General features: G+C 49.8%; 1 protein-coding gene and 1 long non-coding RNA gene across 2 annotated transcripts in view; both read left to right on the top strand.

Annotated features, from left to right (window-relative positions):
• Positions 1-34,825: 34,825 nt before the first annotated feature.
• Positions 34,826-70,155, top strand: LOC141257932 (uncharacterized). Its single transcript, XR_012318134.1, has 3 exons — positions 34,826-34,885; positions 35,098-35,294; positions 69,653-70,155. It is a non-coding gene; the product is annotated as an uncharacterized lncRNA (long non-coding RNA).
• A 1,495-nt stretch (positions 70,156-71,650) lies between these two features.
• LOC141258443 (SCAN domain-containing protein 3-like) overlaps positions 71,651-72,089 on the top strand; it is a 10,286-nt gene continuing 9,847 nt past the window's right edge. The window contains exon 1 of the mRNA XM_073673441.1: positions 71,651-72,089. This exon is cut by the window's right edge and continues 1,326 nt beyond it. Coding sequence (XP_073529542.1) covers positions 71,651-72,089 — 439 coding nt within the window.

Genomic DNA, 72,089 nt, shown 5'->3' with positions numbered 1-72,089 from the left:
CGCATTTTGTGGAACCCAAGGTAGGACTGCCTGATGTTATTTATAGTAAACAGCAAGATTCTTTTTCCTTTAAAAATGCTTGTTTGTTATCTTTTCGATCGAGACCAAAGAGTCCTCGGGGAATGAATCACAGCGCATTGGTTTTATTATGTCACTTTTGCGCAATGAACCACAAGGATGGGCCTTTTCTCTCCAACCTAATGATCCATGCTTAAGGTCTATAGAAGAATTTATTTCTGCTATGGGTGTATTATATGACGATCCTGATCGAATCTCATATGCTGAGGCAGAACTCAAGCGTTTGAATCAGGGATCAGGTGATGTTGAAAATTATTGCACACACTTTAGAAGATGGGCTTCAGAAGTCAAATGGAATGATCCTGCTCTGAAATGTCTATTTCTTGCTGGTCTGAGTGAAAGGGTTAAGGATTTGCTAATTGCATTCCCCGCACCTGAGACTCTGCAGGATGCCATGCAATTATCTGTTCGTGTGGACAGGAGGCTGAGATTTAGGCAGAATGAGGTAAAGATTCCTGTAATGCCAGGTCATAGTCCCCAGAAAATCTGCTCAGATGGTAGAGAACCGATGAAGGTTGGGGCGAAGTCGCTCCCGTCTCAGCAAGGAGACCGGAGGTTCGCCGAGGGATTGTGTCTTTATTGTGGTAAAGCTGACCATTTGATTAATTATTTGGAGCTTCGTTTAAGTAAAGAAAAAAAAAAGGTCAGGTTCGCCCGTATAGCTTGTTTATGCTCTGCAGGAGTATTTCTTTCAGGGAGTACTACTTTGCAGGAAAATTTGATTGAATTTCAGGTATTTGTGGATTGTGGTTCAACACTTAATGTGATTGATAAAGGGTTTTTGGAAAACCTTAAATTGAAATCCAAAAATTTGTCCTCACCTATTTCTGTGATTGCAATTGATAACTCTCCCATGAAATGTATTGCTGCATTTCCTCTCACTATCAATGGACTTCACCAAGAAATTTTGGACTTGGTTGTATTAAATAATTTACCCTCTCCGGTCATTCTAGGATTGCCTTGGTTATAACTGTACTACTAATATGATAAAGTCTTGGAGTCCGAAGTGCTATGATAAATGTTGTAATGGTCACATTGCGCTGTGGAAAAAGGGGAATTACCTGTACCTAATCAAGATTTTTGGAGGGTTTTTTCGGAGGAGGAGTCACAAGTTTTACCTCCTCATAGGGATTATGATTGCGCCATTGAGTTTGTTCCGGGAGGTACTCTTCCCAAGAGTCGCTGGTTTAATCTGACTATCCCTGAAAGAAAGGCCTTGGAGGAGTACATACAGACTAGCCTGGCTGCTGGTCACATTAGACCTTCTAAGTCACCTGTGGCAGTTGGATTTTTCTTTGCTAAAAAAAAGGATGGGGGTTTGCGTCCATGTCTGGATTTTTGTGAAATTAATAAGATTACCTACGCAATTCCTACCCATTGCCATTAATTCCTGACTTGTTTAACCAGTTAGTCGGGCCAAGTGGTTCTCTAAGATTTATCTCTGTGGGGCACACAATTTGTTACGAGTGAAGGAGGGTGATGAATGGAAAACTGCTTTTAACACTCCGGTAGGTCATTTTGAGAATCTGGTGGTGCATTTTGGTCTTAACAATGCACCTGCAGAACCTTATTAATGACATCCTGAGACGTTTGATTGGTAGGAATGTGGTCGTGTATTTAGATGACATTTTGATTTATTCACCAGATCTGGAGTCCCATTTGCAGAGTGTACGTGAAGTTTTCCAGTTATTGAGTGATAATTCACTCTTTGCTAAGCTGGAGAAATGTGAGTTCGTTGTACAGAAAATTAGTTTTTTGGGTTACATTGTCTCCAGCAAGGGCTTTGAGATGGACCCGGTGAAGGTTCAGGCTGTTCAGGAATGGCCTAGGCCTATTGGTTTGAAATCTATACAGAGATTTTTGGGTTTTGCCAATTATTACAGGAAATTCATTATGAATTTTTCTGTAATTGTTAAGCCTCTAACCGATCTCACCAGGAAAGGTGCGATTACAGTCCAGTGGACTACTGAGGCCATTGAAGCGTTTAAGTATCTTAAAGAGAGGTTCAGTTCTGCCCCTATCCTTATGCAGCTTGATGCGACCAAGCCTTTTTTGGTCGAGGTCGATGCTTCATCGGTGGGGGTTGGAGCAGTATTGTCTCAGGAGAACAGGGATGGAGTACATCCTTGTGCCTTCTTTTCGAAACAATTTTCGGAAACCAATCTGAATTATGATGTTGGAAATCGGGAGTTGCTGGCTATTAAACTCGTGTTTGAACATTGGCGTCATTTTTTTGGAAGGTGCTAGATTTCCTATTCAGGTTTTCACAGATAATAAGAATTTGATCTATCTGGATGCTGCCAAGCGCTTGAATGCCCGTCAAGCTAGGTGGGCACTTTTATTTTCTCGGTTTCATTTTTCTGTTACCTATATCCCTGGTACTAAGAATGCTAAAGCGGATGCTTTATCTCACAGATTCTCTACTATGGTCGGTGCCGAGGAGGAGGAGAGCATTTTACAGAAAGGAGTTGTGGTGGGGGCAATGGACTCCATTTTGGAGAATGGGATTCTGAAAGCTCAAGATGATGCTCGATCTATCACTCCCCATGCGAGGTTGTTCGTGCCAAGATCCTTTAGAAGAGACTTGTTTGTGGAGTGTCATGAGTCTCGGTTGGCAGGTCATCCAAGAATTTCTGAGACTAAGAGACTTATCAGTCGCAGTTTTTGGTGGCCTGCATGGCAGAAAGAAGTCATCAAGTGGGTGCGTCAATGTACAGTGTGTGCTAGGTCAAAGGCTTCACATACTCCTGCTGCGGGGTTGCTTTGCCCTCTGGAGGTTCCTAGTGCACTTTGGACACATCTCACAATGGATTTTATTACTGATCTGCCTGTGTTCGAGGGTTTTACTGTCATCTGGGTGGTCGTGGACTGTTTTAGTAAGATATGTCATTTGGTTCCATTCATTAAGTTGCCCTGTGCCAAGACTCTCGCTAAGGCGTTTGTTAAGGAGATTGTCAAGCTTCATTCCGTTCCCACTGATATTGTTTCTGATAGAGGACCTCAGTTTGTGGCTCGCTTTTGGTGTGCTTCTTGTGACAGGTTGGGAGTCCATTTGTCATTTTCGTCTGGGTATCATCCTGAGTCTAATGGACAAACTGAAAGAAAGATCCAGGATGTAGAACAGTTTTTGCATTGTTTTGTGGCAGACAATCAAGAGGTGTGGTCTGAGTTTCTGCCTCTCGCAGAATTTGCTCTTAACAATCATACATCCTCCTCAGCTCCGTCTTTTGGTTTGCTCTCCAAATTGGCGTCAGAGGAGGAGAATTTTTTCCGGTGATTTGAAGAGCGTTTGGACTAATGTATGTTGCAACCTTCAAGAGGTTAACAAGAAGTCCAAGAAGTATTTTGACAGGAAACGTAAGGAGGTTTTGTTTACTGTGGGTGACATGGTTTGGTTGTCCTCAAGGAACTTACGGTTGAGGATTCTCTCTAAAAAACTGGGTCCTAAGTTTGTGTGTCCATTTAAAGTGCTTCAGGTTATTAACCCGTCTGCGGTTAGGTTGGATGACCCTACTTCATGGAAGATTAATCCTGTGTTTCATGTTTCTTTATTGAAAAAAGCTGATGTATCAGATAGGGATGCCACTGTCACAGTTCCTCCTGTGGTGGAAGACGGCAATATGAAATTTCTCATATATTGAATTCTAGATGGCATAGAGGGAGATTACAGTATCTCGTCTACTGGAAGGGTTTCGGTCCCGAAGATTACTCCTGGGTAAAGGCGGATGATGTCTCTGCTCATAGGCTTGTTAGAGCTTTCCACAGGAGGTTTCCAGATAGGCCTGGGCCTGGAGGATCCAGAGGATTCTCATAAAAGAGGGATTCTGTTAGAACCCTGCTGTTTGTTTTTTCCATCTTGTGTTTTGCGGTCAAGTGACCATCTGCCTTTATATTCAAGCTCCGCCCTTTTGGCTGTGCTGGACTCCATTGTTGTTTGACTGTTTTGCTAGCCAGGTGCTTCTGTGCCTTTCTCTGTCAGCTTATTCTTACTGTAGACATAGCTTTCCCCTTTCTTTCCTTAGTACTTGTTGCAGATCTTAACAGAAACAGCTTCTCAGTGGAAATTGTATTTCACCATAGTCATATTCTTTAGCTCGGTGAAATGACTGGCATAGAGGGAAACCGTATCTACCCCGGCTGTCATTTCTCCGTCACCAGGTTCTGCCCATTGTCACACATGACTATGACTGGCTGTATGTTCAGCGGTGAGAGCCACAGAACAGGCTGCTGTGTTACAGCTTTCAAAAACTCTGCAAGGCTGGGCGGTTTGTCACCTTAGCATTAAGCATGTTATCTTCAGCACAGCCTGTTGCCGCTTGGCCAAGGCAGTTCTGCAGTGCTGTCAGCTTGTGACTGATGTGGTCATTTCGGAGATGGAGGAGGAGGTGCAGGAGCTGAACAATGTGATTACAATAAGGTTAAATTGGTGACGCTGTTTTTTATACTAAAGAAAGATCCTATTGTCTTGTTTTTTATTACGTTATTTTTTAAGACAAATGCACTCACCGGGAAATGTCATTTTAACATTTTACAACCTTATCTGGCAATGTGGTCTGTGACACATCATCAGACATATTGTGTATTATTTATGATGGAGGGACTCTGAAAGTCATAAAGCTTATTTTTATAGGGCCATCAGACGGCCCTTACTATTCTTAATAGGCCAGCAGTCGGCCTTCGCTATTGTTAGAGAGCCATCATTCGGCTATGCTTTGTTTTTCCCATTATTAACAAGTGGGTCTCCTATACTGTTATTGTGTATCCAGTGACTGCAAGGGCTGCCAAAAATTTGGACGCAACCAAATACACCTTTGAAGAGACATAGAGGAGGTTCTCAGTAAAAAAAAATTATTATAAAGGAGCGGGTCTCCTATAGTGGTAATGACCATGCAGTAACTGCAAGGGCTGCCAAAATTAGGTTAAAACCCCACTAAAAATTTAAAGACACATAGAGCAGAGCCATAGTAACGACAATTTTCCATTATAAAGGAGAGAGTCTGCTATAAAGCGGTAGGGTATGCAGTGAGTCCAGCGGCTGACCAATTTTAGGAAAAAACCCACTAGGAATTTTAAGACACATAGAGCAAGGCCACAGTAACAAGTACGACATGTTCTCATTAGAAAGGAGAGGGTCTGCTATACAGTTATAGTGTATGCAGTGAGTCCAACGGCTGACCAATTTTAGGAAAAACCCCACTAAGAATTTAAAGACACATAGAGAAGGGCCACAGTAACAAGTACGATATGTTCCCATTAGAAAGGAGAAGGTCTGCTATACAGTTATGGGGTATGCAGTGAGTCCAATGATTGACCAATTTTAGGAAAAATCCCACTAAATATTTAAAGACACATAGAGCAGGGCCACAGTGACAAGTACGACATGTTCCCATTAGAAAGGAGAGGGTCTGCTATACAGTTATAGGGTATGCAGTGAGTCCAATGGCTGACCAATTTTAGGAAAAATCCCATTAAGAATTTAAAGACACATAGAGCAGGGCCACAGTAACAAGTACGACATGTTCGCATTGGTACAGAGAGGGTCTGCTATACAGTTATAAGGTATACCGTTAGTCCAACGGCTAACCAATTTAAGGAAAAACTCCACTAAGAATTTAAAGACACATAGAGCAGGGCCACAGTAACAAGTACGACATGTCCCCATTAGAAAGGAGAGGGTCTGCTATACAGTTATAGGGTATGCAGTGAGTACAATGGCTGACTAATTTTATTAAAAACCCCACTAAGATTTTAAAGACACATAGAGCAGGGCCACAGTAACAAGTGTGACAAGTTCCCATTAGAAAGGAGAGGGTCTGCTATACAGTTATAGGGTATGCAGTGAGTACAATGGCTGACCAATTTTAGGAAATACCCCACTAAGATTTTAAAGACACATAGAGCAGGGCCACAGTAACAAGTGTGACAAGTTCCCATTAGAAAGGAGAGGGTCTGCTATACAGTTATAGGGTATGCAGTGAGTTCAACGACTGACCAATTTTAGGAAAAACCCCAATATGAATTTGAAGACACATGGAGCAGGGCCAAAGTAACAAATGCGACATATTCTCATTAGAAAGGAAAGGGTCTGCTGTACAGTTATAGGGTATGCAGTTAGTCCAACGGCTGACCAATTTTAGGAAAAACCCCACTAAGAATTTAAAGACACATAGAGAAGGGCCACTGTAACAAGTATGACATGTTCCCATCAGAAAGGAGAGGGTCTGCTACACAGTTATAGGGTACGCAGTGAGTCCAACGGCTAACCAATTTTACAAAAAATCCCACTAAGAATATAAAGACACATACAGCAGGGCCATAGTTAAAGTACAACATGTTCCAATTAGAAAGGAGAGGGTCTGCTATACAGTTATAGGGTATGCCCTGGGTTCAATGGCTGACCAAATTTAGGAAAAATCCCACTAAGAATTTAAAGAAACATAGAGCAGGGCCACAGTGACAAGTACGACATGTTCCCATTAGAAAGGAGAAGGTCTGCTATACAGTTATAGGGTATGCAGTGAGTCCAACGACTGACCAATTTTAGGAAAAACCCCACTAAGAATTTAAAGACACCTAGAGTAGGGCCACAGTAACAAGTACGACATGTTCCCATTAGAAAGGAGAGGGTCTGCTATACAGTTATAGGGTATGCAGTGAGTCCAAAGGCTGACTAATTTTAGGAAAAACCTCACTAAGAATTTAAAGACACATAGAGCAGGGCCACAGTAACAAGTACGACATGTTCCCATTAGTACAGATAGGGTCTGCTATACAGTTATAATGTATACAGTTAGACCAACGGCTGACAAATTTTAGGAAAAATCCCACTAAGAATTTAAAGACACATAGAGCAGGGACACAGTAACAAATACGACATGTTCCCATAAGAAAGGAGAGAGTCTGCTATACAGTTATAGTGTATGCAGCGAGTCCAATGGCTGACCAATTTCCGGAAAAACCCCACTAAGAATTTAAAGACACATAGAGCAGGGCCACAGCATCAAGTACGACATGTTCCCATTGGTACAGAGAGGGTCTGCTATACAGTTATAAGGTATACAGTTAGTCCAACGGCTGACAAATTTTAGAAAAAACCTCACTAAGAATTTAAAGACACATAGAGGAGGACCACAGTAATAAGTACGACATATTCCCATTAGAAAGGAGAGGGTCTGCTATACAGTTATAGGGTATGCAGTGAGTCCAATGGCTAATATATTTTAGGAAAAATCCCACGAAGAATTTAAAGACACACAGAGCAGGGCCACAGTAACAAATACGACATGTTCCCATAAGAAAGGAGAGGGTCTGCTATACAGTTATAGGGTATGCAGTGAGTCCAACGGCTGACAAATTTTAGGAAATACAACACTAAGAATTTAAAGACACATAGAGCAGGGCCACAGTAACAAGTATGACATGTTCCCATTAGAAAGGAGAGGGTCTGCTATACAGTTTTAGGGTATGGAGTGAGTCCAACGGCTAACCAATTTTAGGAAAATCCCCACTAAGAATTTAAAGACACATAGAGAAGGGCCACAGTAACAAGTGCGACATGTTCCCATTAGAAAGGAGAGGGTCTGCTATACAGTTATAGGGTATGCAGTGGGTCCAACGGCTGACCAATTTTGGGAAAAACCCCACTAAGAGTTTAAAGACACATAGAGCAGGGCCACAGTAACAAGTGTGACAAGTTCCCATTAGAAAGGATAGGGTCTGCTATACAGTTATAGGGTATGCAGTGAGTCCAACAGCTGACCAATTTTAGGAAAAACCCCAATATGAATTTGAAGACACATGGAGCAGGGCCACAGTTACCAGTGTGACATGTTCTCATTAGAAAGGAAAGTGTCTGCTGTACAGTTATTGGGTACGCAGTTAGTCCAACGGCTGACCAATTTTAGGAAAAACCCCACTAAGAATTTAAAGACACATAGAGAATGGCCACAGTAACAAGTACGACATGTTCCCATTAGAAAGGAGAGGGTCTGCTATACAATTATAGGGTATGCAGTGAGTCCAACGGCTGACCAATTTTAGGAAAAACCCCACTATGAATTTGAAGACACAAGGATCAGCTCCACAGTAACAACAAATTCCCATTAGAAAGGAGAGAGTCTGATATACCGTTATACGGTATACATTTAGTCCAACGGCTGACCATTTTTTGTGAAAAACCCCACTTACAATTTAAAGACACATAGAGCAGGGCCACAGTAACAAGTACGACATGTTCCCATTAGAACGGAGAGGGTCAGGCATAACATCATCAGGGATAACATCATCAGTCCCATCGAGCTGACATGATAAGTACGTAGGGGGACGACCGATCTTGCTTGTGGTGCTGGATGGCATGCCTATGAGTGCACTACTGTAGACTGGGTCACAGGTAACCACCATCCCCTATATGCTTTTTAAGCGGTACCGGAATGACTCAGATATTACCCGCTACCCAGATGAGGATTTGAGCATCATCGCCAGCAATGGTCAGCCCATACCACATGTGGGATTCAAGGAGGTGACCATCAAAATTGGTAAAGTTGAACTGCCAGCGCAAGGACTGATTATTGTGGACATTGACCATCGTGAAAGCCACCCTAAGATAACCTTGGGTACTAATGTTATTGAAAATTGTCTTGCAGAGATAATTGTCATATTACAGCAGGTTGCGGTGAATGCCTGCTCCAGCCAACAGCGTGTCCTACAAAAAGAGATCAGAGCCCTGATGAAAAGGCAACAGGTAGAACTGTCTGGTGGTGAGATTGGTAGCGTTAGGATGAGCGACCCGTTCCCTATCGCCATGCCCCCAAAAAGTGAGATGATGATCTGGTGCCGGACTGCAATCGGTTTAAGAGGAAGGGACTACCAAGCCATGGTAGAACTCATCTACTCAGACAGTAGGCCCACCATTTTGACAGCACAGGGGGTTGTTGATGTACGCCATGGGAGGCTACTCGTCCGCATCCTAAACATAGGGGAAAGAGAAGTATACTTGCCCCGATATGCCACTCTAGCCAAATTGTTCACTGTTAGCCAAAACTCTGTAAAGGTCGTGGAACCTTTGCCTCCGTCTCAACCAGAGGAGTGTAACGGCTCCAAGAAACAAATGGAGCACTGGTGTCAGAAGCTGCATTTGGGCACTGACACCACTCCCTCACACCAAAAACAGGGAGTCTACTGGGTGGTGCAGGAGTATGAAAGAGTCTTTAGCAAACACCCGCTAGACTTTGGGCAAGTAAAGGGGGTAGAACACCACATCCCCACAGGAGACCATCCACCAATAAAGGAAAGATACCGACCTGTACCCCCTGCACACTATCAGAATGCCAAGGGAATGTTGCGAGAAATGAAGGAGACTGGGGTAATCAGGGACAGCCCCTGGGCAGCTCCACTAGTTCTTGTGAAAAAGAAAGATGGCACCATGAGAATGTGTGTAGATTACAGAAAGGTCAACCGTATCACACACAAAGATGCGTACCCGTTACCTAGGATAGAGGAATCTTTAGCTGCATTAAAGTCTGCTAACTTCTTCTCCACTTTGGATCTTACTAGTGGGTACTGGCAGGTTCCTGTAGCAGAGGCAGACAAGGAGAAGACCGCGTTCACCACCCCGATGGGTCTCAGTGAATTCAACTGTATGCCGTTCGGGCTCTGCAACGCACCAGGAACCTTCCAGCGGTTGATGGAGTGCTGCCTGGGGCACAGGAATTTCGAGACGGTCCTGCTATACCTGGACAATGTCATTGTGTATTCCAAAACATATGAGGACCATCTGAAACACCTGGCAGAGGTGTTTGACGCCCTGGCAGGCTACGGCCTAAAGGTGAAACCCTCCAAGTGTCATCTACTGAAACCAAAGGTACAGTACCTGGGACACGTGGTGAGTGCTGATGGAGTAGCTCCAGACCCTGATAAGATCACAGTGATTAAGGACTGGCCAAGACACTCCAGCATAAAAGAAGTGCAGAAGTTCCTCGGATTGGTAGGCTACTACAGAAGGTTCATCCCCGGGTTCACCAAAATGGCAGCCCCTATGCAAGACCTCCTGTTAGGTCAGCCAAAGACCAAGAATTAGAAGCCGCCCTTCAGGTGGGACAAGCTGGAAGAGGAGTCTCTCCGCCAGCTGAAGGTGGCCCTCATGGGGGATGAGATCCTGGCCTACCCTGAATACGGCCAGCCTGTTATTCTCCACACGGACTCGAGCAACATCGGGCTAGGGGCGGTGCTGTCCCAGATCCAACAGGGCAGAGAACGGGTAATCGCTTACGCCAGCCAAAAACTACGGCCCACAGAGAGAAACCCTGAGAATTATAGCTCCTTCAAGCTAGAGTTCCTGGCAGTGGTGTGGGCAGTGACGGAATGTTTCAAACATTACCTTGCCTCTGTCAAGTTCACTGTGTACTCGGACAACAACCCGTTGACACACCTGGACACTGCAAGACTTGGTGACCTGGAGCAAATATGGATTGCCCGGCTGTCCAGCTATGAATTTACCATCAAATACCGGGCGGGACGCACAAATGCTAACGCAGACGCCCTGTCCAGGATGCCAAACTTGCCGGACTGAGGGGAAGATCCTTTTGAACTGGAAGAGATTGAACTCCCTGCGTTCCACCGTCATGGGATTACCCAGTTTTCCCTCTGTGTAAGGGACAAGCACTCTGCCACGTTCAATCCCTTTCCCCACTACAGATGGGCGGAGACGCAAGACAGTGACCCAGCCGTCCGCCTGGCAAAAGAGATGCTGACACAGGCTGATCCCCGCCTTGATTCAGACGCTCCGGAAGAGACCAAACAGCTGTGGAAGGAGAAGAGTAAATTGTTTCTCTACACGGGGAAGCTGTGCCGGAGAATTGTCAACTCCCGGACACATGAGCTGACCTGGCAGGTACTGGTCCCGAGACGAGACGCGGCTATGGTCCTGGAAGCATACCACGACGGAGCAGGGCACTTTGGATGGAACAAGTTGGAGTTCCTGTTTCGTGAACGTTTCTTCTGGGTAGGCATGAGAGGGGCCATTGAGAGATGGTGCAGAGACTACGGCCCGTGCAACCTGAGAAGAAAGGACCGTGCCAGCAAGAAGACTCCCCTGTAGCCCATCATCACCAAGCAGCCACTAGAACTGGTAGCCCTGGACAATGTGAAGCTGGCCCCAAGTAGGTCCAGGTACGTCTACGTCCTCACCATCGTAGACCACTTCTCCCGGTTCCTGGTGGTGGTCCCTGTCAAGGACTTAACAGCTCAGACAGCAGCTAGAGCCTTCCAGCAGCACTTCTGCCGTCCACACGGCTATCCGGAGCAAGTGTTGACTGACCAAGGTCCAGCCTTCAAAACGGAGGTCTTCCAGGGGTTCTGCAACCTGTATGGCTGCAAGAAGATAAGGGCAACGCCCTATCACCCCCAAACCAACAGATTGTGCGAGAAGATGAACCAGGTGGTGATAGACTTGCTGAAAACGTTGCCCCTGGAAGAACGCAGTCTGTGGCCTGAAAAACTGCCTGATCTGGTGGACTTGTATAACCACATCCCAGTAAATTCCACCAACTGCACCCCGGCTTACCTAATGAGAGCAAGACCTGGTAAGCTGCCTATTGACCTGGATATGGGAGTTCTGACACCCGAGGACACCTCGCCAGAGGCAGACTGGGATACAGAATGGCAGCAGCAGTACCGGAAAGTGCAGGAGAGTGTTGAGAGTAGTCAGTCTCAAGCAAGAGAAAGGCAAGAGAGGACTTACAACCAGCATGCTCCTGCTGTTCCCCTGGCACCTGGAGAGCAGGTCTTGAAGAGGAAGAGGCGGCTCCATAAGTTGGATGACCAGTGGGAGAAAGACCAGTACACAGTACTGCCCTCAAGCCATGAAAATCCGAAAGTATGCATTATCAGTAAGGATGGAGGAGAGACCACAGCCACTGTCTCCAGAGACCACCTGAAGAAGTGTCCCGAGCAGCTGCAAAGCACTGATGAAGACCAAGATAGCCCTCAACCCGCAGAGGAAAGTGAAGAAATGGTCAGTACAGTACTCGGAGAATTTCCCCGGTCATGGACACAAATTAACAACACTATTGTGGCACCCATCCTTACCTTTCTCCAGCCAGCCCCTCAAGGGCCTACAGAAGAGCAAGTAGTGTTGGGAGAGCAACCGGCCCCGGAGGCAGAAGATTCCATACCAGCAGCCCAGGAGAACCAACCCTCTGCTAGTAGTGAGCCTGCCGTGTCCGTGGTAAGCCGAAGAGTATGCAGAAAGCTGCCCAACCTGCCCGTAACATCTCCAAACACCTGTAGTGCAGACACTAGCGAGCCCACTACACAAGGGGTGGAAACAGGGGACCCAAAAAGAACACCACCAGATAGTGTGTTACGTAGGTCCACCACGAGCACTACAGGTCAGAAGCCCGCTCACTGGAGAATCTAAAAAAATGATATATACCTGTATATTGCAAATGTTGAAATGTTTTATGTTTGTTGCATGAATAATAATTATGTTTCTCAAGGTACCCGACAGGGTCTATGGACTGACAGGTTATGGACAATGAATAAGCGGAACTGTACCTTGTAAATAGTTGCACCTGTTAAGTGCCCCTTTTGTGCCAGACCACAGAACAAAAACCCATGGAGGTGGCTGAAGACGTGATCCAACGCCGGATCATTGATGCCCTGCAGCCACTCCAGGGCCTATGTGGAGGGTTTGGGATGGGTCCCTCAAAACACATCTTGGGTGACATGGACACCTGGTTACGGAAGCGCCGTGACCTATAAAAACTGAACTCCTTGTACATATGTTAATGTGTTATTGCTTATACCCTGTTATGCATGTTTTCATAAAATGTGTTTAGTCCCGGAGTACTAAAATTTATCAGGGGGTAATGTGGCACCCCAGGGGGTCTGGTTGCCACAGTGGTAGAAATACCATGTCTGAGAGCGAGCATGGGTTTTCCTGGTCAGGAGCACTGTGGCATGCAACGCCTCCTGTCCCAGTCCAGGGAGGGGAGGAACCTGCCCTTTATAAACTGGATCTGGGGGGGGATAGTTAGTTAGTTCCAGAGGAAGGGACAGAGCAGCAGCAAGGAGCTCTGTAGGAGCCAGGAGCTGAAGGCCAGGGATTGGAGCAGATAGAGCTCATCCTGGCAGAAGACACAGAGAACCGGACACCGGAGTCCGAAGCTGTGAGGATTTCCACATCCAGCAGCAGAAACCACCTGGCAGGGGATTTCAGGTCCTCTGGCCATAGAAAGACTGGAGGCTCAGTCACACGCAAGCCTCCGGGGAGCGGAAGGTACCAAAGGCCCCAAGTCACCAGCCATACGGGTGAGCACCACACGGTACACTCAGGGACGTGGGCTACTACACGACTACAGCAAGGTAGCCAGGAAGAGTGCAGTCAGATGGGAAGGCCTCTAATGTTAGCCAGTACTCCTGACAGGGCCTTCTTCATTACCAACAGTAAAGACCCTGAACTGCACTGCACGGACTCTGAGTCATTTCTGCTGCGCCCATGCACCACAACCTTCACCATCTACTCACGCTGCCCTGAGGCTATACACCTCCCATGGGGAGTTATACTACCCTCTGCTGTGCACTCAACATCAGCCTCAGCGGTCTGCTCCGAAGAGGCAGTTCTCAGTGACCGCAATCCATGGGTGGCGTAGTCGGTCATTAAAAACCAAGTAAACAGATCCGCCACTTGTATGACCACCCTGAGCAACAGGACCGGGTAGCCGCCATGGAGACTACAACCCCTGACACTACACAGTGACCCGGCTCCGGGTATTCACCCACACACGGCCCAGGGGGCGCGTCACATTTATAGGGTATGCAGTGAATCCAACGGCTGACCAATTTTAGGAAAAACCCCACTATGAATTTGAAGACACAAGGAGAAGGGCCACAGTAACAACAAATTCCCATTAGAAAGGAGAGAGTCTGATATACAGGTATAGGGTATGCAGTTAGTCCAACGGCTGACCAATTTTAGGAAAAACCCCACTAAGAATTTAAAGACACATAGAGCAGGGCCACAATAACAAGTGCGACATGTTCCCATTAGAAAGGAGAGGGTATTTTATACAGTTATAAGGTATGCAGTGAGTCCAATGGCTAACCAATTTTAGGAAAAACCCCAAGAAGAATTTAAAGGCACATAGAGTAGGGCCACAGTAAAAAAACGACATGTTCCCATTAGAAAGGAGAGGGTCTGCTAAACATTTATAGGGTATGGAGTGAGTACAACGGCTGACCAATTTTAGGAAAAACCCCACTAAGAGTTTAAAGACACATAGAGCAGGGCCACATCAACAAGTACGACATGTTCCCATTAGAAAGTAGAGGGTCTGCTATACAGTTATAGGGTATGCAGTGAGTCCAACGGCTGACCAATTTTAGGAAAAACCCCACTCAGAATTTAAAGACACATAGAGCAGGGCCACAGTAAGAAGTACGACATGTTCCTATTAGAAAGGAGAGGGTCTTGTATAGAGGTATAGGGTATGCAGTGAGTCCAACCGCTGAACAATTTTAGTAAAAACCCCACTAAGAATTTAAAGACACATAGAGCAGGGCCACAGTAATGACAAATTCCCATTAGAAAGGAGAGGGTCTTCTATACAGTTATAGGGTATGCAGTAAGTTCAACGGCTGACCAATTTTAGGAAAAACCCCACTAAGATTTTAAAGAAACATAAAGCAGGGCCACAGTAACAAGTACGACATATTCCCATTAGAAAGGAGAGGGTCTGCTCTACAGTTATAGGGTATGCAGTGAGTTCAACGGCTGACCAATTTTAGGAAAAACCCCTACTAATAATTTAAAGACAAATAGAACAGAGCCACAGTAACAAGTGCAACATGTTCCAATTAGAAAGGAGAGGGTCTGCTATACAGTTATAGGGTATGCAGTGAGTCAAACGGCTGACCAATTTTAGGAAAAACCCCACTATGAAATTGAAGACACATGGAGCAGGGCCACAGTAACAAGTGCGACATGTTCCCATAAGAAAGGAGAGGGTCAGCTGTACATTTATAGGGTATGCAGTGAGTACAACGACTGACCAATTTTAGAAAAAAAAACACTAAGAGTTTAAACACACATAGAGCAGGGCCACAGAAATAAGTGCGACATGTTCCCATTAGAAAGGAGAGGGTCTGGTATACAGTTATAGGGTATGCAGTGAGTCCAACGGCTGACCAATTTTAGGAAAAACCCCATAATGAATTTGAAGACACATGGAGCAGGGCCACAGTAACAAATACGATATTTTCCTATTAGAAAAGAGAGGTTCTGCTATACAGTTATAGGGTATTCAGTGAGTCCAACGGCTGACCCATTTTGGGAAAAACCCCAAAAAGATTTTAAAGACACATAGAGAAGAGCCACATCAACAAGTACGACATGTTCACATAAGAAAGGATAGGGTCTGCTAAACAGTTATAGGGTATGCAATGAGTCCAACGGCTGACCAATTTTAGGAAAAACAACACTAAGAATTTAAAGACAGATAGAGCAGGGCCACAGTAACAAGTACGACATGTTCACATTAGAAAGGAGAGGGTCTGCTATACAGTTAAAGTATGCAGTGAGTCCAACGGCTGACCAATTTTAGGAAAAACCGAACTATGAATTTGAAGACACATCGAGCAGGGCCATAGTAACAAGTGCGACATGTTCCCATAAGAAAAGAGAGTGTCTGCTATACATTTATAGGGTATGCAGTGAGTCTAAGGGATGACCAATTTTAGTAAAAACCCCACTAAGAGTTTAAAGACACATAGAGCAGGGCCACAGTAACAAATGCAACATGTTCCCATTAGAAAGGAGAGGGTCTGCTATACATTTATAGGGTATACGCTGAGTCCAACGGCTGACCAATTTTAGGAAAAACCCCAAAATGAATTTGAAGACACATGGTGCAGGGCCACAGTAACAAGTGTGACATGTTCCCATTAGAAAGATGAGGGTCTGCTGTACAGTTACAGGGTATGCAGTTAGTCCAACGGCTGACCAATTTTAGTAAAAACCCACTAAGAATTTAAAGACACATAGAGCTGGGCCACAGTAACAAGTACGACATGTTCTCATTAGAAAGGAGATTGTATGGTATATAGTTATAAAGTATGCAGTGAGTCCAATGGCTGAACAATTTTAGGAAAAATCCCACAAAGACTTTAAAGACACATAGAGCAGGGCCACAGTAACAAATGTGACATGTTCCCTTTAGAAAGGAGAGGGTCTGCTATACAGTTATAGGGTATACAGTGAGTCAAACGGCTGACCAATTTTAGAAAAAAAACGAAAATGAATTTGAAGACACAAGGAGCAGGGCCACAGTAACAAGTGCGACATGTTCCCATTAGAAAGGTGAGGGTCTACTGTACAGTTATAGGGTATGCAGTTAGTCCAACGGCTGACCAATTTTAGTGAAAACCCCACTAAGAATTTAAAGACACATAGAGCAGGGCCACAGTAACAAGGTTCGACATGTTCCCATTAGAAAGGAGAGGGTCTGCTATACAATTATAGGGTATGCTCTGAGTCCAACGGCTGACCAATTTTAGGAAAAATCCCCCTAAGAATTTTAAGACACATAGAGCAGGGCCACAGTAACAAGTACATGTTCCCATTAGAAAGGAGAGGGTCTGCTATACAGTTATGGGGTATGCAGTGAGTCCAAAGACTGACCAATTTTAGGAAAAACCCCACTAAGAATTTAAAGACACATAGAGCTGATCCACAATAACAAGTACGACATGTTCCCTTTAGAAAGGAGAGTGTATGGTATACAGTCATAGGGTATGCAGTGAGTCCAATGGCTGACCAATTAAAGGATAAATCCCACGAAGAGTTTAAAGACACATAGAGTAGGGTCACAGTAACAAATACGACATGTTCCCACAAGAAAGGAGAGGGTCTGCTATACAGTTATGCGGTATGAAGTGAGTCCAACGGATGACCACTTTTAGGAAAAACAACACTAAGAATTTAAAGACACATAGAGCAGGGCCACAGTAACAAGCGCGACATGTTCCCATTAAAAAGGAGAGCGTCTGTTGTACAGGTTTAGGTTATGCAGTGAGTCCAACGGCTAACCAATTTTAGGAAAAACCCCACTAAGAATTTAAAGACACATAGAGCAGGGCCACAGTAAGAAGTACAACATGTTCCCATTAGAAAGGAAACGGTCTGCTATACAGTTATAGGGTATGCAGTGATTCCAACAGCTGACCAATTTTAGGAAAACCCCACTATGAATTTGAAGACACATGGAGCAGGGCCACAGTAACAAATACGACATGTTCCCATAAGAAAGGAGAGGGTCTGTTATAGAGTTATAGGGTATGCAGTGAGTAGAGATGAGCGTTGTTCTACTCGAACTGTTCGCCAATCTCAAATTCGAGCTGTTTTGGGCGGTGTTCGAGCCGTTCGGCGAACACGAACAATTTGAGAAAAATTCGGCTGTTCGAGGTTATGTTCGATAACTGTTCGTGCACCAAAATCATAACTGGATTTTTTCTCAGTAATGATGAAAATTAATGTTAATACGCAGTTTGAGTGTACAGCGGGGTGGGGAGAGGGGCAGGGGATGGATCTCTGCAGGAACAATGAAGATCTCCATTTTTTTTTCTCTTTCCCGCATTTACAGTGGGGAAGTGCAATCTGTCAGCCTATCAGCAGCGCACACACGGAGCGAAGTGCTTTTTTTCACACAAGCAAGGGCATGTGTCATTGGCAGTGTATGTCACATGTCCTTGCCCTATAAGACCAAGCCATTTTCCCCGTCGCCACCATTTTCTCACTGCTGCAGCTGCGTGTTAGACGGCACCGCTGTTGCTGTGTGCGCTATACCTTGTTAATTTCAAGCCAATTTTCGCACAAATATACAGATAGCTTGGGAGTAGGGAATAGTTGTGATTGCAGTCCTTTTAAGGACTAGGTTACAGCATTTCCTACGACTTTTATCAGGCAGGTCTATGCTCTTAAATAGATAGGTTGTGGGAGTAAAGACTAATTGTAATTGGAGTCCTTTTCAGGACTAGGTTACATCAGTTCCTATCAGTTTTTGCCAGGCAGGTCTGTGACAGTGCTGTGCAAGTTTTTTTCACAGCATTTGGCTGAATCTAGCAAAGCTAATCCTTTTTGGCCTATTGCAGAGTGTGTTAGTCAGTGGAGTAGCCTATCTGTGTTGCAAGATATACCACCTGTGTATAGAATACCAATTTTTTTACTGCACCTAGTGAAGTAAAATATTTTGGGCATAGCATCATTCTATTAGTCCATCTATACTGACCTCCATCAGGTTGCAAACTGAATCTAATTTTTTTCTGCATCTAGCTCTGAAAAAATATTTGGCCTTCTAGCAGTGTGTCGGACTTTCTCTATTAGTCCATCTATACTGACCTCCATCAGGTTGCAAATTCAAAATAATTTTTATCTGCATCTACAGTACCTCTGAAAAAATATTTGGGCTTCTAGCTGTGTGTGGGACTTGTTGTATTAGTCCATCTATACTGACCTCCATCAGGTTGCAAACTGAATATATTTTTTTCTGCATCTACCTCTGAAAAAATATTGGGCTTCTAGCTGTGTGTGGGACTTGTTGTATTAGTCCATCTATACTGACCTCCATCAGGTTGCAAACTGAATATATTTTTTTCTGCATCTACCTCTGAAAAAATATTGGGCTTCTAGCTGTGTGTGGGTCTTGTTCTATTAATCCATCTATACAGACCTCCATCAGGTTGCAAACTGAATCTAATTTTTTTCTGCATCTAGCTCTGAAAAAATATTTGGCCTTCTAGTAGTGTGTCGGACTTTCTCTATTAGTCCATCTATACTGACCTCCATCAGGTTGCAAATTAAAAATAATTTTTATCTGCATCTACATTACCTCTGAAAAAATATTTGGGCTTCTAGCTGTGTGTGGGACTTGTTGTATTAGTCCATCTATACTGACCTCCATCAGGTTGCAAACTGAATATATTTTTTTCTGCATCTACCTCTGAAAAATTATTGGGCTTCTGTGTGTGGGACTTGTTGTATTAGTCCATCTATACTGACCTCCATCAGGTTGCAAACTGAATATATTTTTTTCTGCATCTACCTCTGAAAAAATATTGGGCTTCTAGCTGTGTGTGGGACTTGTTGTATTAGTCCATCTATACTGACCTCCATCAGGTTGCAAACTGAATATATTTTTTTCTGCATCTACCTCTGAAAAAATATTGGGCTTCTAGCTGTGTGTGGGACTTGTTGTATTAGTCCATCTATACTGACCTCCATCAGGTTGCAAATTGAATATAATTTTTTTCTGCATCTAACCCAGCCAATAGTTTTGGCCTAATACCACAGTTTGGCCACTCAGCTCTGCTCGGTTACCATCCATTGTTTTTTTGTGCAAACAACTCCAGAGTTGTGAATTAGTTAACCACCAAAATGAGTGGAAAAAGGCCTGCTGCTGGTGGAAAGGGGAATAGGCGTGTTGGGAAGGGGAAAAAAGGTTGTGTCCGTGGGGTAGGTGTTAAAGCAACAGTAACATCTGCAGAAGAAAGACCATCTTCCAGCCAAACTAAAATGTCTACTTCTTTTAGCGGACAATGTGATAAGATCCCTTTCTTACGGCCACGCCAATCGCTACAAATTCCAGATGAGGCACCAAAACAGCAGGTGCTTCAACGGATATCAAGTGCTCCTTTAAGTGGGCTCTCCTCCACATCAACTTCAACATCACAAATACTCCAGTCCTCAAAGGTGTCACCCAAATCGCACTTGCTTCCTCACAGCTCCCAAATCTCCAGCTGCCCGTCTGAGTATGAGGTAGAACAGATGGTTGAGTCTGCAGAGCTGTTTACTCATACTATAGCCTGGGAATCAGAGGTCGCCTCCAGCGCTTCTGTGAATCCAGACGAGGAAATGATCTGCACTGATGCCCAGAATCTTTATGAGTCGGATCCAGGACCAGACGCAGAAGGTTCTGACCATAATGTAGACCCTCATTCCCAAACTGTAACTCCTGTTGGTGGAGACAATGAGGAAGACGATGATAAGACTCAAATACCTGATTGGAGCGACAACTTTAGTTTTTTGTCAGGGCAGGAACAGGTTGGCTCTGAGGACGACGGGTGTGATAACACACAGGGTGATGATGATGAGGTTGGAGATCCCACTTACTGTCAACCCACAGTCAGCCAAGAGATGAGGTAAGCAGAGGAGGTGGAGGAAGATGCTAGTGACGACGAGGTCAGGTTGCGCCTTCCTGGACAGAGACGTAGTACTGGAAGCACGTCAACAACTGCATCCTCAAACACAACTCTGCCTCTCACCACAAGTCGTGGTGGCTCTTCAGGTCGCATGGGTGCTAAGCCTTGCATAGCCTGGGCATTTTTTCAGATCGATAAAGATGACCCAACTCGTGTTATCTGTAACATTTGTCAGCAAAAGCTAAGTAGAGGCCAAAAAATACATAGTTTGAGTACTTCATGCATGAACCGGCACATGGACATGAAGCATAAGTTGCAGTGGGAAGCTCAGTGTGCTACAATGCGGCCTAGCCGGCCGGGCCAACCACCGTCTGCCATATCTTGTGCATCCGCGGCCTCTTCATCCTCTGTGACTGGGGGGACAGCAGTCACACCTGTTTTGGGGCGCAGACCTGCCACCTCTTTACCCGCAACAGCCAGCGTGATTGGCAGGTCATCATTTTCTTTGGAGGTGGTAACACCAGCTGGTGTTGAGCGCTGTCCGACATCGATAGCACCACCTTTGGATCAAGGCAACCTAACATGTCCGCCTGCATCTTCCTCACAGACCGGCAGTTTGCCGGGGACACCCTTATCAACCCTGTCTAAGCACAATAGCCAGCCCTCGGTCCCTCAGATGTGGACAAGTAAAAGACCATTTCCTCCTAGCCATGAGAAAGCTAAGAGGTTGAATTTCACCATCTGCAAGCTCTTGGCTACAGAAATGCTGCCTTTCCGCCTGGTGGACACAGAGGATTTTCGAGACCTTATGTCCGTCGCAGTGCCCCAGTACCAGATGCCCAGTCGGCACTACTTCTCAAAGAAAGGTGTGCCTGCGCTCCACCAGCATGTCGCACACAACATCACCGCTTCTTTGAGAAACTCTGTGTGTGACAGGGTGCATTTCACCACAGACACTTGGACGAGTAGGCATGGACAGGGGCGTTACATGTCGCTGACTGGGCACTGGGTAACTATGGTCACAGCAGGACAAGGGGCTGCTGTCCAAGTCTTGCCGTCCCCACGAGTTGTGCGTCAATCCTCTTTATGTCAAAGTTCCTCCACTGCTTCTGCCTCCTCAACCTCCTCTTGGTCTTCCACCTGCACCCAAAGCCTGTCTGGTCATGCCACAAGCTTTCTAACTGCGCAGAAGGGATCCTGCACACCTCCTTACTATGCTGGCAGTAGGGCTCAACGTCATCAGGCGGTTTTTACTTTGAAATGTCTGGGAAATGTGAGTCACACAGCTGAGGAGTTGTGGTCAGCTCTGGAGAACCAATTTCATGAATGGTTGTCTCCACTGGACCTGAAACCAGGGAAGGCCGTGTGCGACAATGCTGCAAACCTGGGTGCGGCCCTTCGCCGGGGCAATGTCACACACGTGCCTTGTATGGCTCACGTGTTGAACCTGGTTGTCCAGCAATTTTTAGCCCACTATCCCAGACTAGATGGCCTTCTGCAGAGGGCACGGTCGCTGTGTGCTCACTTCCGCCGTTCGCATCCCGCAGCTCAGCGACTTACATCTCTACAGAAGTCGTTGGGCCTGCCACTTCACCGGCTAAAATGCGATGTGCCTACCCGGTGGAATTCAACTGTGCAAATGTTGCAGCGACTGTGGCAGCACCGACAAGCCCTGGTGCAATACGTTCTGACGTATAGCCTGGGCCAACGAGATTCAGAGGTGGGGCAAATCACGCTGGAGGAGTGGTCTCAGATCAGGGACCTATGCACCCTTCTGCACAGTTTTGAAATGGCGACGAAGATGTTTAGTGCTGACGATGCCATTATCAGCATGACTATTCCGGTGATTTACATGCTGGAGCACATGTTAAACAGAATTCGGAGTCAGGTGGTGGCACAAGAGGAGGTGGAGGAAGTAGAGGAGGAGGAGTTGTATGCGGAAGGGCTAACATCTGCAAGGTCCAGACGGTCGGCAGCACCAAGGCGGCAGGCATGTGAGGGTGGGGGAGATGGTTTTACCAGGGCGCATGGTAGCAGCCAAACTAGTGAGGAAGGTGCAGGAGCCCAGGAAGAAGTGGAGGACGAACTGATGGAAGACTCATCAGATGAGGGAGACCTTGATCACATTTCTGTTGTGCGAGGTTGGGGGGAGAGGACAGAGGAAGGAAGCATGATTGTTACCTCGCCACCAACACAACAGGGACTTGGTGCTCCTGGATGCGCAACACACATGAGTGCCTTCTTGCTGCACTACCTGCAACATGACCCTCGAATTGTGAGAATTAGAAATAATCCTGACTACTGGGTTGCCACACTGTTAGATCCCCGGTACAAAAGTAAATTTGCAGAAATTATTCCTGCCATATTAAGGGATGCACGCATGCAGGAGTATCAGCAGAGACTGTTGCAGAATCTTACATGTGCTTTTCCACAAAATACCAGTGGTGCACGTAGTGAATCTCACAGTTCCAACTTGCCAACCGTGGGACCGTCAAGTGTTCAGCACTCAAACCGTAACAGAACCACAGTATCTGCTGGTAACATCCATTTTGCGGAATCATTTCACCACTTTTTTAGCCCATCCTTTGCAAGGCCACAGGAGACAAGAAGTCTGACACATAGTCAACGCCTAGAGACGATGGTACAGGAGTATCTCCAAGTAAACATTGAAGCCACGATTGTGTCACTGGACCCTTGCTCTTTTTGGGCTTCCAATCTGGATAAATGGCCAGAGCTAGCCACTTACGCCTTGGAGATCTTGTCATGCCCCGCAGCCAGCATTCTGTCTGAACGTGTGTTCAGCGCTGCTGGTGGTGTGCTGACAGATAAGCGCACGCGGCTCTCCACTGATAATGTAGACAGACTCACGTTCATAAAGATGAACAAATCATGGATCCGAAACGACTTTTCTACCCCTGTGTCATCCTGGGGAGAGTAAAAGCTTGATGATTGGTTAAAATCACCCTACCAAACGTTTTAAGCTTTCAAATTACTAATCATGTTTATCTGTATCTTGACTGGAAAATAATTTGGGCTTTGTAGCAGTGTGCAGCACTGATCCTATTAGGCCATCTATAATAAGCTCCACCAGATTTAAAATTAAAAATAATTTTTAGCTGCATCTAGCCCGGAAAATAATTTTGGGGCTCCGAGATGCGCAAGACACATAAGTGCCTTCTTGCTGCACTACCTGCAGCATGACCCTCATATTGTCAGAATTCGAAGTAATCATGACTACTGGGTTGCCACACTCTTAGATCCCCCAAACTTTTCGATCAACCTTTTCATTTTAATAAAGACCAAAAAAATGGTCATTTTTGAAATTATAAGCATTAGCAGGTTGTTAGAAACTGAAATCAAACAGTTTTCAACTCAAAACTTTATTGTAGGTGATGTTACATTTTCACATAGGACCCCTTGTTCGAAAGGAGCTTCTGAACTCTCTCGTCCATTGAATTTGTCAGGTTTTGGATGGTTTCTGCTTCAATTGTTTTGCATGAGGACAGAATACCCTCCCAGAGCTGTTGCTTAGATGTGAACTGCCTCCCGCCATCATAGACACTCCTTTTAATGATGCTCCAAAGGTTCTGAATGGGGTAGAGGTCAGGGGAGCATGGGGGTCACACCATAAGTTTGTCCCCTTTTATGCCCATATCAGCCAGAGATGCAGATGTTTTATGTGCAGCATGAGATGGTGCATTATCATGCAGAAAAATGATCTTGCTGTGAAATACACGGTTCTTCTTCTTGAACCATGGCAGGAAGTGCTGTTTGAGAAAATCCACATACATTATGGAGTTCATCTTTAGCGCCTTCAGGGATCCTAAAGGGGCCGACAATCTCTCTCCCCATGATTCCAGCCCAAAACATTACTCCACCTCCTCCTTGTTGGCGCTGTAGCCGTGTTTGCGTGGGGTGTCCATCAACCAGCCATCCTCCACTCCATCCATCTGGACCATCGAGCGCTGCACGGCACTCATCCGTGAACAAAACAGTTTTGAAATCAGTCTTCATGTAATGTTTGGCCCACTGGAGCCGTTTCTGCTTGTGTGAAGTGGATAGAGGAGGTCGACAGGATGGCGTATGCACAGCTGAAAACCTCTGAAGTACCCTGCATCTTGTTGTTCGGGGGACGTTGGAGGCACCAGCAGCTTCAAAAACTTGTCTGCTGCTATGACAAGGCTTTCTTGCCGCTGCTCTTTTAACCTGACGTAATTGCCTGTAGGAAAGAGTCCTCAATTTGCCCTTATCAGCACGCACACGTGTGTACTGTGAATCAGCTACATGCTTCTTGATTGCCAAGACACTTCATCCTGATCATCGCACAATGTTGATTGTAGTCATGCCTTGACCTAAACACTCCACAATTTGTTGCTTCTCAGCAGCCGACACATCCTTTTTCTTTCCCATTTTGGCAGAAAATGTAGGCTGCTTAATAATGTGAGAGAGCCTTCTTAAGTAGTCTTGCCTTTCATTGGACACACCTGCCAAACTAATTAGCACTGGTGTCTGCAATTGCTTACAGTGATATAAAGAGCCCTGGCACACATCACCATCAATGAGTTTAACTGACAAACAAACAAATTCTTCCCTTATCACTCCTAAACACTTTTTGCATAATAATTTGGAACGCAGTGTACATGTGCTTTTCCACAAAACACCAGTGGTTCACGTAGTGAATCTTACAGTTCTAACTTGCCAACCGTGGTCTGTATGGAATTGTTCAATAAAGGGCCCAAAATTAAGATAACATAGATGGGAGAGGTCTCTATGAATAGGAATTCCTAAGTATTTGATACCCTGTGAGGGCCAGGCAAAGGGAAAGTTGGACTGGATGGAATCCTATATGGATTTGGGGAGGGAGACATCGAGGGCCTCAGACTTCGCTGCATTGATTTTAAAATTTTACCATGTAACAAAGTGATCTATTTCAGCCATAACAGCAGGGATGGATATATGTGATTGAGTGATATATACTAGGACATCATCAGCAAATAGAGAGCACTTGTACTCGGTGCCTCCCACCTCAATCCACCTAATATTGGGGTTATGGCGAATTGATGAGAGCAGGTGCTCCGTCACTAGGATGTATAAGAGAGGGGACAGAGGACATCCCTGCCTTGTCCCATTGGTGATTGTGAAAGGTGATGAAAATGTTCTGACGCACCCCCTGGGCCTTGGGACACCCGGAGCCGGACCCTTTTTGGTGGATGCTGGTGGTTGTAGTCTTCGTGGCGGCGACCCGGTTCCGTGGCTCAGGGAGGTCAAACCAGTGGCGGAACTATTTATGTGGTTTTGATGTTTAAATGTCCGACTACGCCACCCGTGGATTGCGGTCAGAGTGAACCGCCGCTACAGGGCAGACCGCTGAGGCTGGTGTTGTGGGTGCAGCAGAGCGTAGCATAACTCCCCACGGGAGGAGTATAGCCTCAGGGCAGTGTATGCGGAGGATGGGGGTGATGGTGCAGGGCAGCAGCAGTAACGACACGGAGTCAGTGATGCAGTCCAGGGCCTTTACTCACAGTTCTTATTATCCAGACCACGTCTGCAGGTAACGGCTGCCCACGTCGTACTGTGCTCACCAGGTGAGGGGCTCAGACAACTCCTAGATAACTTTGGAGCACTTCACAGGACCCCCTTTGTGTGTCCTTTGTCTGGCCTTTCTTACCAACACTTCTGTCCGGCTGCCTCGGGCCTCCTCTTGGTAAACTTGGCGCCAGTTTCCCTGACCCTATGTGGTGCCTTCCTAGCGGGTGTAGCGAGGGGCTGCGCCACATAAAATGTCAGAGCCTCCGGTTTCTAGCTGAGGGTCGTTTCCTGCCTCCACTAGTTCGGGGACCAGTCTCCCCCTTTGGCCTGACCCCTCCACGCAGGTGGATTCGGGCGTGCGGTGGCGACTCGCCCGTCCGCACCCCTGGGATCCCTTCATTCCTCGTTCCTGGAGCCTTCTCCGCTCCTCTTCCTTCCTTCTCCCTCTTCCAGGCCTGGGCCTCTGTTACTAGGCCCGCCTCCGGAGCAGAGCTCATGCAGAGCCCCTGATCCCTGCCACTTCTGCTCAGACTTCTCTGCACTGAACTAAGATGGTGCCCACCTTTTATACTCCCTTCTCAATGCACCCAGGAACTGCTTCCTCCCTGCTCCTGCACTACAGGGTTCCCCTTCCTCAGTGTTCCCTCCCCCCACTCCAGCCAGGGACAGGGACTGTCGTGCCCATCTCAGGGGCATATTGGTCGCCCTGCCCCACGGCAATGTGGTGTAATGCATGCAGGTGTCGGGTCCTGATCCACACTCCATCCTTACCTGAGAGTGAGATATCACACCTCTGGATGAGGTGCAATACGTCTGTAGCAACCGAGCCCTCAGGGTGCTACAGTTCCATTTATCTTCAGCCTAGGTGACGTATTGCGATACAGGGCCGTGATTTTGGCTATAAAATGGTCCCCTAGACCCCTACCCCAAGCTTTTTAAGAGAATCATATATGGCGTGCCAGGAGACTCTATGGAATGCTTTCTCAGCATCCAACGAGAGTATCTAATTACAAATTTTTAACTGCATCTAGCCCAGGAAATACTTTGTGCCTAGTAGCAGTGTCTGCTAGTCAGTGGATTATCCCGGCTGTTAAGCAAGCTACACCACCTGTAGTTTAGACACTTAATTTTTTCAAAGGAAATGCTTCGGGACCATGGGATACTTAGTGAAGAGCATCAGGAGGCACCCCAAGGCATAGGGGCTGGGACTGGCAGTAGGATGCCTTGCGGTGGACAGCCGAGCTCGATCCATATAAAAGCTTTTTAACTGCAGCAGCTTTAGTGGACGCTACTGGAGCTGGAATTACCGCGGCTGCTGGCATGAGACTTGCCCTCCAATAGATCCTTGTAAATGGATTTAAAGTGTATTCATTCAAATTAGAGAGACAATTTAAATTAAAAAGCTTAGAGCTGCCTCCACCACAGGGGGGCTCGCTCGACCCACCAGCGGACAGGCAGCAGTATTGGGAGAGGGGGGCTGGCCGTCAGGGTTCACCGCGGCTCTGGCACAATCCCGGCGACACGGAGGTGGCACGGGCAGGAGCGGACTGGCCGTGTTGGCTTCTCACTTTTTGGATTTTAGAAGGGCATGACATGCCTATATCTGTGTCTCCCCCTCCTTTTACTCCTCCACCTCTTTTATTTTCGCATGACTATATGTACTTGTCACTTTTCCATGTGTTAGTTATGTCTTCTGAGCAGTTTGTCAGCTTTTGGACACCTTTGAAGGTGTTTTCTATGTGTTTCTATGTGTTTTTGTTTGCCTGCCATTGGTTTTAACGGTGTTCGAAGGTGTTCGACGAACAGTTCGACGAACAGTTCGGCGAACACACGGGTGTTCGACGAACCGAACCGAACTCGAACACTACGGGGGTGGCTCAACACTACTCAGGACCCCGATACAGGAGATCCCTGTTCAGGCTTCTGAGGTTAGAAAGCTGGCGGAAGAATCTCGCCACCCAATGTTTGAAGATCTCCCACCACTCTGACTTAGTGTTACCAAGGCCCTGGAGCGGTACCTGACTTTGAAAAAAATCCTCAAAGGACCGTCTTACAGCTGCTTCCTTCAGGAGTGACGAATTCAGCTTCCAAAAACCTCTTCCCATCCGAGGAGTCTCTGTAACATTCAGAGAAAACATAATCAGACAGTGGTCGGAGAATTCAACTTCTACCACCGATAAAGGTGAAGAGACTGCCTCCGCCTTCAAATAAAACTTGTCTATTCTAGACCTACTCTGACTACCTCTGAAATAAGCGTAACCCGCGTGGCCCGTGGTGTTCTGGATGTGGACATCCACTAGGCGAGCCTCACTAAGTATGCTATTCAAGGCGACGCTGTCGTAGGCCCACCGGTCTCTGGAACCTCCTCTGTCTTGGGGCCTCGAGACATTGTTGAAGTCCCCTCCAGAGACCACCTGTCGGCTACAAAACAAAAAGGGTTTAATACTCATAAAGAGACACTCGCGGCCCCACTTAGTCTGGGGACCATACATGTTTTTGAGCCGAAGCTCTTGTCCCCTTATGAACACATCCAAGATCAAGCACCTCCCCATTTCCAATTCAATAACCTGTCGGCATACTACATCTGCGGTCTTGAAAAGGACCGCCACCCCGCTATACGGCTCAGCCGTAAGAGACCAATAGGAAGGCCCGTGTATCCACTCCCTCTTAGCTTTTTTAAGGGATGTGAGATTGGCCAACCAGCTCTCCTGCAAAAACAAAATGTTGGCGTCAAGCTGGCTGAGAAAATGAAAGGCCGTGAACCTAGCCGCATCAGACTTTATGCTGGCAACATTAATGGTCGCCAGCGTCAACAGGGTGAGTGCCGCCATCATGAGTGATCAGGTTGGACAGCGACCTTCTTCCCACCCCCCTTACCCTTTACATGTGTTCCATTTTCCTCCTCAGAGGACGATATAGCACGTTTCAGGCACACCAACACATCCATACCTGTTGTTCCAGACTCAACTTTATCCGGCACATCTGTTTCAGTTGCACCCTTGGCCTTGTAAGGAGGCTCTGGGTCGACCCCCCCCCCACCAGAGGCCCTTTTTCCCCGACCCCAGATGTTGAAGGCCTGGCGCCCCCTTTAGCCCCTACATCCTTGTCCGCAACCCCCAGCACCAGATCCTCCTCCTCCCCCCCTTCCAAAAACAAGGGAGACTCGCTTAGGGCCTGGAACTGTTGGAGAGCTCCACCGGAGGAAGGGAGGAAGAGCCTTCCTTTGGAACCTGGCCCCGGGTGGCCTTCTCTTTCGAGTTATCCTTCTTCCTTACCCTTTTCTTCTCCCTCTTCTTTTGCTGTTGCCACTCTTCATTCCCCCCCTCATCCACACCTTTGCTGGATGAGGATAAGGGAGTGGTGGCCCCATCCTCCCTGACCATCCTCCTGACCTCTTCATCTATCTCACTGTCTGGGACCTCAGCTGCAAGCTCCCCCAAACTAGGGACCAGAGGCAGGGACATAACCCCCTTGTCCCTCTCCACCACTCTCCTCGGACGCTGCTCTTTCCCTCCCGCCTTAGGGGGAGGTCTGCTCCTCACCGGTCCCTTACTTCCTATGCCGCCGCTAGTCCCTTCACCGGCTGGTCTGGTCCTCACCTCCTCCCTACCAGCACCTCCCGGATTCAGGCCAACATTGGCATAGGAGCGTGGACAGTGACTAAACGGGTGTCCCAAGACACCACACAGGTTACACCGAAAGTCCCTACAGGTTGCAGCCAGATGACCCACCCCTCCACACATCGCGCACTTCTCCACCTTGCACCCCGCGCTGAAGCGAGAGGGGCTGCCGCACCTGTGGCACAACTTCGGCTGCCCCTGGTAAAAGATCAGGATTCGGTCCCTTCCCAAGAATGTTGAAGTGGGAATGTAGGTAACCGAGTAACCCGAGACCTTCAGTTTTACCATAAAGGTCCAGGCCCCTGACCAGATGCCATGCTTGTCCAGATTCTTTTTGGGAATCTGGACCACCTCCCCATACCTGCTCAGCCAGGTCATGATGTCCATCTCAGAAAGTGACTCGTTACTGGTGAGCACGGTCACTTTCTTCACTGGGTTTTAGCAAGAGCTAGCCTGGACTATAAACCCTCGCCATTCAGGGCAAATCCGAGCTAGTTCATACTGAGACCAGAAGAGCTCTAGGCCCTCCGATCTCACAAAGCTGACGTCGATAAAGGTGGCACCACAGGGATGAATCAGGGCATAGATATCATCAGCCCTGAAGCCCATCCCCAGGAAAAGCTCCACCACCTTGTCCCTAGAGGGGCATGCTTCATTGCCTTCCCACAGGAGACGGACCACATTCATACGGACGCCACCCTGCCCTGCTGTCGGCAGAGACCACCTAACATTCTCTGCCCCTAACTCTCGGAAGGCGGACAGACCATGTCGGTCTATCCAGAATGATAAATCTACCTCCCTAGCCTCCACTGTAATGGACTGCTCTCCCCTCTTCAGAGCATCCAGGAGACGCCATTGCAAGTAACCCTGCCCAGCATACCCTGACAAGGACCCTCCACTACCCGTGGCAGGGGCCGTTGCAAAGATGCGGAAATGCGAACCGCCCTCTAACGGGGCCGCCAACGAACCGGGATTCCTTGGCCTCACACTTGGCCCCTCATTCACACTCACACTCTGCCTCACAGCCTCACCTACCCCCCCTGCACCACTACCATCACCACCAGCCGTACCACTCACCACTTCCATACCTGCATCCCCACCTACATCCTCACCTTCTTCATGTACCCCATTCATCCCAACCTCATGCACCCCATCCATGCCAGCCATAACAGGTGGGGTACTAATGGCTTTACCCAAGGTCCCGGCATCACTGGGGGGGGTTTCAGGACACTCACCACATCCGCAGCATTGTCCTTACTCCCCTTCTCCCCCTCTGCCACCTTGGACCCTCCAATATTCATGCGCTGGGTATCACAGGGGCCAGGATTTTGGGCGCCGGGTTTTACCAACCTCAAAGGTGCAGATACCCCGGCCAGTTTACTCCCGGCACCCTTGTCCCCAGCATGCGGCCCCTCAACCCTCTGGCCAGATACAGAAGCAGTGGCTCTCTCCTCCCCCACCATCCTCCGGAACTCAGCCAAGATCTCTGAAAAAGACGCTCCGGCTCCACCCCCACATCCCCCACCTCCCTCTGTCTGAGACCCAGAGACTGTCCTCCGTAGGGATTGCCACACCATCACCACTCGCCTTACATTTGCCTTTACTCTCCCCACCGGACCTGCGCCGTGGACCAACTTCATGATCCGGGTGCCCTTGACCAGCGGGGGTTACACAGGAGACGGCAGCAGCATCAGTAACATCATTAAACACGTAACGCATACTTACCGTCTCCTGTGCCTGCTTCTTGCACCCCTTCTTCTCCTTTCCGGTTCCCGGATAATAGTCCCCGAAAAAAAAATGCTGGAGGTTCACCGGGGACTCCAGCAACCGGATGGCCGCCATGAGCCCCCCAGACCCCGAAGACGCCTCCATGTCCTCCTCCTCTGATGTGCTGGGGGCAGGCAGCACCACCTGCTCAAGACGCTGACCGGAAGATTTAGGAAGCTCCCCGGTAACGCTGGCAGGCTGCTCGAATGGGGTTACTGCCACCTCCTGGGACACTGTTCCTTGGATCCGCCTCTGTCTTCCCTGTTTTCTTCCCTGCTGCCTCCCTCCCAGCGGAAGGTTTCTTTTGGGCAACTCCAGGTGCTGCGGTGGGCAGGACGAGGGGCGGGGCACCGGCACAAGGCTTGCTGAGCCTGTGGTACTATAAGTATTGCTAGCTGTTTTTACTTTCATGTCACTCCTGCCTCCCTCCTTCCCTCCGCCCACAGACTGTACAGAGGCAGCGCCGAGAGCAACGGTGGGCGGGACTAGGGGCGGACCGGCAGACCAGGAACCGCTGGGCTCTGCAGATCCTTTCGCGGCTCTCATGATGGCCGCGCCGAGCACCGAGGTGGGTGGGGCAAGGGGCGGGCTGACAGACTGGGGACCGCTGGGCTCTGCAGTTCCATGTGTGTCTCTCATGGTGGTCGTGACGAGCGCCGAGGTGGGTGGGGCTAGGGGTGGGCCAGCAGACCGGGGGCGGCTGGGCTCTTCAGTTCCACGTGTGTCTCTCATGGTGGCCGCGCTGAGCGCCGAGGTTGGCGGGGCAAGGGGTGGGCCACCAGACCGGGGACCGCTGGGCTCAGTAGTTCAACTCATATCTCTCATGGTGGCCACGCCGAGTGCCGAGGTGGGCGGGGCTAGGGGCAGGCCGGCAGACTGGGGGCGGCTGGGCTCTTCAGTTCCACGTGTGTCTCTCATGGTGGCCGCGCCGAGCGCCGAGGTTGGCGGGGCAAGGGGTGGGCCACCAGACCGGGGACCGCTGGGCACTGCAGTTCCTCCTGAGGCTCTCACAGCTGCCGCGCCGAGCTCCAAGGTGGGCGGGGCAAGGGGCGAAGCCCCGGACCACGATAACCCGGCCTCTGTGCCTGCACCCACAATATCCTCTGCTCTCACTAACAGCTCGCTTCTTCCTCCACCCCCCACCTTCTCCTCCTCCATGGCTGGGGTAACCCCTGGGGCAGCACCCAGCGCTGCGGTGGGCGGGACAGGGGGTGGGGCTCCAGACAAACTTTCCTTTCCAGGCTCCTGGCTGCCATGCATAGTCCTGGGCGTGCCTTCACTGGCAGGCCCCCTTCATATGCCCCCTTCCTTGCTGCGTGGTTAACCCCTCCTGGCCCGAGAACTGCCGATCGTTAGAGAATTTCTCAAGAAAGGGACCCGCAGCCCTCTCTATTTCCGCCTGCCTCTGCTCCACCTCGGCAGTCCTATCCTTGACCCTCTGGATTTGCGTGGCGATCACCGGGCGCTTCCTCTGGGCTGCTGTATTATATAGCGCCTTGGCCAGCCGCAACTCCAGCAGGAGTTTCGACAGTGCCACCTTCCCCTTCTCATGGCATAGCAGCATCTCCACCACCCGCTGTGAGAAAGCCTCCGCTGACTCGTCCAGGCCCCTCTCAGGCCATGGGGCACTGCCCTTGCCTCCCTTTGGCTTGCCAGTCCCCTTGTTATCCGATGCCGGCATGCTCACGGTAGCCGCTTCACGCTGGGACAGCCTCCCAGACCTCCTCACAGAGTCCTCAGATGGATCCATATTCAGTCCTCCGACCCCACCCGGCCCAGACCGGGAGGGCCGGAGCCCGGGGATGGCCCCCGACACCCCTGCCTCGGTCCTGGGAAAACGAAGAGGCAAGGGTCGGGCTTAGAAAAAAGTCGTAGTTGGAGCTTCCCAGGAGCTCCTCCACACAGCTCTCACTCAGCTAGGAACACAGGCCAGACCTCCTCCACTTCCTGCTACCGCGGCTGCTGGCAGCGGACTTGCCCTCCAATAGATCCTTGTAAAAGGATTTCAAGTGTACTCATTCAAATTACAGAGCCAATTTAAATTACAGAGCTTAGACCTGCCATCACCGCGGGGGGTCTCGACCCACCAGCGGACAGGCACCAGTATTGGGAGAGGGGGGCTGGCCGTCAGGGTCCACCGCGGCTCTGGCACAAACCCGGGGACACGGAGGTCGCACGGGCAGGAACGGCCTGACCGTGTCGGCTTCGCACTCCAGCATAGTCCCTCTGCCCGCTCGCGCCTGTAACCTCAAAGGGACACGCAAGCGACTTTTCTTCCCAGGGCTGTTCCCCACCCAGCAGGAACAAGGGAGAGCTCAGGTCGGTCTTCCGCCATACTCCTTACCTCCCTCGCCCTCTTTCCTTCTTCCGTTCTCCATGTAACCCCTCGGCTCTGTGGTGTCCACTCTCCCTCCAGCTCTCTCCTTCTCACAGGTGGACTACCACGTGTATTCACACTGTGGTGAATCTTTTGGGCCCAGGCATAAGAAGTCGTCGAGGTAATGGATAATATGTGCCCCCTTAGAAACGTCCATGATGACCCATTCGAGGAAGCAACTAAACGCCTCAAATAGTGAGCAGGATCTGGACCACCCCATGGGCAAATATCAATCTATATACTATGCTCCTTCCCAGAAGCAGCCCAATAGGTGGACACTATTCGGAGGCACAGGTAGTAAGTAAACGGAACGCCACAACAATGTCTGTTTTGGCCATTAGGGTGACCCTTCCCAACTTCTTGACCCGCCTGATTGCCTTGTCAAAGAGTTACAGTAAATACTACTGTACTTGGTTCCACGTCGATGTTGTCGTTTACTGACCTGCCCCTTGGATATGACAAATGGTCGATTAGTCCGAATGTATTGGGTTCCATTTTTGGCACGATTCACAACGGGGATACCACTACGTCTTGTAAGGAAAGTGTTCTGAATGGAACCGCCATTCTACCTAAAGATATTTCTTTTTTTAATTTTCTTGTCACGACGTCTGGGTGTTGGTAGGCTGATTTTAGTTTTTTACTCCAGCCTTTCTTGATTTTAGAAGGGCATGACATGCCTATATCTGTGTCTCCTCTTCCTTTAACTCCTCCACCTCTTTTCTTTTCGCATGACTATATGTAATTGTCACTTTTCCATGTGTTAGTTGTGTCTTCTGAGCAGTTTGTCAGCTTTTGGACACCTTTGAAGGTGTTTTCCATGTGTTTCTATGTGTTTTTGTTTGCCTGCCATTGTTTTTAATGGTGTTTGACGAACCATTCGATGAACAGTTCTGCGAACATGCCAGTGTTCGATGAACCGAACCAAACCCGAACACTATGGGGGTGGCTCAACACTACTCCAGAATACCATTTAACAGATGATTTTGGGGAAGAAAAGGATCCAGCAATTTTTACTTAAACACGATGCCCTTTTTGTTTTCTTTGATGATAAATCTTCGCTGGAGGTGTCTGACAGCAGTGGAGTCTGGCAGCAACTCATTCTGTCCCCATTGGTTGTGTCAGTTAGATTTTATTTGTAGTTGACAAGTGTTCTAGGAGAAGTTTGCTCCACAGCTCAGCTAATCTCAAAGAAAATAATTCCTTGGCCCAAATATCTGGGCGGGTTGTAAATATCACATTACATTTTCCATGTTATGGTATGTGAATTAGAACTTCAAAATCACACTGAAGAGCAGGATCCAGTCGTGGACGTTTCATTAACAATGTAAGCATAAATGTGGGAAAGAAAATAGTACTGAGAATACAGAAGGATTTTAGTTTCAATAGGATAGATTTATAGATATTCTGAGTAAATATACTAAGAAAGAAAGAAAAAGAAAGAAATACATGAAATAGATAGATAGATAGATAGATAGATAGATAGATAGATAGATAATGTTTATAGATGTTAGCACATTTATATGTTTCTGTTTGCAGAAACCCTTCCTAGCATTATGATCCCATCTGATCCCATCACATTGGTTCTGTCTATTATTTTATGCCTTGTTTTTGTTCTGTTTTTCTTTGGATGCAAAAAAAATGCTTATAATTTGCCCCCCGGACCTCGACCTCTTCCTGTCACTGGAAATCTGCACATTCTAGACATGAAGAGACCACATACGACAATGCATCAGGTAACATTCACTATTTTGACTACTTAATCCTAAATCCTATTCCTTGGCTTGTGATTTTATATATATATATATGCATATACACACTCTAGCTATTGAACCCATTCTACGCCCGGGTGGCGAGCATTTAAATGGTATATAGTCTTCCATACTGGTATGTGCTGCCCCCCTCCTGGTATTTGCGCTGCATCCATCCTGGTAGTTGTGCTGCCCCCATACTTGTATTTTGCTCACCAATCCTGTTCCACCATCCTGTTATGTGCTGCCCCCATCCTATCCTGGTTTGCATGGCACCCCTAATCCCTATCCTGGTTTGCATGGCACCCCTCATCCCTATCCTGGTATGCATGTCACCCCTCACCCTCAATCCTGGTATGCATGGCACCCCTCACACCGAATCTTGGAATGCATGGCACCCCTCAACCCCAAATACTGGTATGCATGGTCCCCTCACCCCCCAATCCTGGTATGCATGGTCCCCTCACCCCCCACTCCTGGTATGCACGGTCCCCTCACTCCCCAATTCTGGTATGCATGGTACCCCCTCATCCTCATCCAGATATGTATGGTACCCCCTCAGCCCCCAATCCTGGTATGCATGGTCCCCTCATCCCCATCCGGGAATGTATGTTACCCCTCACCCGCCAATCCTGGTATATATGATACCCCCTCACCCCCCAATCCGGGTATGTATGGTACCCCCTCACCCCCCCAATCCTGGTATGGATGGAACACCTCATCCCCAATCATGGAATGTATAGAACCCCACATTCCCAATGCTGGTATGCATGGTACCTCTCACCAACCAATCCTGGTATGCATGGACGCCTCACCCCCAATACTGGTATGCATGGTCCCCTCACCCCCCAATACTGGTATGCATGGTACCCTCACCCCCCAATCCTGGTATGCATGGTCCCTCACCCCCCTATCCTGGTATGCATGGTCACCTCACCCCCAAATCCTGGTATGCATGGAACCCTCACCCCCCAATCCTGGTATGCATGGACCAATCACCACCCAATCCTGATATGCATGGTACCCCCTCATCCCTATCCTGGTATGTATGGCACCCCTCACCCCCAAATCCTGGTATTTATGGCACCCCTCATCCCACAATCCTGGTATGCATGGCACCCCTCACACCCAATCTTGGTATGCATGGCACCCCTCAACCCCAAATACTGGTATGCATGGTCCCCTCACCCCCCAATCCTGGTATGCATGGTCCCCTCGCCCCCCACTCCTGGAATGCACGGTCCCCTCACTCCCCAATCCTGGTATGCATGGTACCCCCTCATCCTCATCCGGATATGTGTGGTACCCCCTCAGCCCCCAATCCTGGTATGCATGGTCACCTCATCCCCATCCGGGAATGTATGTTACCCCTCACCCCCCAATCCTGGTATGGATGATACCCCCTCACCCTCCAATCCGGGTATCTATGGTACCCCCTCACCCCCCAATCCTGGTATGCATGGCACACCTCATCCCCAATCATGGAATGTATAGTACCCCACATTCCCAATGCTGGTATGCATGATACCTCTCACCTACCAATCCTGGTATACATGGACGCCTCACCCCCCAATCCTGGTATGCATGGTCCCCTCACCCCCCAATACTGATATGCATGGCACCCTCACCCTCCAATCCTGGTATGCATGGTCCCTCACCCCCCTATCCTGGTATGAATGATCACCTCACCCCCAAATCCTAGTATGCATCGAACCCTCACTCCCCAATCCTGGTATGCATGGTCACATCACCACCCAATCCTGATATGCATGGTACCCCCTCATCCCTATCCTGGTATGTATGGCACCCCTTACCCCCCAATCCTGGTATGTATGGCACCCCTCATCCCACAATTCTGGGATGGATGGGCCCCTCATCCCCAAATCCTGGTATGCATGGTAAACTCAGCCCCCAATCATGGTATGCATGGTCCCCTCACCAAAAATCCTGGTATGCATGGTCCCTTCACCCTCCAATCATGGTATGTATGGCACCACTCACCCCCCAATCCTTGAATGCATGGTCCTCCTTACCCCTCCAATTCTGGTATGCATGGTCCCCTCACCCCCCAATCCTGGTATGCATGGTCCCCTCACCCCCCAATACTGATATGCATGGCACCCTCACCCTCCAATCCTGGTATGCATGGTCCCTCACCCCCCTATCCTGGTATGAATGATCACCTCACCCCCAAATCCTAGTATGCATCGAACCCTCACTCCCCAATCCTGGTATGCATGGTCACATCACCACCCAATCCTGATATGCATGGTACCCCCTCATCCCTATCCTGGTATGTATGGCACCCCTTACCCCCCAATCCTGGTATGTATGGCACCCCTCATCCCACAATTCTGGGATGGATGGGCCCCTCATCCCCAAATCCTGGTATGCATGGTCAACTCAGCCCCCAATCATGGTATGCATGGTCCCCTCACCAAAAATCCTGGTATGCATGGTCCCTTCACCCTCCAATCATGGTATGTATGGCACCACTCACCCCCCAATCCTTGAATGCATGGTCCTCCTTACCCCTCCAATTCTGGTATGCATGGTCCCCTCACCCCCCAATCCTGGTATGCATGGTAACACCTCATTCCTATATTGGTATGTATGGCAACCTTCACCCCCCAATCCTGGTAAGCATGGTACCCCCTCACCCCCAATCCTGGTGTGCATGGTGCCCTCACCCCGCAATCCTGGTATGCATAGTACCCCCTCATCCCTATTCTAGTATGCATGGTACCCCCTCACCCCCAATCCTGGTATGCATGTTACCCCCTCAACCCCATCCAGAAATGTATGGTACCCCCTCACTCCCCAATCCTGGTATGTATGGCACCCCTCACCCCCCACAATTTTGGTATGTATGGCACCCCTCACCCCCCAATCCTGGTATGCTTGGTTCCTTCACCACCCAATTCTGGTATGTATGATACCCCTCACCCCCAATCCTGATATGCATACTCACCCTCACCCCTCAATCCAAGTATGCATGGCACCCCTCACCCCCCAATCCTGGTATGCATGGTCCCCTCTCCCCCCCAATCCTGGTATGTATGGCAACCCTCACCCCCCAATCCTGGTATGCATGGTCCCCCTCACCCCCCAATACTTGTATGCATGGTCCCCTCACCCCCCAATCCTCGTATGTATGATACCTCTCATCCCTATCCTGGTATGTATGGCACAATTCACCCCCAATCATGGTATGCATGGCACCCCTCACCACCCAATCCTGGAATGCTTGGTCCCCTCTCCCCCCAATCCAGGTATGCACAGTACCCCCTCATCCCTATCCTGGTATACATGGTCCCCTCACCCCACAATCCTGGTATGTATGGTACCCCTCATCACCAATGGTCATATGCATGGCACCCCTCACTCCTCAATCATTTTAAGCATGGACCCCTCACCCCCCAATCCTAGTATGCATGGCCCCCTCACCCTCCAATCCTGGTATGCATGGCACCCTCACCCCCCCAATCCTGGTATGCACGGTACCCCCTCAACCCTATCCTGGTAAGTATGGCATCCCTCACCCCAAATCCTGGTATGTATGGCATGGCACCCCTCACCCCCCAATAATGGTATGCATGGTACCCCCTCATTCCTATCCTGGTATGTATGGCACCCCTCACCCACCAGTACTGGAATGCATGGCGCAATCATCCCCCAAATCCTGGTATGCATAGTACCTCCTCATTCCTATTCTGGTATGCATGGTACACCCTCACCCCCCAATCCTGGTATGCATGGTACACCCTCATCCTCATTTGGAAATGTATGGTACCCCCTCACCCCCCCAATCCTGGTATGTAAAGTACCCCCTCACCCCCCAATCCTGGTATGTATGGTACCCCCTCACCTCCCAATTCTGGTATGTATGGTACCTGTTCACCCCCCAATCCTGGTATGAATGGCACCCCTCACCCCCCAGTCTTTGTATGTATGGTACCCCTCATCCCCAATGCTGGTATGCATGGCACCCCTCATCCATCAATCATTTTATGCATGATCCCCTCACCCCCCCAATCCTGGTATGCATGGCATCCTCACTGCCCAATCCAGCTATGCATGGTCCCCTCACCCCCCAATCCTGGTGCGCATGCTACCCCCTCATCCCTATCCTGGTATCTATGGCACCCCTCACCCCCAAATCCTGGAATGTATGGCATAGCACCCCTCACCCCCCAATCCTGGAATGCATGGCCCCTCACCCCCCAATCCTGGTAAGCATGGTCCCCTCACCCCCAATCCTGATATGCATGGCACCCCTCACCCCCAAATCCTGGTATGCATGGTCCCCTCACCACCCAATCCTGGTATGCATGGTACCGCCTCACCCCCAATGCTGGTATGTATGTCACTCCTCACCCCCTGATCTTGGTATGCATGGTCCCCTCACCCCCCAATCCTGGCATACATGGTTCAATCACACCCCAATCCTGGTATGCATAGTCCCCTCACCCCCCAATCCTGGTATGCATGGTCCCCTCACCCCCCAATCCTGGTATGCATGGTCAACTCAGCTCCCAATTCTGGTATGCATGGCACTCCTCACACCCCTATCCTGCTATGCATGGTCCACCTCACCCACAATCCCGGTATGCATGGTACCCTCACCCCCCAATCCTGGTATGCATGGTCCCTCACCCCCCTATCCTGAAATGCATGGTCACCTCACCCCCAAATCCTGGTATGCATGGAACCCTCACCCCCCAATCCTGGTATGCATGGACCCATCACCACCCAATCCTGATATGCATCATACCCCCTCATCCCTATCCTGGTATGTATGGCACCCCTCACCCCTCAATCCTGGTATTTATGGCACCCCTCATCCCACAATCCTGGTATGCATGGCACCCCTCACACCCAATCTTGGTATGCATGGCACCCCTCAACCCCAAATACTGGTATGCATGGTCCCCTCACCCCCCACTCCTGGAATGCACGGTCCCCTCACTCCCCAATCCTGGTATGCATGGTACCCCCTCATCCTCATCCGGATATGTATGGTACCCCCTCAGGCCCCAATCCTGGTATGCATGGTCCCCTCATCCCCATCCGGGAATGTATGTTACCCCTCACCCCCCAATCCTGGTATGTATGATACCCCCTCACCCTCCAATCCGAGTATGTATGGTACCCCCTCACCACCCAATCCTGGTATGCATGGCACACCTCATCCCCAATCATGGAATGTATAGTACCCCACATTCCCAATGCTGGTATGCATGGTACCTCTCACCTACCAATCCTGGTATGCAGGGACGCCTCACCCCCCAATCCTGGAATGCATGGTCCCCTCAACCCCCAATACTGGTATGCATGGCACCCTCACCCCCCAATCCTGGTATGCATGGTCCCTCACCCCCTATCCTGGTATGAATGATCACCTTACCTCCAAATTCTGGTATGCATCAAACCCTCACTCCCCAATCCTGGTATGCATGGTCACATCACCACCCAATCCTGATATGCATGGTACCCCCTCATCCCTATCCTGGTATGTATGGCACCCCTTACCCCCCAATCCTGGTATGTATGACACCCCTCATCCCACAATTCTGGGATGGATGGGCCTCTCATCCCCAAATCCTGGTATGCATGGTCATCTCAGCCCCCAATCATGGTATGCATGGTCCCCTCACCAAAAATCCTGGTATGCATGGTCCCTTCCCCCTCCAATCATGGTATGTATGGCACCACTCACCCCCCAATCCTTGAATGCATGGTCCTCCTCACCCCCAATCCTGGTATGCATGGTACCCCTCATACCTATCCGAGTATGCATATTCCCCTCACCCCCCAATCCTGGTATGCATGGTTACCCCTCATTCCTATCCTGGTATGTATGGCACCCTTCACCCCCCAATCCTGGTATGCATTGCACCCCTCACACACAATCTTGATATGCATGGCACCCCTCAACCCTAAATACTGGTATGCATGGTCCCCTCACCCCCCAATCCTGGTATGCATGGTCCCCTCACCCCCCACTACTAGTTTGCACGGTCCCCTCACTTCCGAATCCTGGTATGCATTGTACCCCCTCATCCTCATCCGGATATGTATGGTACCCCCTCAGCCCCCAATCCTGGTATGCATGGTTCCCTCATCCCCATCCGGGAATGTATGTTACCCCTCACCCCCCAATCCTGGTATGTATGATACCCCCTCACCCTCCAATCCGGGTATGTATGGTACCCCCTCACCCCCCAATCCTGGTATGCATGGCACAACTCATCCCCAATCATGGAATGTATAGTACCCCACATTCCCAATCCTGGTATGAATGGCACCCCTCACCCCCCAGTCGTCGTATGTATGGTAACCCTCATCCCCAATGCTGGTATGCATGGCACCCCTCATCCATCAATCCTTTTATGCATGATCCCCTCATCCCCCCAATTCTGGTATGCATGGCATCCTCACTGCCCAATCCAGCTATGCATGGTCCCCTCACCCCCCAATCCGGGTGTGCATGGTACCCCCTCATCCCTATCCTGGTATCTATGGCACCCCTCACCCCCAAATCCTGGTATGTATGGCATAGCACCCCTCACCCCCCAATCCTTGAATGCATGGCCCCTCACCCCCCGATCCTGGTAAGCATGGTCCCCTCACCCCCAATCCTGATATGCATGGCACCCCTCACCCCCCAATCCTGGTATGCATGGTCCCCTCACCACCCAATCCTGGTATGCATGGTACCCCCTCACCCCCAATGCTGGTATGTATGTCACTCCTCACCCTCTGATCTTGGTATGCATGGTCCCCTCACCCCCCAATCCTGGTAAACATGGTTCCATCACACTCCAATCCTGGTATGCATAGTCCCCTCACCCCTCAATCCTGGTATGCATGGTCCACTCACCCCCCATTCCTGGTATGCATGGTCAACTCAGCCCCCAATTCTGGTATGCATGGCACTCCTCACACCCCTATCCTGCTATGCAAGGTCCACCTCACCCACAATCCTGGTATGCATGGTCCCCTCACCCCACAATCCTGATATGCATGGTCCCCTCACCCTCCAATCATGGTATATATGGCACCACTCACCACTCAGTCCTTGAATGCATGGTCCCCCTCACCCTCCAATTCTGGTATGCATGGCCCCCTCACCCCCCAATCCTGGTATGCATGGTACTCCTCATTCCTATCCTGGTTTGCATGGTCCCCTCACCCCCCAATCCTGGTATGCATGGTACCCCCTCATTCCTATCCTGGTATTTATGGCACCCCTCACCCCCCAATCCTTGTATGCATGGCATCCCTCATCGCCCAATCCTGGTATGCATGGTCCCCTCACCCCCCAATCCTGGTGTGCATGGTACCCCCTCACCCTCCAATCCTGGTATGCATGGTACCCTCACCCCCCAATACTAGTATGCATGGTCCCCTCACCCTCCAATCATAGTATGTATGGCACCACTCACCCCCCTATCCTTGAATGCCTGGTCCCCCTCACCCTAAAATTCTGGAATGCATGGTACCCTTCATCCCTATCCTAGTATCCATGGTCCCCTCACCCCAAAATCATGGTATGCATGGCACCCCTCACCGCCCAATCCTGTTAGGCATGGTCCCCTCACCCCCAATTCTGGTATGCATGGTGCCCCTCACCCCGCAATCATGGTGTGCATGATACCCTCACCCCCCAATTCCTGGTGTGCATAATCCCCTCACCCCACAATCCTGGTATGTATGGTACCCCTCACCCCTCAATCCTGGTATGCATTGTCCCCTCACACCTCAATCCTGGTATGCATAGTCCCCTCACCCCACAATACTGGTATGCATGGTCCCCTTACCCCCCAATCCTGGTATGCATGGGCCTCACATCCCCAAACCCTGGTATGCATGGCCAACTCAGCCCCCAATTCTGGTATGTATGGCACTCCTCACCCCCCAATCCTCCTATGCATGGTCCCCCTCATCCCTAATATAGTATCCATGGTCCCCTCACCCCCAAATCATGGTATACATGGCACCCCACACTGCCCAATCCTGGTATGCATGTTCCCCTCACCCCCAATTCTGATATGCATGGTACCCCTCACCCCCCAATCCTGGTATGCATGGTAACCTCACCCCCCAATTCCTGGTGTGCATGGTACCCCTCATCCCTATCCTGGTATGTATGGCACCACTCACCTCCAAATCATGATATGCATGGCACCCCTCACCGCCCAATCCTGGTATGTATGGTCCCCCCTCACCCCCAATACTGGTATGCATGGTACCACCTCACCCTGCAATCCTGGTATGCATGGTACCCTCACCCCCAATTCCTGGTATGCATGGTACCCCCTCATCCCTATCCTGGTATGCATGGCACCCCCTCACCACTAATACTGGTATGCATAATCCCCTCACCCCACAATCCTGGTATGTATGGCACTCCTCACCCCCCAATTCTGGTATGCATGGCACCCCTCACTCCCCGATCTTGGTATGCATGTTCCCCCCACCCCCCAATCCTGGTATGCATGGTCCCCCACACCGCAATCCTGGTATGCATAGTCCTCTCACCCTGCAATCCTGTTATGCATGGTTCCCTCACCCCCCAATCCTGGCATGCATGGGCCTCACACCCCCAAATCCTGGTATGCATGGTCAGCTCAGCCAGTAATTCTGGTAAGTATGGCACTCCTCACCCCCCAATCCTGGTATGTATGGTACACCTCATCCATATCCTGGTATGTATGGCACCCCTCACCCCCCAATCAAGGCATGCATGGCACCCCTCACCGCCCAATCCTGGTATTCATGGTCCCCTCACCCCCAATCTTGGTTTGCATGGTACCCCCTCACCCCCCATTTCTGGTAAGCAAGGTACCCTCACCCCCCAGTTCCTGGTATGCATGGTAACCCCTCATGCCTATCCTAGTATGCACGGTACTCCCTCATCCCCAATCCTGGTATGCATGGTCCCCTCACCCCCCCAATCCTTTTATGCATGGTCCTCTCACTCCACAATTCCTGTATGCATGGCTCCCTCACCCTCCAATCCTGGTATGCATGGCCCCCTCACCCTCCAATCCTGCTATGTATGTTCCCCTCAACCCCCAATCCTGGTATGCATGGTACCCCCTCATCCCTATCCTGGTATGTATGGCACCCCTCACCCCCCATCGTGGTATGTATGGCACCCCTCACCCCCCCATTCCTGGTATGCATGGGCACCTCATCCCCCATTCCTGCTATGCAAGGTCCTGTCACCCCTCAATCCTGATATGCATGGCACCGATCACCCCCAACCCTGCTATGCATGGTCCCCTCACCACCCAATCTTGGTGTGCATAGTACCCCATCACCCCCCAATCCTGGTATGTATGACACTCCTCACCCCCAATCCTGGTATGCATGTTACCCCCTCAACCCCATCCGGAAATGTATGGTACCCCCTCACTCCCCAATCCTGGTATGTATGGCACCCCTCACCCCCCACAATTTTGGTATGTATGGCTCCCCTCACCCCCTAATCCTGGTATGCTTGGTTCCTTCACCACCCAATTCTGGTATGTATGATACCCCTCACCCCCAATCCTGATATGCATACTCACCCTCACCCCTCAATCCAAGTATGCATGGCACCCCTCACCCCCCAATCCTGGTATGCATGGTCCCCTCACCCCCCAATCCTGGTATGTATGGCAACCCTCACCCCCCCAATCCTGGTATGCATGGTCCCCCTCACCCCCAATACTTGTATGCATGGTCCCCTCACCTCCCAATCCTCGTATGTATGATACCTCTCATCCCTATCCTGGTATGTATGGCACAATTCACCCCCAATCATGGTATGCATGGCACCCCTCACCGCCCAATCTTGGAATGCTTGGTCCCCTCTCCCCCCAAACCAGGTATGCACGGTACCCCCTCATCCCTATCCTGGTATACATGGTCCCCTCACCCCACAATCCTGGTATGTATGGTACCCCTCATCACCAATGGTCGTATGCATGGCACCCCTCACTCCTCAATCATTTTAAGCATGGTCCCCTCACCCCCCAATCCTAGTATGCATGGCCCCCTCACCCTCCAATCCTGGTATGCATGGCACCCTCACCCCCCCAATCCTGGTATGCACGGTACCCCCTCAACCCTATCCTGGTATGCATGGCATCCCTCACCCCCAAATCCTGGTATGTATGGCATGGCACCCCTCACCCCCTAATAATGGTATGCATGGTACCCCCTCATTCCTATCCTGGTATGTATGGCACCCCTCACCCACCAGTACTGGAATGCATGGCGCAATCATCCCCCAAATCCTGGTATGCATAGTACCTCCTCATTCCTATTCTGGTATGCATGGTACACCCTCACCCCCCAATCCTGGTATGCATGGTACACCCTCATCCCCATTTGGAAATGTATGGTACCCCCTCACCCCCCAATCCTGGTATGTAAAGTACCCCCTCACCCCCAAATCCTGGTATGTATGGCACCCCTCACCCACCAGTCTTTGTATGTATGGTACCCCTCATCCCCAATGCTGGTATGCATGGCACCCCTCATCCATCAATCATTTTATGCATGATCCCCTCACCCCCCCAATCCTGGTATGCATGGCATCCTCACTGCCCAATCCAGCTATGCATGGTCCCCTCACCCCCTAATCCTGGTGCACATGGTACCCCCTCATCCCTATCCTGGTATCTATGGCACCCCTCACCCCCAAATCCTGGTATGTATGGCATAGCACCCCTCACCCCCCAATCCTGGAATGCATGGCCCCTCACCCCCCAATCCTGGTAAGCATGGTCCCCTCACCCCCAATCCTGATATGCATGGCACCCCTCACCCCCCAATCCTGGTATGCATGGTCCCCTCACCACCCAATCCTGGTATGCATGGTACCGCCTCACCCCCAATGCTGGTATGTATGTCACTCCTCACCCCCTGATCTTGGTATGCATGGTCCCCTCACCCCCCAATCCTGGCATACATGGTTCAATCACACCCCAATCCTGGTATGCATTGTCCCCTTACCCCCCAATCCTGGTATGCATGGTCCCCTCACCCCCCAATCCTGGTATGCATGGTCAACTCAGCTCCCAATTCTGGTATGCATGGCACTCCTCACACCCCTATCCTGCTATGCATGGTCCACCTCACCCACAATCCCGGTATGCATGGTACCCTCACCCCCCAATCCTGGTATGCATGGTCCCTCACCCCCCTATCCTGAAATGCATGGTCACCTCACCCCCAAATCCTGGTATGCATGGAACCCTCACCCCCCAATCCTGGTATGCATGGACCCATCACCACCCAATCCTGATATGCATCGTACCCCCTCATCCCTATCCTGGTATGTATGGCACCCCTCACCCCTCAATCCTGGTATTTAAGGCACCCCTCATCCCACAATCCTGGCATGCATGGCACCCCTCACACCCAATCTTGGTATGCATGGCACCCCTCAACCCCAAATACTGGTATGCATGGTCCCCTCTCCCCCCACTCCTGGAATGCACGGTCCCCTCACTCCCCAATCCTGGTATGCATGGTACCCCCTCATCCTCATCCGGATATATATGGTACCCCCTCAGCCCCCAATCCTGGTATGCATGGTCCCCTCATCCCCATCCGGGAATGTATGTTACCCCTCACCCCCCAATCCTGGTATGTATGATACCCCCTCACCCTCCAATCCGAGTATGTATGGTACCCCCTCACCCCCCAATCCTGGTATGCATGGCACACCTCATCCCCAATCATGGAATGTATAGTACCCCACATTCCCAATGCTGGTATGCATGGTACCTCTCACCTACCAATCCTGGTATGCATGGACGCCTCACCCCCCAATCCTGGTATGCATGGTCCCCTCAACCCCCAATACTGGTATGCATGGCACCCTCACCCCCCTATCCTGGTATGAATGATCACCTTACCCCCAAATTCTGGTATGCATCGAACCCTCACTCCCCAATCCTGGTATGCATGGTCACATCACCACCCAATCCTGATATGCATGGTACCCCCTCATCCCTATCCTGGTATGTATGGCACCCCTTACCCCCCAATCCTGGTATGTATGGCACCCCTCATCCCACAATTCTGGGATGGATGGGCCCCTCATCCCCAAATCCTGGTATGCATGGTCAACTCAGCCCCCAATCATGGTATGCATGGTCCCCTCACCAAAAATCCTGGTATGCATGGTCCCTTCACCCTCCAATCATGGTATGTATGGCACCACTCACCCCCCAATCCTTGAATGCATGGTCCTCCTCACCCCCAATCCTGGTATGCATGGTACCCCTCATACCTATCCGAGTATGCATATTCCCCTCACCCCCCAATCCTGGTATGCATGGTTACCCCTCATTCCTATCCTGGTATGTATGGCACCCTTCACCCCCCAATCCTGGTATGCATTGCACCCCTCACACACAATCTTGATTTGCATGGCACCCCTCAACCCTAAATACTGGTATGCATGGTCCCCTCACCCCCCAATCCTGGTATGCATGGTCCCCTCACCCCCCACTACTAGATTGCACGGTCCCCTCACTCCCGAATCCTGGTATGCATTGTACCCCCTCATCCTCATCCGGATATGTATGTTACCCCTCACCCCCCAATCCTGGTATGTATGATACCCCCTCACCCTCCAATCCGGGTATGTATGGTACCCCCTCACCCCCCAATCCTGGTATGCATGGCACAACTCATCCCCAATCATGGAATGTATAGTACCCCACATTCCCAATCCTGGTATGAATGGCACCCCTCACCCCCCAGTCGTCGTATGTATGGTAACCCTCATCCCCAATGCTGGTATGCATGGCACCCCTCATCCATCAATCCTTTTATGCATGATCCCCTCATCCCCCCAATTCTGGTATGCATGGCATCCTCACTGCCCAATCCAGATATGCATGGTCCCCTCACCCCCCAATCCTGGTGTGCATGGTACCCCCTCATCCCTATCCTGGTATCTATGGCACCCCTCACCCCCAAATCCTGGTATGTATGGCATAGCACCCCTCACCCCCCAATCCTTGAATGCATGGCCCCTCACCCCCCAATCCTGGTAAGCATGGTCCCCTTACCCCCAATCCTGATATGCATGGCACCCTTCACCCCCCAATCCTGGTATGCATGATCCCCTCACCACCCAATCCTGGTATGCATGGTACCCCCTCACCCCCAATGCTGGTATGTATGTCACTGCTCACCCCCTGATCTTGGTATGCATGGTCCCCTCACCCCCCATTCCTGGTATACATGGTTCCATCACACCCCAATCCTGGTATGCATAGTCCCCTCACCCCCCAATCCTGGTATGCATGGTCCCCTCACCCCCCATTCCTGGTATGCATGGTCAACTCAGCCCCCAATTCTGGTATGCATGGCACTCCTCACACCCCTATCCTGCTATGCAAGGTCCACCTCACCCACAATCCTGGTATGCATGGTCCCCTCACCCCACAATCCTGATATGCATGGTCCCCTCACCCTCCAATCATGGTATATATGGCACCACTCACCCCTCAGTCCTTGAATGCATGGTCCCCCTCACCCTCCAATTCTGGTATGCATGGTCCCCTCACCCCCCAATCCTGGTATGCATGGTACTCCTCATTCCTATCCTTGTTTGCATGGTCCCCTCACCCCCCAATCCTGGTATGCATGGTACCCCCTCATTCCTATCCGGGTATTTATGGCACCCCTCACCCCCCAATCCTTGTATGCATGGCATCCCTCATCGCCCAATCCTGGTATGCATGGTCCCCTCACCCCCCAATCCTGGTGTGCATGGTACCCCCTCACCCCCCAATCCTCGTATGCATGGTACCCTCACCCCCCAATACTAGTATGAATGGTCCCCTCACCCTCCAATCATAGTATGTATGGCACCACTCACCCCCCTATCCTTGAATGCCTGGTCCCCCTCACCCTAAAATTCTGGAATGCATGGTACCCTTCATCCCTATCCTAGTATCCATGGTCCCATCACCCCAAAATCATGGTATGCATGGCACCCCTCACCGCCCAATCCTGTTAGGCATGGTCCCCTCACCCCCAATTCTGGTATGCATGGTGCCCCTCACCCCGCAATCATGGTGTGCATGATACCCTCACCCCCCAAATCCTGGTATGCATAATCCCCTCACCCCACGATCCTGGTATGTATGGTACCCCTCACCCCTCAATCCTGGTATGCATTGTCCCCTAACACCTCAATCCTGGAATGCATAGTCCCCTCACCCCACAATACTGGTATGCATGGTCCCCTTACCCCCCAATCCTGGTATGTATGGTCCCCCCTCACCCCCAATACTAGTATGCATGGTACCACCTCACCCCGCAATCCTGGTATGCATGGTACCCTCACCCCCAATTCCTGGTATGCATGGTACCCCCTCATCCCTATCCTGGTATGCATGGCACCCCCTCACCACTAATACTGGTATGCATAATCCCCTCACCCCACAATCCTGGTATGTATGGCACTCCTCACCCCCCAATTCTGGTATGCATGGCACCCCTCACTCCCCGATCTTGGTATGCATGGTCCCCCCACCCCCCAATCCTGGTATGCATGGTCCCCCACACCACAATCCTGGTTTGCATAGTCCTCTCACCCTCCAATCCTGTTATGCATGGTCCCCTCACCCCCCAATCCTGGTATGCATGGGCCTCACACCCCCAAATCCTGGTATGCATGGTCAGCTCAGCCAGTAATTCTGGTAAGTATGGCACTCCTCACCCCCCAATCCTGGTATGTATGGTACACCTCATCCATATCCTGGTATGTATGGCACCCCTCACCCCCCAATCAAGGCATGCATGGCACCCCTCACCGCCCAATCCTGGTATTCATGGTCCCCTCACCCCCAATCTTGGTTTGCATGGTACCCCCTCACCCCCCATTTCTGGTAAGCAAGGTACCCTCACCCCCCAGTTCCTGGTATGCATGGTAACCCCTCATGCCTATCCTAGTATGCATGGTACTCCCTCATCCCCAATCCTGGTATGCATGGTCCCCTCACCCCCCCAATCCTTTTATGCATGGTCCTCTCACCCCACAATTCTAGTATGCATGGCTCCCTCACCCTCCAATCCTGGTATGCATGGCCCCCTCACCCTCCAATCCTGCTATGTATGTTCCCCTCAACCCCCAATGCTGTTATGCATGGTACCCCCTCATCCCTATCCTGGTATGTATGGCACCCCTCACCCCCCATCGTGGTATGTATGGCACCCCTCACCCCCCCATTCCTGGTATGCATGGGCACCTCATCCCCCATTCCTGCTATGCAAGGTCCTGTCACCCCTCAATCCTGATATGCATGGCACCGATCACCCCCCAACCCTGCTATGCATGGTCCCTTCACCACCCAATCTTGGTATGCATAGTACCCCCTCACCCCCCAATCCTGGTATGTATGACACTCCTCACCCCCCAATCCTGGTATGCATGGCACCCCTCACCCACCGATCTCCGTATGCATGGTCCCCTCACTCCCCAATCCTGGTATGCATGGTCCCCTCACACCCCAATCCTGGTATGCATAATCCCCTCACCCTCCAATCCTGGTATGCATTTTCCCCTCACCCCCAAATCCTGATATGCATGGGTCCTTCACCCACAAATCCTCGTATGCATGGTCAACTCAGCCCCCAATTCGGGTATGTATGGCACCCCTCACCCCCCAATACTGCTATGTATGGTCCCCCTCACTCCCAATCCTGGTATGCATGGTCCCCTCACCCCCCAATCCTGGCATGTATAGTGCCCTTCATCCCTATCCTGTTATGTATGGCACCATTCACCCCACAATCATGGTATGTATGGCACCCCTTACCGCCCAATCCTGGTATGCAAGGTCCTTTCACCCCCCAATCCTGTTGTGCATGGTACCCCCTCACCCCTCAATTCCTGATATACATGGTACCCCCTCATCCCTATACTGGTATGCATGGGACCCCCTCATCCCCAATGCCTGTATGCATGGTCCCCTCACCCTCCAATCCTGGTATGAATGGCACCCCTCACCCCCCAATCCTGGTATGCATGGTCACCTCACTCCCCATTCCTAGTATGCATGGTCCCCTCACCCTCCAATCCTGGTATGCATGGTCCCCTCACCCCCCAATCCTGGTATGCATGGTACCCCATCATCCCTATCCGGATATGTTTGGCACCCCTCACCCCCCAATCCTGGAATTTATGGCAACCCTCACCCCCCAATCCTGGTATGCATGGGCCCCTTAACCCCCAATCCTGATATGCATGGTCCCCACACCCACAATTCTGAAATGTATGGCACCGCTTACTCCCCAATCCTGGTATACATGGTACCCCCTCACCCCCCAATCCTGGTATGTATTGCACGCCTCACCCTCCAAATTCTGGAATGCATAGCACCCATCACCCCCCGATCTTGGTTTGCATGGTCCCCTCACCCCCCAATCCTGGTATGCATGGTCCCCTCACACCCCAATCCTGGTATGCAGTTCCCTGACCCCCAATCCTCGTATGAATGGTCCCCTAACTCCCCAATCCTAGTATGCATGGGATCACTCTTCAATCTTGGTATGCATAGTCAACTCAGCCCCCAATTCTGGTATGTATGGCACCCCTCACCCCCAATCCTGCTATGCATGGTCCCCCTCACCCCCAATCCTGTTATGCATGGTCCCCTAACCCTCCAATCATAGTATGTATGGCACCACTCACCACTCAATCCTTGAATGCATGGTCACCCTGACCCTCCAATTCTGGTATGCACGGCCCCCTTACCCCCCAATCCTGGTATGCATGGTACACCTCATCCCTATCCTGTTATGCATGGTACCCTCAACCCCCAATCCTGGTATGCATGGTACCCCCTCATTCCTATCCTGGTATGTATGTCACCCCGCACCCCCCAATCCTGGTATGGATGGCATCCCTCATCGCCCAATCCTGGTACGCATGGTCTCCTCACCTCCCAATCCTGGTATGCATTTTACCCCCTCACCCCCCAATCCTGGTATGCTTGGTACCCTCACCCCCAATCCTGGTTTGCATAGTACCCCCTTATCCCTATTCTGGTATGCATGGTATCCCCTCACCACCAATCCTGGTATGCATGGTACCCCCTCATCCCCATTCGGAAGTGTATGGTACCCTCCTGGTATGTATGGTACTCCCTCACCCCCCAATCCTGGTATGTATGGTACCCCCTCACCCCCCAATCCTGGTATGAATGGCACCCCTCACCCACCCAATCATTGTATGTATGGTACCCCTCATCCCCAACCCTGGTATGCATGGCACCCTCACACCCTAATCCTGGTATGCATGGTCCCCTCACCCCTCAATCCCGGTATGCATGGTAATCCCTTATCCTTATCCTGGTATGTAGGGGACCCCTCACGCCCCATAATCCTGATATGTATAGCAACCCTCACCCCCGAATCCTGGTATGCATGGGCCCCTCACCCCCAAATCCTGGTATGCATGGTACCCTCACCCCCTAATTCTGGTATGTATGGCACCCCTCACCCCAATCCTGGTATGCATATTCACCCTCACCCCCAATCCTGGTATGCATGGTCCCCTCACCCCCAATCCTGGTATGCATGGTCCCCTCACCCCCCAATCCTGGTATGTATGGCACCCCTCACCCCCCCAATCCTAGTATGCATGGTACCCCTCACCCCCCAATCCTTGTATGCATGTTCCCCTCACCCCCCTCCTGGTATGCATGGCACCCCTCACCGCCCATACCTGATATGCCTGGTCCCCTCACCCCTCAATCCTGGTATGCATGGTACCCCCTCACCCCCCAATCCTGGTATGCATGGTACCCTCACCTCGCAATTCTGGTATGTATGGCACCCCTCACCCCAATCCTGGTATGCATATTCACCCTCACACCCAATCCTGGTATGCATGGTCCCCTCACCCCCCATCCTGGTATGCATGGTCCCCTGACCCCCCAATCTAGGTATGTATGGCACCCCTCACCCCCCCAATCCTTGTATGCATGTTCCCCTCACCCCCCTCCTGGTATGTATGGTACCCCTCATCCCTATCCTGGTATGTATGGCACCCCTCACCCCCCAATCATGGTATGCATGGCACCCCTCACCGCCCATTCCTGATTTGCCTGGTCCCCTCATCCCTCAATCCTGGTATGCATGGTACCCCTCACTCCCCAATCCTGGTATGCATGATACCCTCACCCCCCAATTCCAGGTATGCATGGTACCCACTCATCCCTATCCTGGCATACATGGTACCCCCTCACCCCCAATCCTGGTATGCATGGTCCCCTCACCCCTCAATCCCGGTATGCATGGTAATCCCTTATCCTTATCCTGGTATGTAGGGGACCCCTCACGCCCCATAATCCTGATATGTATAGCAACCCTCACCCCCGAATCCTGGTATGCATGGGCCCCTCACCCCCAAATCCTGGTATGCATGGTACCCTCACCCCCTAATTCTGGTATGTATGGCACCCCTCACCCCAATCCTGGTATGCATATTCACCCTCACCCCCAATCCTGGTATGCATGGTCCCCTCACCCCCAATCCTGGTATGCATGGTCCCCTCACCCCCCAATCCTGGTATGTATGGCACCCCTCACCCCCCCAATCCTAGTATGCATGGTACCCCTCACCCCCCAATCCTTGTATGCATGTTCCCCTCACCCCCCTCCTGGTATGCATGGCACCCCTCACCGCCCATACCTGATATGCCTGGTCCCCTCACCCCTCAATCCTGGTATGCATGGTACCCCCTCACCCCCCAATCCTGGTATGCATGGTACCCTCACCTCGCAATTCTGGTATGTATGGCACCCCTCACCCCAATCCTGGTATGCATATTCACCCTCACACCCAATCCTGGTATGCATGGTCCCCTCACCCCCCATCCTGGTATGCATGGTCCCCTGACCCCCCAATCTAGGTATGTATGGCACCCCTCACCCCCCCAATCCTTGTATGCATGTTCCCCTCACCCCCCTCCTGGTATGTATGGTACCCCTCATCCCTATCCTGGTATGTATGGCACCCCTCACCCCCCAATCATGGTATGCATGGCACCCCTCACCGCCCATTCCTGATTTGCCTGGTCCCCTCATCCCTCAATCCTGGTATGCATGGTACCCCTCACTCCCCAATCCTGGTATGCATGATACCCTCACCCCCCAATTCCAGGTATGCATGGTACCCACTCATCCCTATCCTGGCATACATGGTACCCCCTCACCCCCAATCCTGGTATGCATGGTCCCCTCATTCCACAATCCTGGTATGTATGGTACCCCCTCACCCCCAATCCTTGTATGCATATTCACCCTCACACCCAATCCTGGTATGCATGGTCCCATCAGCCCCCAATCCTAGTATGCATGAACCCATCAACCTCCAATTGTGGTATGCAAGGCACCTTCACCACCCAGTGCTGCTATACATGGTCCCCTCACCACCCATTCCTGGTATGCATATTACCCCCTCATCCTTATCCTGGTATGTATGGCACAACTCACCCCCCAATCCTGGTAAGTATGGCACCCCTATCCCCCCAATCCTGATATGCATGGGCCCCTCACCCCCCATTCCTGGTATGTATGGCACTCCTCACTCCCCACTCCTGGTATGCATGGTACCCACTCATCCCTATCCTGGCATACATGGTACCCCCTCACCCCCAATCCTGGTATGCATGGTCCCCTCACTCCACAATCCTGGTATGTATGGTACCTCCTCACCCCCAATCGTGGTATGCATGGTCCCCTCACCCCCCAATCCTAGTATTCATGGCCCCCTCACCCTCCAATTGTGGTATGCATGGCACCTTCACCGCCCAATGCTGCTATACATGGTCACCTCACCACCCATTCCTGGTATGCATATTACCCCCTCATCCTTATCCTGGTATGTATGGCACCACTCACCCCTCAATTCTGGTATGTATGGCACCCCTATCCCCCCAATCCTGATATGCATGGGCCCCTCACCCCCCATTCCTGGTATGTATGGCACTCCTCGCCCCCCACTCCTGGTATGCATGGCACCCCTCACCCCCCAATCTTGGTATGCATGGTTCCCTCATCCCCCAATCCTGGTATGCATGGTCCCCTCACACCCCAAACCGGGCATGCATAGTCCCCTCACCCGCCAATCCTGGTATGCATTGTCTCCTCACCTCCCAATATTGGAATGCCTGTGCCCCTCACCTCATGGCACCGCTCATCCCCATCACGCTGCACACATACAAAAAATTAAACACTTATACTCACCTTTCTTCCCCGTGTTCCAGCGCTGTGTCCAATTCTGCTGGAGGCCGGGGGAGGAGTGCGGGGCCGAAGTACGCTCGTGTCCATACTGCGCTGTCCGGAGCCATTTTGCTGATGACTAATGATGAGCGAGCATGCTCGCTACTGCTCGGTGCTCGCCGGAGCATCTCACTGCTCGATATGCTCGGCACTTGCCGAGTATATCCGGGTTGCTCGGGTGGGAACTTGGGTCCCCTCCCTGAATGTTTGGCGCTCTTTAGAGAGCCAATGAACATGCAGCAATTGCCTGCTATACACTGTAATGCCGCAGCCATGTTGGTTGTGGGAATTACAGTGATTGGCTGTCCGCACAGCATCATCAGATCTATATCAGACCTGGCGCCGCCATGCTCGTCAAAGTCACTTCCGAATCAGACAGTGTACAGAGAGGTGCTGGCAGGATGACATGCAGATCGAGGACAGCAGCACACAGGGGGAGGGAGGCAGAGCACCCCAACAGGCAGGAAGAAGCAGTGTGGTGCCGCAGGCAACAGCTCCCCTTAACGCCAACACGAAGGAAGTTGCCAGTACAACTGTTAGGTCTTCCCGAGTCTGGTTGTTTTTTAAAACCTCTGCCGATAACCCCAAAAAGGCCATTTGCACCACCTGCCAGGCCAGCATCAGCGGGGGTGGCAAAACGACCAGACTTACCACCACCAGAATGATCAGGCACATGGCAGCAAAGCACCTGACTTTGTGGGCCAAACCCCAGGGTCCAGGAACAGTTTCTGCAGGTGGCACCATTGCTTCTTCTGCTGTTGTGCATGCAAGCCAATCCCCTGTCCATGGTGCATGTGAAGATGCCTCCTGCCCTGCACCTGTCGCTGCACACTCTCAAGTAGCAGCATCAGGAAGCACGTCCATGTCCTTGTCCCAGTGCAGCGTTCAGTTGTCCATACCCCAGTCCTTGGAATGCAAGCGCAAATATGCAGCCAACGCCCCAGAGGCCACACTACTAAATTCTCACATTTCACGACTGCTTGCGCTCGAAATGTTGCCTTTTAGGCTCGTGGAAATGGAAGCATTCTGCAACCTGATGGCGGTGGCCGTCACTCGGTACTCGGTCCCCAGATTCCACTATTTCTCCTGGTTTGCTGTCCCCGCATTACACAAGCACGTGTCCAAAAACATTAGCGGTGCACTCAGCAACGCAGGTACCGGTAAAGTCCACCTAACCACGGACAAGTGCTTGTAGCCAGGGATGGCACATCTCACTGACGGCACACTGGGTTAACATAGTGGAAGCCAGGACCCAGTCAGACCTTGTGACGTAACAAGTCCTCCCGATGCCAAGAATTGCGGGCCCTAGGTCAATCAGGGTTGCCCCCACGGTCTACAGCTCCTGCACCTCATCCTGCTCCTCCTCCTCCTCCTCTTCAGCCTCCATCTCCGAAATGACCACATCAGTCACAAGCTGGAAGCACTGCAGCACTGCCTTGGCCAAGCAGCAACAGGCTGTGATGAAGCTAATATGCTTAGGTGAAAAACAGCACAATGCTGAAGAGTTGTGGACAGCTCTGAAAGAGCAGGCTGATCTGTGGCTCACACCGCTGAACCTACAGCCAGGCATGATCGCGTGTGACAATGGCCGGGACCTGGTGGTGGCTCTGAAGAGAGGCGAGCTCACACACGTACCATGCCTCGACCATGTGCTTAACCTCATGGTTCAGCAGTTTCTCAAATCCTACCCAGAGCTGCCGTATCAGCTTGTTAAAGTACGCCGCCTGTGTGCCCATTTTAGAAAGTCACCTACAGCTTCCGCCGCCGTTGCAGTGTTTCAGCAGCGTTTGCAGCTTCCGGCTCACAGACTGGTGTATGATATCCCCACATGTTTGAACTCTACACTGCAGATGTTGGGAAGGATTTGTGAGCAGAAGAGTGCAGTTGTTGAGTACCAGCATCAACAAGGCCATCGGTATTCAGTTCAGACTCCACATATAAGACCTCAGGAGTGGACATGGATGTCAGACATATGTACCATCCTCCAAAACTTTGAGGACTCCACCAAGATGGTGAGCGGCAATGATGCCATACTTAGCATAACCATCCTGCTTCTCTGTCTTCTGAAACGGTCTCTTCTTACGATCAAAGAGGATGCATTGCATTGCACGATGAGATGGAGCAAGGAACCATACAAGGTGATTACACAGAGCCAAGCCTCATCTCATCCCAACGTGGATTAGGTGACAATGAGGAAGAGGAGGAGGAGGAAAGACAGGAGCTAGTTTCATGCACTATAGACGGTACTACCTGCACAGCTGTCATACCGTCTGTTCAGCGGGGATGGCCAGAGGACAGAGAGGAGGAGGAGGAGGAGGAGAGCATGGTCAGTCATCCTACTCCGGGATAGTGGGCTAAAAATTGCTGGACAACCAGGTTCAACACGTGAGCCATACAAGGCACGTGTGTGACATTGCCCCGGCGAAGGGCCGCACCCAGGTTTGCAGCATTGTTGCACACGGCATTCCCTGGCTGCAGGTACAATGGAAACAACCATTCATGAAATTGGTTCTCCAGAGCTGACCACAACTCCTCAGCTGTGTGACTCATATTTCCCAGACATTTCAAAGTAATCACCGCCTGATGCCGTTGAGCCCTGCTGCCAGCATAGTAAGGAGGTGTGCAGGATTCCTTCTGCGCAGTTGGAAAGTGGGTGGCATTACCAGACAGGCTTTGGGTGCAGGTAGAGGACCGAGAGGAGGATGAGTAGAGATGAGCGTTGTTCTACTCGAACTGTTCGCCAATCTCAAATTCGAGCTGTTTTGGGCGGTGTTCGAGCCGTTCGGCGAACACGAACAATTTGAGAAAAATTCGGCTGTTCGAGGTTATGTTCGATAACTGTTCGTGCACCAAAATCATAACTGGATTTTTTCTCAGTAATGATGAAAATTAATGTTAATACGCAGTTTGAGTGTACAGCGGGGTGGGGGGAGGGGCAGGGGATGGATCTCTGCAGGAACAATGAAGATCTCCATTTTTTTTTTCTCTTTCCCGCATTTACAGTGGGGAGGTGCAATCTGTCAGCCTATCAGCAGCGCACACACGGAGCGAAGTGCTTTTTTTCACACAAGCAAGGGCATGTGTCATTGGCAGTGTATGTCACATGTCCTTGCCCTATAAGACCAAGCCATTTTCCCCATCGCCACCATTTTCTCACTGCTGCAGCTGCGTGTTAGACGGCACCGCTGTTGCTGTGTGCGCTATACCTTGTTAATTTCAAGCCAATTTTCGCACAAATATACAGATAGCTTGGGAGTAGGGAATAGTTGTGATTGCAGTCCTTTTAAGGACTAGGTTACAGCATTTCCTATGACTTTTATCAGGCAGGTCTGTGCTCTTAAATAGATAGGTTGTGGGAGTAAAGACTAATTGTAATTGGAGTCCTTTTTAGGACTAGGTTACATCAGTTCCTATCAGTTTTTGCCAGGCAGGTCTGTGCCAGTGCTGTGCAAGTTTTTTTCACAGCATTTGGCTGAATCTAGCAAAGCTAATCCTTTTTGGCCTATTGCAGAGTGTGTTAGTCAGTGGAGTAGCCTATCTGTGTTGCAAGATATACCACCTGTGTATAGAATACCAATTTTTTTACTGCACCTAGTGAAGTAAAATCTTTTGGGCATAGCATCATTCTATTAGTCCATCTATACTGACCTCCATCAGGTTGCAAACTGAATCTAATTTTTTTCTGCATCTAGCTCTGAAAAAATATTTGGCCTTCTAGCAGTGTGTCGGACTTTCTCTATTAGTCCATCTATACTGACCTCCATCAGGTTGCAAATTCAAAATAATTTTTATCTGCATCTACAGTACCTCTGAAAAAATATTTGGGCTTCTAGCTGTGTGTGGGACTTGTTGTATTAGTCCATCTATACTGACCTCCATCAGGTTGCAAACTGAATATATTTTTTTCTGCATCTACCTCTGAAAAAATATTGGGCTTCTAGCTGTGTGTGGGACTTGTTGTATTAGTCCATCTATACTGACCTCCATCAGGTTGCAAACTGAATATATTTTTTTCTGCATCTACCTCTGAAAAAATATTGGGCTTCTAGCTGTGTGTGGGACTTGTTGTATTAGTCCATCTATACTGACCTCCATCAGGTTGCAAACTGAATATATTTTTTTCTGCATCTACCTCTGAAAAAATATTGGGCTTCTAGCTGTGTGTGGGACTTGTTGTATTAGTCCATCTATACTGACCTCCATCAGGTTGCAAATTGAATATAATTTTTTTCTGCATCTAACCCAGCCAATAGTTTTGGCCTAATACCACAGTTTGGCCACTCAGCTCTGCTCGGTTACCATCCATTGTTTTTTTGTGCAAACAACTCCAGAGTTGTGAATTAGTTAACCACCAAAATGAGTGTAAAAAGGCCTGCTGCTGGTGGAAAGGGGAATAGGCGTGTTGGGAAGGGGAAAAAAGGTTGTGTCCATGGGGTAGGTGTTAAAGCAACAGTAACATCTGCAGAAGAAAGACCATCTTCCAGCCAAACTAAAATGTCTACTTCTTTTAGCGGACAATGTTATAAGATCCCTTTCTTACGGCCACGCCAATCGCTACAAATTCCAGATGAGGCACAAAAACAGCAGGTGCTTCAACAGATATCAAGTGCTCCTTTAAGTGGGCTCTCCTCCACATCAACTTCAACATCACAAATACTCCAGTCCTCAAAGGTGTCACCCAAATCGCACTTGCTTCCTCACAGCTCCCAAATCTCCAGCTGCCCGTCTGAGTATGAGGTAGAACAGATGGTTGAGTCTGCAGAGCTGTTTACTCATACTATAGCCTGGGAATCAGAGGTCGACTCCAGCGCTTCTGTGAATCCAGACGAGGAAATGATCTGCACTGATGCCCAGAATCTTTATGAGTCGGATCCAGTACCAGACGCAGAAGGTTCTGACCATAATGTAGACCCTCATTCCCAAACTGTAACTCCTGTTGGTGGAGACAATGAGGAAGACGATGATAAGACTCAAATACCTGATTGGAGCGACAACTTTAGTTTTTTGTCAGGGCAGGAACAGGTTGGCTCTGAGGACGACGGGTGTGATAACACACAGGGTGATGATGATGAGGTTGGAGATCCCACTTACTGTCAACCCACAGTCAGCCAAGAGATGAGGTCAGCAGAGGAGGTGGAGGAAGATGCTAGTGACGACGAGGTCAGGTTGCGCCTTCCTGGACAGAGACGTAGTACTTGAAGCACGTCAACAACTGCATCCTCAAACACAACTCTGCCTCTCACCACAAGTCGTGGTGGCTCTTCAGGTCGCATGGGTGCTAAGCCTTGCATAGACTGGGCATTTTTTCAGATCAATTAAGATGACCCAACTCGTGTTATCTGTAACATTTGTCAGCAAAAGCTAAGTAGAGGCCAAAAAATACATAGTTTGAGTACTTCATGCATGAACCGGCACATGGACATGAAGCATAAGTTGCAGTGGGAAGCTCAGTGTGCTACAATGCGGCCTAGCCGGCCGGGCCAACCACCGTCTGCCATATCTTGTGCATCCGCGGCCTCTTCATCCTCTGTGACTGGGGGGACAGCAGTCACACCTGTTTTGGGGCGCAGACCTGCCACCTCTTTACCCGCAACAGCCAGCGTGATTGGCAGGTCATCATTTTCTTTGGAGGTGGTAACACCAGCTGGTGTTGAGCGCTGTCCGACATCGATAGCACCACCTTTGGATCAAGGCAACCTAACATGTCCGTCTGCATCTTCCTCACAGACCGGCAGTTTGCCGGGGACACCCTTATCAACCCCGTCTAAGCACAATAGCCAGCCCTCGGTCCCTCAGATGTGGACAAGTAAAAGACCATTTCCTCCTAGCCATGAGAAAGCTAAGAGGTTGAATTTCACCATCTGCAAGCTCTTGGCTACAGAAATGCTGCCTTTCCGCCTGGTGGACACAGAGGATTTTCGAGACCTTATGTCCGTCGCAGTGCCCCAGTACCAGATGCCCAGTCGGCACTACTTCTCAAAGAAAGGTGTGCCTGCGCTCCACCAGCATGTCGCACACAACATCACCGCTTCTTTGAGAAACTCTGTGTGTGACAGGGTGCATTTCACCACAGACACTTGGACGAGTAGGCATGGACAGGGGCGTTACATGTCGCTGACTGGGCACTGGGTAACTATGGTGACAGCAGGACAAGGGGCTGCTGTCCAAGTCTTGCCGTCCCCACGAGTTGTGCGTCAATCCTCTTTATGTCAAAGTTCCTCCACTGCTTCTGCCTCCTCAACCTCCTCTCGGTCTTCCACCTGCACCCAAAGCCTGTCTGGTCATGCCACAAGCTTTCTAACTGCGCAGAAGGGATCCTGCACACCTCCTTACTATGCTGGCAGTAGGGCTCAACGTCATCAGGCGGTTTTTACTTTGAAATGTCTGGGAAATGTGAGTCACACAGCTGAGGAGTTGTGGTCAGCTCTGGAGAACCAATTTCATGAATGGTTGTCTCCACTGGACCTGAAACCAGGGAAGGCCGTGTGCGACAATGCTGCAAACCTGGGTGCGGCCCTTCGCCGGGGCAATGTCACACACGTGCCTTGTATGGCTCACGTGTTGAACCTGGTTGTCCAGCAATTTTTAGCCCACTATCCCAGACTAGATGGCCTTCTGCAGAGGGCACGGTCGCTGTGTGCTCACTTCCGCCGTTCGCATCCCGCAGCTCAGCGACTTACATCTCTACAGAAGTCGTTGGGCCTGCCACTTCACCGGCTAAAATGCGATGTGCCTACCCAGTGGAATTCAACTCTGCACATGTTGCAGCGACTGTGGCAGCACCGACAAGCCCTGGTGCAATACGTTCTGACGTATAGCCTGGGCCAACAAGATTCAGAGGTGGGGCAAATCACGCTGGAGGAGTGGTCTCAGATCAGGGACCTATGCACCCTTCTGCACAGTTTTGAAATGGCGACGAAGATGTTTAGTGCTGACGATGCCATTATCAGCATGACTATTCCGGTGATTTACATGCTGGAGCACATGTTAAACAGAATTCGGAGTCAGGTGGTGGCACAAGAGGAGGTGGAGGAAGTAGAGGAGGAGGAGTTGTATGCGGAAGGGCTAACATCTGCAAGGTCCAGACGGTCGGCAGCACCAAGGCGGCAGGCATGTGAGGGTGGGGGAGATGGTTTTACCAGGGCGCATGGTAGCAGCCAAACTAGTGAGGAAGGTGCAGGAGCCCAGGAAGAAGTGGAGGACGAACTGATGGAAGACTCATCAGATGAGGGAGACCTTGATCACATTTCTGTTGTGCGAGGTTGGGGGGAGAGGACAGAGGAAGGAAGCATGATTGTTACCTCGCCACCAACACAACAGGGACTTGGTGCTCCTGGATGCGCAACACACATGAGTGCCTTCTTGCTGCACTACCTGCAACATGACCCTCGAATTGTGAGAATTAGAAATAATCCTGACTACTGGGTTGCCACACTGTTAGATCCCCGGTACAAAAGTAAATTTGCAGAAATTATTCCTGCCATAGAAAGGGATGCACGCATGCAGGAGTATCAGCAGAGACTGTTGCATAATCTTACATGTGCTTTTCCACAAAATACCAGTGGTGCACGTAGTGAATCTCACAGTTCCAACTTGCCAACCGTGGGACCGTCAAGTGTTCAGCACTCAAACCGTAACAGAACCACAGTATCTGCTGGTAACATCAATTTTGCGGAATCATTTCACCACTTTTTTAGCCCATCCTTTGCAAGGCCACAGGAGACAAGAAGTCTGACACATAGTCAACGCCTAGAGACGATGGTACAGGAGTATCTCCAAGTAAACATTGAAGCCACGATTGTGTCACTGGACCCTTGCTCTTTTTGGGCTTCTAATCTGGATAAATGGCCGGAGCTAGCCACTTACGCCTTGGAGATCTTGTCATGCCCCGCAGCCAGCGTTCTGTCTGAACGTGTGTTCAGCGCTGCTGGTGGTGTGCTGACAGATAAGCGCACGCGGCTCTCCACTGATAATGTAGACAGACTCACGTTCATAAAGATGAACAAATCATGGATCCGAAACGACTTTTCTACCCCTGTGTCATCCTGGGGAGAGTAAAAGCTTGATGATTGGTTAAAATCACCCTACCAACCGTTTTAAGCTTTCAAATTACTAATCATGTTTATCTGTATCTTGACTGGAAAATAAATTGGGCTTTGTAGCAGTGTGCAGCACTGATCCTATTAGGCCATCTATAATAAGCTCCACCAGATTTAAAAGTAAAAATAATTTTTAGCTGCATCTAGCCCGGAAAATAATTTTGGGGCTCCGAGATGCGCAAGACACATAAGTGCCTTCTTGCTGCACTACCTGCAGCATGACCCTCATATTGTCAGAATTCGAAGTAATCATGACTACTGGGTTGCCACACTCTTAGATCCCCTAAACTTTTCGATCAACCTTTTCATTTTAATAAAGACCAAAAAAATGGTCATTTTTGAAATTATAAGCATTAGCAGGTTGTTAGAAACTGAAATCAAACAGTTTTCAACTCAAAACTTTATTGTAGGTGATGTTACATTTTCACATAGGACCCCTTGTTCGAAAGGAGCTTCTGAACTCTCTCGTCCATTGAATTTGTCAGGTTTTGGATGGTTTCTGCTTCAATTGTTTTGCATGAGGACAGAATACCCTCCCAGAGCTGTTGCTTAGATGTGAACTGCCTCCCGCCATCATAGACACTCCTTTTAATGATGCTCCAAAGGTTCTGAATGGGGTAGAGGTCAGGGGAGCATGGGGGTCACACCATAAGTTTGTCCCCTTTTATGCCCATATCAGCCAGAGATGCAGATGTTTTATGTGCAGCATGAGATGGTGCATTATCATGCAGAAAAATGATCTTGCTGTGATATACACGGTTCTTCTTCTTGAACCATGGCAGGAAGTGCTGTTTGAGAAAATCCACATACATTATGGAGTTCATCTTTAGCGCCTTCAGGGATCCTAAAGGGGCCGACAATCTCTCTCCCCATGATTCCAGCCCAAAACATTACTCCACCTCCTCCTTGTTGGCGCTGTAGCCGTGTTTGCGTGGGGTGTCCATCAACCAGCCATCCTCCACTCCATCCATCTGGACCATCGAGCGCTGCATGGCACTCATCCGTGAACAAAACAGTTTTGAAATCAGTCTTCATGTAATGTTTGGCCCACTGGAGCCGTTTCTGCTTGTGTGAAGTGGATAGAGGAGGTCGACAGGATGGCGTATGCACAGCTGCAAACCTCTGAAGGACCCTGCATCTTGTTGTTCGGGGGACGTTGGAGGCACCAGCAGCTTCAAAAACTTGTCTGCTGCTATGACAAGGCTTTCTTGCCGCTGCTCTTTTAACCTGACGTAATTGCCTGTAGGAAAGAGTCCTCAATTTGCCCTTATCAGCACGCACACGTGTGTACTGTGAATCAGCTACATACTTCTTGATTGCCAAGACACTTCATCCTGATCATCGCACAATGTTGATTGTAGTCATGCTTTGACCTAAACACTCCACAATTTGTTGCTTCTCAGCAGCCGACACATCCTTTTTCTTTCCCATTTTGGCAGAAAATGTAGGCTGCTTAATAATGTGAGAGAGCCTTCTTAAGTAGTCTTGCCTTTCATTGGACACACCTGCCAAACTAATTAGCACAGGTGTCTGCAATTGCTTACAGTGATATAAAGAGCCCTGACACACATCACCATCAATGAGTTTAACTGACAAACAAACAAATTCTTCCCTTATCACTCCTAAACACTTTTTGCATAATAATTTGGAACGCAGTGTACATGTGCTTTTCCACAAAACACCAGTGGTTCACGTAGTGAATCTTACAGTTCTAACTTGCCAACCGTGGTCTGTATGGAATTGTTCAATAAAGGGCCCAAAATTAAGATAACATAGATGGGAGAGGTCTCTATGAATAGGAATTCCTAAGTATTTGATACCCTGTGAGGGCCAGGCAAAGGGAAAGTTGGACTGGATGGAATCCTATATGGATTTGGGGAGGGAGACATCGAGGGCCTCAGACTTCGCTGCATTGATTTTAAAATTTTACCATGTAACAAAGTGATCTATTTCAGCCATAACAGCAGGGATGGATATATGTGATTGAGTGATATATACTAGGACATCATCAGCAAATAGAGAGCACTTGTACTCGGTGCCTCCCACCTCAATCCACCTAATATTGGGGTTATGGCGAATTGATGAGAGCAGGTGCTCCGTCACTAGGATGTATAAGAGAGGGGACAGAGGACATCCCTGCCTTGTCCCATTGGTGATTGTGAAAGGTGATGAAAATGTTCTGACGCACCCCCTGGGCCTTGGGACACCCGGAGCCGGACCCTTTTTGGTGGATGCTGGTGGTTGTAGTCTTCGTGGCGGCGACCCGGTTCCGTGGCTCAGGGCGGTCAAACCAGTGGCGGAACTATTTATGTGGTTTTGATGTTTAAATGTCCGACTACGCCACCCGTGGATTGCGGTCAGAGTGAACCACCGCTACAGGGCAGACCGCTGAGGCTGGTGTTGTGGGTGCAGCAGAGCGTAGCATAACTCCCCACGGGAGGAGTATAGCCTCAGGGTAGTGTATGCGGAGGATGGGGGTGATGGTGCAGGGCAGCAGCAGTAACGACACGGAGTCAGTGATGCAGTCCAGGGCCTTTACTCACAGTTCTTATTATCCAGACCACGTCTGCAGGTAACGGCTGCCCACGTCGTACTGTGCTCACCAGGTGAGGGGCTCAGACAACTCCCAGATAACTATGGAGCACTTCACAGGACCCCCTTTGTGTGTCCTTTGTCTGGCCTTTCTTACCAACACTTCTGTCCGGCTGCCTCGGGCCTCCTCTTGGTAAACTTGGCGCCAGTTTCCCTGACCCTATGTGGTGCCTTCCTAGCGGGTGTAGCGAGGGGCTGCGCCACATAAAATGTCAGAGCCTCCGGTTTCTAGCTGAGGGTCGTTTCCTGCCTCCACTAGTTCGGGGACCGGTCTCCCCCTTTGGCCTGACCCCTCCACGCAGGTGGATTCGGGCGTGCGGTGGCGACTCGCCCGTCCGCACCCCTGGGATCCCTTCATTCCTCATTCCTGGAGCCTTCTCCGCTCCTCTTCCTTCCTTCTCCCTCTTCCAGGCCTGGGCCTCTGTTACTAGGCCCGCCTCCGGAGCAGAGCTCATGCAGAGCCCCTGCTCCCTGCCACTTCTGCTCAGACTTCTCTGCACTGAACTAAGATGGTGCCCACCTTTTATACTCCCTTCTCAATGCAACCAGGAACTGCTTCCTCCCTGCTCCTGCACTACAGGGTTCCCCTTCCTCAGTGTTCCCTCCCCCCACTCCAGCCAGGGACAGATCTCAGGGGCATATTGGTCGCCCTGCCCCACGGCAATGTGGTGTAATGCATGCAGGTGTCGGGTCCTGATCCACACTCCATCCTTACCTGAGAGTGAGATATTACACCTCTGGGTGAGGTGCAATACGTCTGTAGCAACCGAGCCCTCAGGGTGCTACAGTTCCATTTATCTTCAGCCTAGGTGACGTATTGCGATACAGGGCCGTGATTTTGGCTATAAAAGGGTCCCCTAGACCCCTACCCCAAGCTTTTTAAGAGAATCATATATGGCGTGCCAGGAGACTCTATGGAATGCTTTCTCAGCATCCAACGAGAGTATCTAATTACAAATTTTTAACTGCATCTAGCCCAGGAAATACTTTGTGCCTAGTAGCAGTGTCTGCTAGTCAGCGGATTATCCCGGCTGTTAAGCAAGCTACACCACCTGTAGTTTAGACACTTAATTTTTTCAAAGGAAATGCTTCGGGACCATGGGATACTTAGTGAAGAGCATCAGGAGGCACCCCAAGGCATAGGGGCTGGGACTGGCAGTAGGATGCCTTGCGGTGGACAGCCGAGCTCGATCCTTATAAAAGCTTTTTAACTGCAGCAGCTTTAGTGGACGCTACTGGAACTGGAATTACCTCGGCTGCTGGCATGAGACTTGCCCTCCAATAGATCCTTGTAAATGGATTTAAAGTGTATTCATTCAAATTAGAGAGACAATTTAAATTAAAAAGCTTAGAGCTGCCTCCACCACAGGGGGGCTCGCTCTACCCACCAGCGGACAGGCACCAGTATTGGGAGAGGGGGGCTGGCCGTCAGGGTTCACCGCGGCTCTGGCACAAACCCGGCGACACGGAGGTGGCACGGGCAGGAGCGGACTGGCCGTCTCGGCTTCTCACTTTTTGGATTTTAGAAGGGCATGACATGCCTATATCTGTGTCTCCCCCTCCTTTTACTCCTCCACCTCTTTTATTTTCGCATGACTATATGTACTTGTCACTTTTCCATGTGTTAGTTATGTCTTCTGAGCAGTTTGTCAGCTTTTGGACACCTTTGAAGGTGTTTTCTATGTGTTTCTATGTGTTTTTGTTTGCCTGCCATTGGTTTTAACGGTGTTCGAAGGTGTTCGACGAACAGTTCGACGAACAGTTCGGCGAACACACGGGTGTTCGACGAACCGAACCGAACTCGAACACTACGGGGGTGGCTCAACACTAAGGATGAGGAGGCAAAGCAGTGGAAAAACTTCTTAATAAAGAGGATTGACGCACAACTCGTGGGGACAGCAAGACTTGGACAGCAGCCCCTTGTCCTGCTGTCACCATAGTTACCCAGTACCCAGTCAGCGACATGTAACGCCCCTGTCCATGCCTACTCGTCCAAGTGTCTGTGGTGAAATGCACCCTGTCACACACAGAGTTTCTCAAGGAAGATGTGATATTGTGTGCGACATGCTGGTGTAGCGCAGGCACAGCTTTCTTTGAGAAGTAATGGCGATTGGGCATCTGGTACCGGGGCACTGCGATGGACATAAGGTCTCGAAAATCCTCTGTGTCCACCAGTTGGAAAGGCAGCATTTCTGTAGCCAAGAGCTTGCAGATGGTGAAATTCAACCTCTTAGCTTTGTCATGGCTAGGAGGAAATGGTCTTTTACTTGTCCACATCTGAGGGACCGAGGGCTGGCTGTTGTGCTTAGACGGGGTTGAGTAGGGGTCTGTGAGGAAGATGCAGGCGGACATGTTATGTTACCTTGATCCAAAGGTGGTGCTCTCGATGTCGGAGAGCGCTCAACACCAGCAGGTGTTTCCACTTCCAAATGAACTGACGACCTGCCAATCACAATTGCAGGTAAAGAGGTGGCAGGTCTGTCCAAAAACATGTGTGACTGCTGTTCCCCCCAGTCACAGAGGATGAAGATGCTGCGGATGCACAAGATGGGGCAGAGGGTGGTTGGCCCGGCCCGCTAGGCCGCATTGTAGGACAGTGAGCTTCCCACTGCCACTTATGCTTCATATCCATGTGACGGTTCATGCATGAAGTACTCAAACTATGTATTTTTTGGCCTCTACTTAGCTTTTGGTGACAAATGTTACAGATAACATGAGTTGGTCATCTTTTCAATCTCAAACAATGCCCAGGCTATGCAAGGCTTAAAGCCCATGCGACCGGAAGAGCCACCATGACTTGAGAACAATTGAGATAATTGAGAACAAGAGATGTCGAGATTCTGAACCATAGAGTGTTCAGAACTCTGCAAATAAATCTAACAGATTGGTTTTGTCGCTGCAATTTAGTCCCCAGTTTAATGCCATTAAATCAATATTTTTTAAATATATTTCAGTTCTATATGAGGATGCTTCTTTATCTAAAACCTTACAGTCTAATTGTTCTGTCGTAGCAAGGAAAGGTATCACTATAGGCAATATTGTATCACCTTCTCTTTTTTCTTCCACTAGAAAATCTAGTGCTTGGTTGAATCATTCTGGTTTTTATACATTTGGCCAGAATAGATGCCGTATTTGGAAACATTCATCAGCAACCAAAGAATTTCATAATCATAATCACACACAAACTTTCAAAATTAAGGACTATATTAATTGTAATAGCTCCAACGTGGTTTATGTAATCTTATGCAAAATATGTGATCTTATATATGTTGGATGTACCACAAGAATACTCAAAGTTCGTATTTCAGAGCATTTAACTAATATATCTTCTCGTTCTAGTGTTAATCGTAACATTTCACATGCTTCCAGACATTTTATTGAACGTCACCAGAGATCTTCTAGTTCCTTACAGGTGATTGGCATCGAAAGAGTTAAGCCTGCACACCGAGGAGGGGATACCAGACACCGCTTACTTACCAGAGAGGCATTCTGGATCTACAATCTTGGATCCCGTTTTCCAGATGGTCTTAATGCACGCCGTGAAATCATGTTCCATTATTAATCTTATATCTCGGCTTTTTTTGGTCAAACATGTCAAATTGTATTGTATGTTGTCACAAGTTCTATTTTAAATTTCATTTTCTTTATGTATATTGTTTTTATATACTATTCTATGTGATTGGTTCACACTAATTATGCATCTCAGACGCACCCTCATGTGACCCGATTTCTTAATCTCATTGGTCGCTACTAAGTATAATACTATAGTGTGTGATATGCATGTTAGCTTTGACAAAGAACACAGATCTGTGTTTGAAACGCGTTGCATTTTCTCTATGTGAGATTCCCCAGTATGACATGGAAATTTTAAACTACGTTGATTTTTTTCAATAAACTTTGCTATTTTTGGAAGCTGGTTTCCTTTTCCTTTTAATCCCTGCAAGTTCATTGGCTCTCTAAAGCTCGCCAAACATTCCAGGCGGGGACCCGAGTTCCTGCCCAAGCAACCCTGAAATACTTGCCGAGCGCTGGCAGTGTGGACAGGTGTCGAGCATCGTGATGCTCGGGAGAGTTCCGAGCAGTGGCAAGCACGTTCGCTCATCACTAATAATAGATATATGGATATATGGATAGATAGATAATAGATAGATAAATAGATCGATAGATACAGTACAGACCAAAAGTTTGGACACACCTTCTCATTTAAAGATTTTTCTGTATTTTCATGACTATGAAAATTGTACATTCACACTGAAGGCATCAAAACTATGAATTAACACATGTGGAATTATATACATAACAAAAAAGTGTGAAACAACTGAAAATATGTCTTATATTCTAGGTTCTTCTAAGTAGCCACCTTTTGCTTTGATGACTGCTTTGCACTAGTGTTGAGCCACCCCCGTAGTGTTCGGGTTCGGTTCGGTTAGTCGAACATCGGGATGTTCGAGGAACTGTTCGTCGAACTGTTCATCGAACACCGTCGAACACCATTAAAACAAATGGCAGGCAAACAAAAACACATAGAAACACATAGAAAACACCTTCAAAGGTGTCCAAAAGCTGACAAACTGCTCAGAAGACGCTCTCTTTAAAAAAGCCGGCCGGCAATTCAGCAGCGGCATACACCGGTACCTGACAATTTAGACAAGAAGGAATAGAGCATCACACATAGATTAGATAGATAGAAACATGTCGGTCACATATATAAGAAGTACAGTGACAGTGTTGGTTACTGTACTTGTCATTTAGTGCAGAGGTCCCCAACCGCCAGTCCGCGGACCAGGACCGGGCCGTTGGGGTTTTTCAGCCGGTCCGCAGCGCCGCTGACAGTTGTAGAGGATCAGCAGGGAGAAAGCAAGCATGTGATCAGTAGCCTATAAGAAAAGAGGAGGAGGGACTGGCAGTGAATAGATAATTAGCCATGCGGCCCTACTCGCAGAATGTGCTCAGGCAGGAGCAGGGACAAGCAGGTCATGTGTGTCCAGCGCTCCTTCCCCTCCTGCTAGCTGCGAGTTGGAGGGGGAGGGGCTCTGGATGCTAATGGGCAGCTAGATATGACGTCAGGTGTACCACCCTTATGACTCCTGTAGCTGTGTTCTGGTGTCGTGCGGCCCAGCAGCAGATTTTCTGGTTAAAGTGAAAAAAGCAAATAACAGTGAAAATTCATAGCAGCAGTGGCTGTGTCCAGTAGCAGCAGTAGTGGTCATCATCATCAGTGCCCGTCTCCAGTAGCAGCAGTAGTGGTGGTCATCATCATCAGTGCCTGTCTCCAGTAGCAGTAGCCATCTTTCTGTGATAGGGGCCCACTACGCCTTCACCTCTAACCCTTGTAAAATGAGTAAAAAACAAACATCACTGAAGAGCTTGTTTGAAAAGGAAGAAAGACCCAATGAGACAGATGAAGACTCCATGACTGCTAAAAAAAAGAAAGCTGCATTTAAAAGAAAATACATTGAGTCCTACGTAAATTATGGGTTCATCGCAACTGGCGATTCACATGCCCCAAGCCCACTCTGTCTGATATGTGGCGACCGGCTATCCAACGAGGCCATGAAGCCTTCAAAACTGGTTCGCCACTTACAGACCAAGCACCCTGCATCAAAAGACAAGCCTTTGGAGTTTTTTGAAAGAAAAAAACGCGAACACGAAGGACAGAAGCAATTATTGAAGGCCACCACATCAACAAATGCGTCTGCTCTGAGAGCATCATTCTTAGTGGCTAACCGCATTGCCAAGGCTAAGAAGCCCTTCACTATTGGTGAAGAGTTGATCC

The sequence above is a fragment of the Phyllobates terribilis genome, unplaced genomic scaffold, assembly GCF_046119375.1.
Source record: "Phyllobates terribilis strain yellow unplaced genomic scaffold, ASM4611937v1 Scaffold_3__8_contigs__length_932513732, whole genome shotgun sequence".
Taxonomy (NCBI): Eukaryota; Metazoa; Chordata; class Amphibia; order Anura; family Dendrobatidae; genus Phyllobates; species Phyllobates terribilis.
This window is presented reverse-complemented; position numbering and strand designations above follow the sequence as displayed.